Here is a 72,089-nt window from a genome sequence, read left to right on the forward strand (position 1 = left end):
AGAACTCGGACACACATAAACAAGTAACAACTGTGACTCTAAGCATATATCCATTAAAAGTCGAACAACACTTAAATCAATTAAACTCGGACAAGTAACATCATCAAAAAGGGTCGGACCATGTCTATTAATATCAAAAGTCGGACCACCCTTGTTTCATTTAACAAAAGTCGGACATAGCATGGACATCTCAAAACTCGGACATGGGGGGGGGGGCTTCCCCTTCAAAAAGTCGGACAATGTGGGGATCCTCTCAAACTCGGACACCCTTTCTTGTGATCTCAAAGATCGGACCAAATAACACATGAAAGAAAGTCGGACCATGCTCTTTAAAAGTCGGACCATCCAAACATCAAAGTCCGGACCTTAGATTAGCAAGAAACTCGGACCTTTATGCTTTCATTCTTATAATTCGGACACTTTGCTTATTTGGTTAAACTTCGGACTCCTATAATCATAACTAAAAGTCGGACCTTGTGTTTTGTTCAAGGTTCGGACAATGCATGATGTTAATAAAAAGGTCGGACATCATTATTTATACAAAGTTCGGACTAGTGTTTTCATTATAACAATTCGGGAATCACCTTTATAATCTTCGGACTACTAGGGTATAGTCAAAACTCGGACATTACATCACATCTAAGGTTCTGACTCAAAACCCTTAACACGCACAGAAACGTAAAATAATAATGTAACAGTTACGTTCTAATGTTCATACGATCAAAACCCTACTTCATACATTGCATAGCAGAAATCAATTCAACGATTAACATCTTCATCATATCAAGTAGATTGGCATCAGGCGATCGATTAAACATACAACCATAATCATTACACAATAAATCAGAATTGATCGTAAGCACAGAACCACCATATGAAGAACTAGGGTTTACAAGAATCACACAATCAAGAATCAACACAACAAACAATCAAATAATCAATAAACAATTACCTTGTATTGATTCTAGAGAAAGTGTGGAATCAAGAGTGATGAAGAACTTGTGCCAATGATGAGAATGATGATGATTGCCAGAGAATTAGAGAATATGAGAGTATGCTTAATTTCTTGAGTGGTGATTAGTGAAAGGAATTAGGGTTAAGAATGACTTAAGTTTCACTATTCGCACAAAGCACCCTAAAGAATTATCTATCACATATTTCATGCAAAAGATATACAATTTACAGTTTCACCACCACATTTAAGTATTCGCCAAATCATTCACAAGTAACACATACCCATGCACAATTACAATACACTTTATTGTGTCACGTATACAGTTTCATCGTAAACCAATTGTGCAAATAAACAACCAAACAACCAATGAACGTGCAATAATGCGAAATAGAAATCTTGGAAACTCGAGTTGTCACATTATCCCCAACTTGAAAGAAATTTTGTCCCGAAATTTAGCATGCGGTTACTGAGGAAGCTAGGTAAGTTGTATCGTTTACTGGTTTTCCTGGGGTGTCACATCATCCCCCCGTTGATTTGGAATTTCGTCCCGAAATTCTGTAGTAGTAGCTTCAGCCTCAGTAGTGGTTGCACGGTTTCCGAATAACTGGGGATACTTGAGTTTCATCTGATCTTCTCGTTCCCAGGTATACTCTGGGCCACGACGGGAGTTCCAACGAACTCGTACAAGAGGTATTCTAGTGTTCTTGAGGACCTTGACATTCCGGTCCGTGATTTCAACTGGTTCCTCAACGAACTGCAACCGCTCGTCGATAGTGAGTTCCTTAAAAGGAACCATGAGGGTCTGCACCGAGTTCAGCTGGTAGGTTTAGTCTGTAGGCTACTTTGCCTATTCTTTCAGTGATTTCGAACGGTCCAACATACCGTGGATTGAGCTTGCCTCGTTTACCAAAACGAACCACACCCTTCCAGGGTGAGACTTTGAGTAGCACTCGATCCCCAACTTGGAACTCGAGCGGTTTTCTGCGTTTATCAGCGTAGCTCTTCTGGCGATCACGAGCTGCCGCCATGCGTTGTCGTATCTGTGCTATTCGTTCAGTAGCATCAACTACCATTTCTGGACCTGTAATCTGACTATCTCCCACCTCTGCCCAACAGAGAGGTTCCGTACAATGCCTCGAATGGAGCGGCTTGTATGCTGGTGTGGTAACTGTTATTGTACGAAAACTCCACTAAAGGGAGGTGTTTTTCCCAACTGTTGCCGAAATCGATAACACACGCCCGAAGCATGACTTCTAGGGTTTGAATCGTGTGCTCAGACTGCCCATCCGTCTGAGGGTGATAAGCTGTGCTCATGTCTAATCGAGAGCCAAATGCTTTGTGCACTGCTTGCCATAGTTCTGAAGTGAATCGTGCATCCCGATCCGAAATAATAGAGGTTGGCACCCCGTGCCTCGAAACAACTTCTTTCAAGTAGATGTCTGCTAATGTAGAGAACTTATCTGTTTCTTTGATAGCCAAGAAATGAGCAGACTTTGTGAGTCGATCTACGATCACCCAAATAGTATCATTCCCGCGCTGGGATCTAGGCAGGCCAGTAATAAAATCCATGGAAATTTCTTCCCATTTCCACTGTGGTATCCTGGGTTGCTGAAGTAGGCCTGAGGGTTTCTGGTACTCTGTCTTGACTCTCGCACAAGTCAAACATTTGCCGACGTAAGTTGCAATGTGGGCCTTCATACTAGGCCACCAATATGTAGTTCCAATATCGTGGTACATTTTATCTGAACCTGGATGTACCGAGTAGCGAGACTTATGAGCTTCATCCATCCCAAGTTCTCGTAACCCGCCATATAGTGGTACCCAAATACGCCCTGTTACATAGTAGGGGCCGTCTTCCTTTTGTTCTAATCGTTGCCTTGAGCCGCGTAAGGCTTCAGCCTTTACGTTTTCTGTTTTTAATGCTTCTACCTGAGCATCTCGTATCTGTGCAGGAAGATCAGACTGAATAGTAAGCTGCAAAGCTCGTACACGCCTAGGTAGAGTGTATTTTCGACTGAGAGCATCAGCCACAACATTGGCTTTACCTGGATGGTACTTGATAGCGCATTCGTAATCATTAAGTAACTCGACCCATCGTCATTGACGCATATTCAATTCCTTCTGCTTGAAGATATGCTCGAGACTCCTGTGATCGGTGTAGATAGTGCACTTGGTACCGCACAGGTAGTGTCGCCATATCTTGAGCGCGAAAACAACAGCTCCCAGCTCTAAGTCGTGCGTCGTGTAGTTCCGTTCATGAACTTTGAGTTGCCGCGAAGCGTAGGCAATAACTTTATCCCGCTGCATCAATACACAACCAAGCCCCTGTATCGATGCGTCACAATAGACCACAAAATCATCCGTGCCCTCTGGCAATGAGAGAATAGGTGCGCTGCATAGCCTATCCTTTAAGTACTGAAAAGCGGTTTCCTGAGAATCTCCCCAACGGTAGGTGACACCCTTCTGTGTCAGTAGTGTAATCGGCTGTGCGATCTTCGAGAAAATATTTGATGAATCGTCTGTAGTACCCTGCCAAACCCAAGAATTGGCGTATTTCCGTTGGTGTACGCGGTGCAGGCCAGTTCCTGATTGAATCTACCTTGGATGGATCAACATGAATCCCATCCCTGTTCACCACATGGCCTAAGAAGTGGACTTCACGAAGCCAGAAGTCGCATTCTGAAAATTTGGCGTACAGTTGTTCCTTTCGAAGAAGTTCCAAGATAAGACGTAAGTGCTGCTCGTGTTCCTCCTGACACTTGGAGTAGATCAGAATGTCGTCGATGAAGACAATGACGAACTTGTCTAGATAGGGTTTGCACACCCTGTTCATAAGATCCATGAAAACTGCAGGCGCGTTCGTAAGCCCAAATGGCATGACTAGAAACTCGTAGTGTCCGTAGCGAGTTCTGAATGCTGTCTTGGAGACGTCCTCATTCCCGGACTCTCAGCAGGTGGTAATCCTGACCTCAGGTCTATCTTGGAGTAGTAGCTCGACCCTTGCAACTGGTCGAATAAATCATCAATTCGTGGAGGAGGATAGCGGTTCTTCACCGTCACTTTGTTGAGTTCTCGATAATCATAACACGTGCGGAAAAGCTTCTCTTCACGGTATAACGGGGGCTCCTTAAAGCGAAAACTAGATCCGACGAAACTCGAGTCCATTAATTCCTGAAGCTGCTTAGGCAGTTCCTGCGACCTTCCTGGTGTAAGGTAATAAGATGTACTAATAACAAAGGCTACCCCTAGCATGATACGGGTCTGACATCCCACTTGACAATGTGTAGATAAACCTGACAGTTCTTCTGGTAACACTTAGGGAGAAGTCACGTACAATTGAGGAATCCTAGATCCTCCTTTCCTTGGTCTTGACATCCGCGTTGAGGGTTAACATTGCAGGGTAATTCTTCCGTAGACACTCCTGGCCCTTCTTGCTGGAATGAAGTTAACCGTTGTACCACTCTGACACGCTGCAAGAGGTAACATTTCTCGTACAAGGTTTTCTCCTCACTGAGCGTATGCATACGATATCTGGGTAGCCAGTCCACATGGCTACTGCGTCAAATCTATCAAGGGTAGCAGAAGGATGGTCGACGCTGATCACTTGTCCCACAAGGTCGAGTTTGCATTCCTACGCCCATATGAGGTTTCAATAGGCTCGCCATCTGTCGTTTCCATAGCAGGTTTGGTTTCGAGATGTACTAAAGTTGAGCCGAACAGTGACGAAGTGAATTATTACTAAGAGCATGAAGACCACCATGTTGTTACAATATTGGTGTTGTCCATACCAATCCTAATTACCCATCGCGAGTACCACATCCAGTGTTGTTGCTACTGCTACTAGAGCTCCCAAATCTGCCATTATTCCTTGGGTTGATGATGTTTTAACTTAACCCGTACATAGGTCGGTAAGGTGCTACGCTCATCCTCCTGTCCGTCGTCGTTACGAGTGGTTCAAGTGGTCCGCTATCTGATACAAGAGTGTTGCGGAAGTGATCACACTTCGGGATTCGGAGACGACAATCCATGAGTTTCAGAAAACGAGGAGGAGTAGGGTAAATTTCGTTCAATCATTCGACACGAGGACATCCAACTCAGGGACGTTCGTATAAGCACCTAACATTCTACACGGTTCGCTAGATGTTCTAATGGGTGTTCAGGTAACACTCGACAGCATCGAGTTTCAAAAGAATCCAACGATAATGGAGAAGTTCATGTTTAAGTTTGAGTAGGGAGACAATTACTGCTATGGCCCCTATAGGTTGGTTATGTTTCATATTGATCAAATAACAGGACAGAATCCCTTTTCCACTTGTTAAGCCTTACTGGGACTCACATGCACCCCACATTATTATTATGTGTGCACCCACAATAATATTGTGATTTGCATGTTCATCTCAGCTCCTCTTAACTCATGTCAAATGGTTCCCCACACTCAAGTAGGAATCAAGAGTATCACATAGCGTAGGTTATGAAGGTTTAGGGAAAGAACACCCTATCGGTCACTTATTACGTGAATGTGTTCATGAATTCATATTGGTATGCTAAACGTGCAATCCATGCAATATCGTGTGTAGGTGTTCACTAGTTATGTAGTACAATGAGTATAAGAAAGACGAACCTTGCAATCTGGAGCTGAGTGTCATGGTCGTATTCCCGTTTTCAGAATCTGTCCGGTTATAGTCTGGTTTTACAAAAACAGTTTCCCCTTTTTAAAACCAAGTTCACTATAACCAATGGCTCTGATACCAATCTGTCACACCCCCAAAATCCACATGCGGAGTACCACTGCTTGGAGGCGTGACTGACCAGGATCTTAACCATCAATCACATTGAACTCATAAGAATAGGTGAATAATACTTTCATTTATAAACAACAAGTGTTATAATATTACAATGTTTCACAGTTTACAGCGTAAGCATATTTAAATCAATGAGTGTTTATAAAACCACATGTAAGTTCTTAGTTCTTGTGTTGCGTTTCCATGTGTCTCGACCCATGACCACTCCAGCTTCCCAGACAGCAAGTTCCTTGGATATGCACCTATAAGCCTGCAAGGCATGTAATAGAGAGTCAACAACAATGTTGAGCGAGTTCACAGTTGGATGTTCGTTTTAAGTGTTTTACGAAAACATAGTTTGTCTTAAGTTGGCTTACATGCCGTGGGGGTTTCCCATAATTGAAAACATGATTAACCAGTTTACCCTGTTTCCCAAACATATTCATAGATGGTGGGGGTTTCCCAAGTGAAATGTTTATTGTTTAGTATAGTATCCGTATTGTGAACCTTGTGTTCGTTCATTAAGTCATATATCGTATTAGTTCGTATCGCAGCCCTCTAGGCATGTATGCGAAGATTAGGGAAAGTTCTTAAGTATTCTAGACTAGGTATGTTTGTATCGCGGCCACCCGGCACCTGTTCGAAGTTTTAGTGTATAGTTCGCAGCCTTCCTAGGCATGTGTGCGAAGATTAGTCATATTATCGCAGCCAACCCTGGCATGTGTGCGAAGATCAGTCATATTATCGCAGCCAACCCCGGCGTGTGTGCAAAGATCAGTTCTATAAGCATCACTAGTCTAGCAGTATCTTAACCAATCACCTTCCTCACCCGAGGATCATATCACTACGTTCCATTATCTAGAGAAGTACAAATAAATAAATCAATCCCATTCCCACCCTGGGAACCCCATGCCTTGGCTGTGTGAACTCACCTTGGTTTGCTCGGTATGACAAGTTATGTGCTCACGTTAATCAATCAATCAATCAAGGCCTAAGGTAATGCATTTACTCAAAGTCAGTTCATGTTCGTAATGATTCGCATGCAAGTAATATCACAGTATAACACAGAGTGTGCTTAGCAGTTAGCATCTTATATTCATGTAAATCGTAAATCAAGTTCATGCAACTTCTTGTTTCACATAAGAGCTTTCTCAGTTAATTCTAACATAGTTATCCGTTGACATACCCAACCGAGTTAACAGGTTTTACTTAACAGAGTTAACAGCTAATAAAATTATTGTGTGTCAGTCGTTCAACGAAATCACATACAACTCACAAAGCTCAGACTTTGCCTTCAATAAGAACTCGGACACACATAAACAAGTAACAACTAGGACTCTAAGCATATATCCATTAAAAGTCGAACAACGCTTAAATCAATTAAACTCGGACAAGTAACATCATCAAAAAGGGTCGGACCATGTCTATTAATATCAAAAGTCGGACACCCTTGTTTCATTTAACAAACGTCGGACATAGCATGGACATCTCAAAACTCGGACATGGGGAGGGGGGGGCTTCCCCTTCAAAAAGTCGGACAATGTGGGGATCCTCTCAAACTCGGACACCCTTTCTTGTGATCTCAAAGATCGGACCAAATAACACATGAAAGAAAGTCGGACCATGCTCTTTAAAAGTCGGACCATCCAAACATCAAAGTCCGGACCTTAGATTAGCAAGAAACTCGGACCTTTATGCTTTCATTCTTATAATTCGGACACTTTGCTTATTTGGTTAAACTTCGGACTCCTATAATCATAACTAAAAGTCGGACCTTGTGTTTTGTTCAAGGTTCGGACAATGCATGATGTTAATAAAAAGGTCGGACATCATTATTTATACAAAGTTCGGACTAGTGTTTTCATTATAACAATTCGGGAATCACCTTTATAATCTTCGGACTACTAGGGTATAGTCAAAACTCGGACATTACATCACATCTAAGGTTCTGACTCAAAACCCTTAACACGCACAGAAACGTAAAATAATAATGTAACAGTTACGTTCTAATGTTCATACGATCAAAACCCTACTTCATACATTGCATAGCAGAAATCAATTCAACGATTAACATCTTCATCATATCAAGCAGATTGGCATCAGGCAATCGATTAAACATACAACCATAATCATTACACAATAAATCAGAATTGATCGTAAGCACAGAACCACCATATGAAGAACTAGGGTTTACAAGAATCACACAATCAAGAATCAACACAACAAACAATCAAATAATCAATAAACAATTACCTTGTATTGATTCTAGAGAAAGTGTGGAATCAAGAGTGATGAAGAACTTGTGCCAATGATGAGAATGATGATGATTGCCAGAGAATTAGAGAATATGAGAGTATGCTTAATTTCTTGAGTGGTGATTAGTGAAAGGAATCAGGGTTAAGAATGATTTAAGTTTCACTATTCGCACAAAGCACCCTAAAGAATTATCTATCACATATTTCATGCACAAGATATACAATTTACAGTTTCACCACCACATTTAAGTATTCGCCAAATCATTCACAAGTAACACATACCCATGCACAATTACAATACACTTTATTGTGTCACGTATACAGTTTCATCGTAAACCAATTGTGCAAATAAACAACCAAACAACCAATGAACGTGCAATAATGCGAAATAGAAATATTGGAAACTCGAGTTGTCACAGAATTCCATGCATTTCAAAGCATCCTATCAGCCTGCAACATGTATTAAAATATCAATACAAAAGTATTGGCGAGTATACAAGTTTGATATTAGAATAATAGATCAAAACAACTCATATCCATAGTGTAAACAATACAATAGTTTCAGCCGTGCTAGTGTCACAGTCCACGCAGTGATAGCCCAAGTATCCCGATGCTTTAGTGTTTACCCAAGACTCAAGGTAAACTAGAATCCTCCTAACAATACCCGTCGAGAATAATAGGAGAGGTGCATCTCCTATAGCGCTACTATGGTTAAGGCGGAACTACACACTCTGGATTAAACGTCACATAGCACAAAGAGTCAAGAATCAAGAATCACAAGTTTCACATAGGATAGAGTATAATTCAAGTTTAAGTTTCATAGATACATGTTACATCCCAAAAGTCTAAAGTAAAAGGGGATCGAGTATACTCACAGTGATTGCTTAACAATATAAACTGCGATTGGATCAAAAGGAGCTCTTTTTAGAATTAGCCTGATTAGATTACAATACGATAAGAGTTGGGCAGAATAACGAGGTTGCTCAAAGTGTCAAATGGGTCATTGGATCGGATGGTTGTCCAATCAGACGGTTGTCCGATCGGATTACCAGTCGATCGGATGACATTCGTATGAGAGTAAGCAAATGGCTGCCCGATCGGATGGCCATCCGATCGGGTTGCCACTTGATCCGAGTGTAGGTATCCTGGTCCTCCCAATCGGATGGCTGCTCGATCGGACGGCTGTCCGATCGAGTTGCCATTCGATCAGACTTCCAAGTTTTGATTGTTTACCAAGTGTTTGAAAGTTTCAAGACTAAGGCAAGTGTCACCTGATAGGGTGGTTGTCCGATCGGGTTGCCACTCGATCGGGCAACCCTTGTTCTCGTTTAACATGTTTGTTAAATTTCTAAGTTTCTAGATTAACGGTGACGGCACGACACGTATCGAGACAACGGTAAAACCCTTTAGCACCCAAAACTCCGGTTGAATGGGAATCACCCCTGTTCGATCAGTCGCTTGTTTCTAATGGGTTTATGTCGGGATCTGTTGCCATGCTCGTCTTTTACTGGTAAGAACCCGGATCAATTACCAGCTCTAGACTATACATCAGATCTACAGTTAGTTTAGACCCGATTTCCACCGAATAAAGTAAAAGTTTGAGAAAAAGATGATGATATTCAAGTTTTATAGGAAAAGTCTAATTTAGCTTAGATTTAGGTTAGATTTAGTGTAAAAATGCATGAATCATCTTAGATCTGAGCAAGATCTTGCTTAGAATGACATCACATGTCAGTTTGTACAAACCTCCATAATGACATCACCCTCAAGAACTTAGATTCGGGAGAATTCACGGTGAAAAGTGTGATTTCAAGTGAGAATCACGTAGAGAATGATGTGTAGATTAAGAAAGTACAAGAATCTAGTCTAAAACGTACCGAAATCGGCAAGAAAATGAAGAAATGAAGAGTGCACGTGTCTGGTCGAGCAGAGCTGTCACATCACTCAAAATGGTGATGTGACAGGTCTATTTATAGGGTGAGAGTGCATTAGGGCGGTGCAAGGTGGATAGGGTGGCTGGTCGTTCGAGTGGTCACCCGATCGGGTGGTCATCCGATGGGATGGCCACTCTGGCCAATCCCTTCTTTCCGCGTTCCTGACTTAGATTCGTTTTGTGAGTTATATTTAGCGTTGCGTTGCGTATAGTTTGGGTAAAGTATCTAGATTACATTTTAAACCAAAAGTTTCCAAGTTTCTCAGATTCCGCCAGTGACAAGGCTCCAGTCTCTCGCTTAACCAAGAATCAAGTTCCACGAGTCTAAGGAGTCAAGCACCAAAGAAGTTTCAAGAGTCAAGAATCATAGTTCCTCAAGCATCAAGAATCAAGAGTCCAAGTATCAAGGATCAAGAATCATAAAGAATCTAGTTTCCATATTATCAAGAATCAAGTGTCTAGATTAAGTATCAAGAGTCAAGTATCTAGATTAAGTATCAAGTCTCATACTTTAAGCGTCAAGAATCAAGCATCTAGAATAAAGAATCAAGCATCATAGTGTCAAGCATCAAGTATCAACAAGATTCGCACCAGAAGTATCAAAACATCAATTCCATAAAACTACAGGGGCCAAAATTGACAACTAATTAGAAGTTCAGGGACTGTTCTTACGAAGTGTCTAAAGTTTAGGGACGTTGGCCGTTACATATACCCCAGCTCTCGTACATAAGAAATACTTAATATGTAAGACACCTTTAGAGTTTGTCTTTGTAGTCCCTTTCCTGACTGAAAACCCACACTCCTTGGCATACTTAACATACGTTGAATAACAATCATCAAGGCTTGAGAATATCATGTCCTTTCTGGGCTTTAATTCTTCACTGACGTCAGGAATGATAAACGGTAATCCAGTTTTGGGGCAATGCCTTTGACTCGAGGAAAAGACTTCGTCTGAGAAAACACAGGGAGGAACAGAAAAATCTGAAAAACAGAGTGATGTCTCGTAATAACATTATACATTAAAACACCATTAATTAGATAATAAACAAAACATAATAAACACATAATTTAAAAACGACATGATAAAAATGCCATGAGATAAATAATTAAAAACACTTAACAACATAAATAATTAACAAAATATAATATCATAATGAAAACGCCAAAATTAACAAAACTAATGTTTACACAAATTAACAAAATAGTAATAACTGATATTCACAAATACTACTAAAGAAAATTCAAAACTAATAAAATAGACGAAAAACGCCAATGATCGTAAAAACATAAGAAATATACTAGAACGTAAACGACAATTAAAATTAATATCGAAAACTCAAATTGCAGTTCTTAATAATAGATTAAATATCAACTAAAACACGATTAAATTGCATAATTGAATAAAGCTATTGAAAATCATACAACACATTATAAAAATAATAATACAAACAAACGCCAAAGAACAATGATAAAAGAACAAAACTCCATATCTGTTGCATGATTTGCTGGAACGAAAAATAGAAAACGCCAACGAATTTTACTTTGTCGAACAGAATCCACGTTAAAAGCCATAGATCTGAGAAAGCTTGCAAAGGAGGTAACAGCTAACAATAAATCTTTGGAGTTTTAATTTGAAAGAGATTTATAACGCGGATAAGGAGGGAACGCATAAAAGGACAATCGTACCCCCGCAAAACAATTAGGGCCCCCTGCCACATGTTGGGCCAGGATCCGTTCTCACACTTTTCACCATTCTCTCCTGAACCCGTTTATATATATATATATATATATATATATCTAGTTAAATACCGGTATTTAACTGACTACCGAGCATTTTATCTCGCGTTTTAAGGCATTTAAAATTATTTTTATCATTCTATCAAAATTAACCCACCATAATATTGTTGAACAACATTTTATTTGCCTCAACTGGTTGCGTCCTTTATATTTTGTAAGATATGCGCGGTATCACGCAGTACGCCCTAAAATTCGCAAAACAGTGTTTTTAAGCGTTTTACTTAATTTTTTTCTCATGGATACGATTAAAAATAACATTTTAATCATAACGGAATATTTTTAGAACATTAATCAGGCGGTTACCGACGTGCGTTTCGCATTTTGTTCGTTACGCGATAAGCGTTTATCTTATTTTTTCCAACATAACTTTTGGTACTGTCTATGCTGGAGTCGAAACTCACCTGGACACTACCTGGTCCATATTTAAAGAATGAGATGTCGTTGGAAACCCTAAGTTGCAAACTCAGGAGCAGGATTAGAGAAAAAAAGGTTGTTGAAAGAAGAACGATTCAAGATTGGATCAACCGAAGAAGGATTCAAGGAAGAATAGCATACAGAAGGTCGAGATATCGATCCTTACTAAGTTAGACCCTACGTCTTATCATTTTCCTTTAGATTCAACCATGTATTCAATGAATTCTTTGGTTTTGTTTATTATTGTGTGTAGCTAATCGCGCCCTAGCCGGTTATGATAGGATGATTCTTGATACTATGCAATGATTTGGTTGATTTTGTTATGAAAGTGTGTTTTCAGTAAGGTTTGCTTATGAACTTGTGATTGTGTAATCTATATGATAAGTATTGATGTTTGAATGAGTTTGTGTGGATGATTTAGATCTTTCTATGAAGTTATGCATGCTAGATCTGCTTTGCCTATCTTTAGGCTATATATTGATCGTTAGTCTAAGGCTGGAAACTTAGTTAGTAAGGAAAAACTTGTTTGATGGTTGGTAAATCATATGGGTTACCTATGGAAGAATCTGATTAAAAGGATTTAGAAACTAAAGGGTTTGCTTTAAATTAAGTGACATAGATAGTAATTCGCTCAGTTCGTTAATCTACTCTTGCTAGAACAATATAAGAAACTCTTAGATCACAACCGAATAAGTAGGTGTGTTTATAGCCTGGTTATTTGGGGAGATGGGTTAACCTAAGAGGGCCTAACTTTTTAACACTACACCCTTATTACTAGTATCTGCTGTGATAAGCTTTTTATAACAACCATAACAACTGCTTTGCAAAAGTATTAAGATGATTCTGAACCTAGTTGGTTATTCTTCTTATAACTGTTTACAAAACTTAATCATTAGGTTATTTAGTGTTTTCTTGATCATTAAAATTACTTAGGTTAGATATTACGAAAGAGATACGTTAATAGATTTCGTATCCATGGATTGATACCTGGGCACTTACCTTAGCTATACTATATATTGATAGGTACACTTGCCTAGAACGTGTATAGATAATATTTGTGTTTTTACCTTAAAACTGGTTTGTGTTTGTATGCAATTTTATTTGTTACTTTCTAAGCACGTCACTTGTAAATACATAGCCACATGAGACATAACATTATCATGAAAAGTCTTTTACTTAGTATAATCATTAACTGGTGTAGCCATGGATATGTGAATAGATATATTTGTTTTGACAAACCCTTCATGGTTGACCGTGCTGAATTTGTCCGGAAAGGTAAATGAATGTATGATATCCATAACAGTATGTATTGGTGGTAAACACTGGTTTGGAGGCAATAATAACGTCAAGGTCTACTTATACGACTCATGGTAGTTATAAAAAATGAGTATGACAAGCTCACACATGATTTTACTTGCTTATATATAAACCCGCAAACTCACCAAACCTTTTGGTGGACACTTTTAAGTATGTTTTTCAGGTTAGTAATAATGCCATTTGATGAAACAATGGTTAACACACTGATCTCGTCAAGAAGGGTTAATCCCTTCCTCTCGAGGATCGCTGGCTGGATCACCGATGGGTTGATCTCCTGCACAAGGAAACAAACCGTGACTCGTAACAAGGAGGATGGGGTAGGGGGTGCTCCTTGTTACCACTCTCCGGCGTGAGAATCAGTAATCTGCATGGGAAGCAAAGTATGATAGTAGTAGTAGTGAGAGAGTTGTGAAGAGATACCTCAAACCTGGTTTGGGGTTGGTATTTATAGTCGAGGAGTGAAGGAGGAGGATGATGGACAGACTGACGACGTGCTGCACCTTTGCAGGTGTGTCAGGCTTGTCGGGTGTGGAGGTTACGCCACGTCAGTCTGTTACTTACGTAGCCCTGACAGATGACTGTCATCGGTGCTACTTGCACTGTGGTGTCAGTCCCAGTTGTTGGGCGTATAGGATGCGGTGCGAGCCGCATCGCTGCCTGCGGTAACATCTGATGTTACCGCGTCCCTTGCTTGTGATCAAGAAATACGCGAGACGTGGTGCCAGCCGCATCGTCGCCTGTGGTGACTGTCGCAGCCTCCTTGTATTGATAGAAGTGTTCACTGGACGCGGTGCCAGGCCGCGTCGCTGTTAATACTTCCGTTTTCATACACCAGATGTGATGCTATGCCGCATCACCCTACCGTTCTCATATTCCAGGTAAGTCCTCCTCCATCACTGGACAGATTGGATTCAACCACTGTGTCGATGCGTTCCCGCACGGACATAAGTAGGTTGTTAGCTAGTGGGGGTTTTGATAAGGGTAATGGTCACTCGCGGTCGATGCTGACGCGAGATCTGGGACAATACCCCTTCAAGTCCCCCTAGTCTAGTGTTGCTGCCATATGCAAGTTGCATGTGGGAGGAGTACTGGACTATGGTGTTTAGAAGGTAGTTTGGAGTCTGGAGAAGATCCTAGACCAAGTGGATGGTCTTTGCTCTTTCTAAATCAAGCTGGAGGTCTGGAAGAGTCATTTGATGCCTCTTCCGTACCGGTGAGAATGATTCGTCTGATGCGCAATTCTCAGCCTCGGGTTGGGTGCCACCTATTGGTGTGTCGAACCAACCTGAGACCTTGCTGGGCGTATGCACAAACTTCGAACCAATCTCTGAGATGGTGGTTGAAGGTGTGCACAAACTTCGAACCAACCTTTGAAGTGGTGAATGAAGAAGAGAGTTTTCTGATGTCATGATTGGACATCAAATGATGATCCCTTTTGTGGGGTGTTCATGTTCTTCCAATTAGCTCTCTGGTATCCGCACGTCCTTTGCGGTTACCTCGTTGCTTGACATTGTTGGCCACGGTTGTGGGAACAACGTTGAGTACTTGCGTCATTGTTGGCCATGTTTGGTCGAACAATGTGATTCTGGATAATGGTCAATTAAACATGGTCATAGGCATGGTAATGCCCACCATTGTTTATTCTATCCATCTTACAAGTAGGGTAACAAAGTCATAAGCAGACTTGTTACCGCTTGTTTGATCGCTTGTTGTTCGACGAGATCTCGTATGATCATTGGGGATCTCGCCCGCATCTCTTCCTTAGGCACCTTCCTTCACGCTCCAATACCGAGGAGTTTTCCTTGAAGTAGTTTCGTTCCTCGATGTGAAGACTTAGTTGTGGCTCTTCCGTAGCAACCGTTTGCGGAAGCTATGGTTGTGTCCGCAGCGACTCATGAGTGTCTGCGGTTTTGTCACCCCATATTCGCTTGAAACGGGTGTGTTGCTCGGATGTGGCTCTTGAAGGATCAGGAGTCAGGGTTGCTGATGTGCGTACGCGTACATTCCCTTCCTTCTTCTCGTTAAAGAAGTTGTTTATGCACCCTCTGTGGTTGTGTACCGGACAGGAGGGATTTGAAGCTTGAAGAGAATGAAGGCAATGCGGTTTACCTGTTTCTGAGATGCGGTTCAGTCCAAAGAACAACGCTGGTTCTGAGTATCTGACACACCTGTACGGGCTCGTGTGTGTCATCTCCGCATATTCCACGTGTGCTCGTGGGTATGTGCGGTCACGTTTATACCCCTTAACCATGGAAAGATATAATTTTTTGGCTATTTTATGGGATATGTAAAAAAAATGACATGCGGTATGGGTTATGGTGCGGTATACCAAAGAAACTGCATGCCGCTTATAATTGGATAATGTAGTCGCTTTTTGTTGCATACGTGGTTGATCTCACGTGTGAGTTGGTGGAAGTTGGTGAGATCATTCTGGCATGTGCTGAAATGAAAGGACATTTGCACTGCCCGAGGCATTAAATGCACTGTAGCAAGGAGTGTAAAGGTCTCTCTTGTCAGGCGCATGGGCGGCCACGCGCGCGTGGTAACCGTCAGCGGAAGCGGCGCTTGACACGTGGTGCCGCGTAATTCGCTCTTTTTGAACGTGATGATTCAGTTTCTCCCTCCGCATTAATTGCGATGGGTATATAAGGGGAAACCGTTCGTGATTTCCCCTCACTCGTTCAAAAATTTGAAAATTTTCCGGTGAGAGAAAGAAAGTTACTTTGTCTTCTCCGATCACTTGCTTGAAGTTGTCGGTGAGGTTTTTTGAGTTTTTCGAACTCATTTTGTTTCTCTGTCTTCTTTCCTACATTCTGTTAATGGCTGAACCATCGGATGTTCACCATGCTGAGGGTGAAAACCCTGAATCCTCGCCGCCGGTGGCGGCGGAAGAAGAGGAAGGGGGGCTCCCGGTGGTGGTTTACCGGTGCTAAAGTGGCCAAGGTCGTCGTTTAATCGTCTGATACTTGACGTCCAGATGCCCTCGGAATATGGGGCCCTTTATCCATCGGAGGGTGACACCGGTGCCGATGCTCCGTCCGGTTACATCACTATGTGGGCAGATTTTTTTGGTGACTGTAATCTCCGGTTACCTTTGACTGTTTTCGTTGTTGAGGTTTTGGAGTGGTACAAGATCCACATTTCCCAACTGAGTCCGTTTAGTATGATCCGGATTCGAAATTTTGAATCAACTTTTCGTGCTCTTGGCATAGAGCCTTCTGTTGGAGATTTCCGACGTTTTTATCAAATGACGGTATCCTTGGGGTTCTTTTCTTTCCGGCAACGGGATGGTAGCCCCAAACTGATGACTCCTCCCAAGGGTATCACGAAGTGGAAAATGAAGTTCTTTTATATCAAGGCTGCTGCAGTTGTTGCGAATATGACGTTTCAGAATGTGACCGAGACGATCATAACGGAAACCATTGCAGTCCCTAGTGTAAAGACGGTGGAGTGGTTTCCGCAGTTGCAGACCATTGAGTGGGTGAAGCTGAACAACACACAGCTGTGGGTGTTGCGCATGATGCTGACAAGGATGAACAAGAAGTCAAGGCCCGTGGTGCGGGAGAAACTTCCAGTTGCTTGTGCGGATGATGAAGATGGGTTTAATGTCATCATCCGAGATAACTTCCGGGTGCCTACTGAAGCCGCGTTGGCAGTTGAATTGCCGCGAGGCAAAGGTATATTAGGGATTCTCTTTACTTGTTATGACGAAAATGGTTTCACCGACCCACCTTTTGGATGGTTTCCGTGCAGGTGATCTTGGGGCCTTAGGGGATCCTGACGCGAAGGGTGTGCCCAAGAAACAGGTGGTGAAAGGTGTGTGCTTTCGCCAGAAGAAAATACCAGAGGTTACTGTTGTGCCTCATCTGGTGCCGCAGGCGGCAGGTATCTCTCGCTCTTCTTTCCGTAGATACATGGATTACGTGATAGTATCTGATACCCTTGAGGGTTTGGGTGCTCCAGGTGGTGGTGCAGCTGCTGGTGGAACCTCTGCGGGTTCGCAGTCTGCAGGTGGGAAGAGGCAAGTAGAGGAGACGGCCGCTGGTGCCGGTGAACCGAAACGTCGGAGGTTGCAGTTCAAGAGGGCTGGTCCGACACCAAAGAAACCTGCGGTTACTGTTGGTATGTGTTTTATAGCTTGTCTCAAGTGTTATGCACACTTGTTTTTTGATAGTTATTGATTTTTTTCTTTGTTTCGCAGAGCCTCAAGATAAAGATTTTTCTATCTTTGACGCTCATTCGTCTCCTCCGCATACCACGGGTGCGGGTGCAGGGGTGCCTAAGGAACCTTCGGCGCCTTTTGTCAAGGTGGTGCCTGATCCAACCGTGCAAGCGGAGAGGACTGCGGAGAAGGTAGCGACCCAGATTTTCGATACCGTTGATTCCTACAACAATCTGATCTCTCCAAATGAGGGTGATAATTTGGATCTACGGTTTTCTGATTCTGGGAAGCAAAAGTCTGATGCAGAGCCGCAGAAAACTGATGTTGAGCCGCAGAAATCTTCTGCTGGTGAGAAGGTTACCGGTTCATCTTCCGGTGGTGCGGGTTATGATGGGCCTCCGATTCAGCCTGGGGAGTCTGAATTGAAGTATTATTACCGCATCTATACACAGGGTCGAAGTAGAGTTTATCACCGACCCTCCTGGACTGTTATGCAGGGGGATGATATTTCCAACGATCCCTCCGCATGCAAGGAGATTCTGGGTGGTCTGGGCACCCCATTTGAAGTTGAGCGTGCCCGTTCTGCACCCCGTGAGCTGCGCATCAACCAACTTTCTACCATGCTAGTAGGAAGTTCCATAGTGGCGAACGCCATTTTGGAACATTACAAGGCGTTAGGCCGCAGGGAGGAGGAAATTGCTCGCTTGCGGGCCGAAGCAGAAGAGTTGGTGAAGGCTGCTCGTGCGGGTGCAGAGCAGCTTGAGAGGGATAAGGCTGCTTTTGAGAAGTAGAAACAGACGGCAGAGTGGGCTGCAACTGCTGAGTTAAAACAGGTTCGTACTCTTGCCAAGTTACTTTCTGAAGAGCGCAAGAGTTGGCAAGAAACTCTTTCTAGTGAGCGTAAGTCGTGGAAAGAATCTTGGGCCAAGGTGAATGAATCATTGTTTCGTGTTCGTCAGGAGTTGACGAATGCCAAAGCAGCGAACGCTGTTTTGGGCAAGGAGAAGGCTGCTGCTGAGGTGATTGCGGTTAAAGCCCAACAGGCGGAGGCCCGGGCTGTAAAGGCACTTGAAGAGGCCAAAGAAGCGGGGGCTCGTGCTGCAAAGGCCCTTGAAGAGGCTAAAGAGAGGGAAAGCCATGCTTCGAAGGCTCTTCAAAAGGCGAATGCCGAGCAGACCCGTTTGAAGCAGGTTGTTAGCAGCCTTCAGGTATGATTTGTTTTTCCTGTTTTGTTTTTCCTCTTGTCCTTTGAAAATGTTTACTGATTTCATGTAAACTATTTCTTGCTTTTGAAAGGCTGAGGTTCAGACCCGCGAGGGTAAGCTCGCAGATATCACTGCCCGCGCGACGTTAGCGGAAGAGCGGGCAAATGCAGCTGTCGAGGCCAGGGATACCTTGACGTCTTCGTTTAACCAGCTTGAGGCTGATCGTGAGTGGATGCGGTGTCACGGCATTGCACGTGTAAGTACTCCATGCCTTTGTGTTTACTTGGATTAGCATGTGAGTTTTATCATTCTTTTATTGCAGATTGTTCAGGCTATCATGGATGCACCTGAAACCGCAACTGGTTTGGACTTGGTTAAGGAACGTGCCCGCGATGCCGGTTTTAAAGCTGGTTACAGCCGCTGTATCGGTCACATAAACGTCATGTCTAAAGGCAGTTATACTGAAGAGCGGTCCGGGTTTCGTGACGTGGATACCGAAGCGCTCCTTAAGGCGGCTGTTGCCTCCTTTTACGATACGTTTCTCTCTTGCGTGGAGAAGCTGGACGAATGTTTAGAGGCTGCGGATTATGTAGACCGGTTGCGGATGCTGTATGCCGATGCAGAAGAGGAGAATCCTGCTGGTGGCGGCCAAGATGGCGCGGGTACCAGTGGTTCAAAATAGGGTTTAGGTTGGCCTGTGTGCCCCTTTTTGTTTTCCTCTTATATATGTTGGAAACTTTATGTAAATCCGTTGTGCACCGCGTGGGTACCTGAATTTTTTGAATATAAAGTTTAACTGCTGCTCAATTGATACAAGTGTTTTTACTTATTGCATGTTTGAACATATGTATGCGGAACTCTACCCATTGTGAATGGGGTTGAGTATACTCTATACCTTTGTCGTATAAGTATGCGTCAATTCCGTCATTTGCCCCATTAGGGTTTTAGAATTGTGTAAGTTTTGTAAAAACTTGTATATCCGGAACTCTACCCATTTGTGAATGGGGTCAAGTATACTCTATACCTTTGTCGTATGAGTATGCGTGAATTCCATTGTTTACCTTTTTAGGGTTTAGGAATTGTGTAAGTTTTGTAAAAACTTGTCTATCCGGCCGGATAGACACTTAATATTCTGCCTTTTGCTGGCCTATTACAATATTTGTGTGTGGTTGGCACTTTGTGTGGGTATCGCGAATGAAGATTTTGCCAATCTGTTTTTGCGGATACCGCAAAGTGGAACACGCATTTGTAATAGTAGTAACAAACAATATTGCATTGAATTGCTCGTTTATTTAATTGCAAATGGCATGCGGCCCGATAGGTTACATGAAAATGTAAAAACATGGCTTACATGTAACAGCGTCTAAGCTGTTGTGCATTCCATGTACGTGCGATAGGTTCGCCTTCTAACGTTTGCAACATGTACGCGCCTTTTCCCAAGACCTCATTGATGAGGTAGGGTCCTTCCCACTTGGGGGTAAGTTTTCCTGGGCGTTCAGCATTAGATGCTTCATTGTCACGGAGGACGTAGTCTCCCGGGTTGAAAGTGTTGGGATCTGAGGCTGTCATGATTCGTGTTTGTTTGCATAAAACTAATAAGTGCAGCGGAAATGAGTTGCAAACAAGGTAAACACAAACAAAGGAAAGTATAGATTGATAAACAATTGCTTTTCATTGAGTCAAATGATTGAAATACAAAGCAAATGATTACAGTAAAAGCTTACAATCTAAACTCCCCCTCAGCCTGATACACCAGAGTTGGTTGCACAAGATGAAAGGATGAATTGAGGAGAGGAACTCACTCAAAACGATCAAGTGTAACAGTACAGAGTACTGTCATACTTATAGGCAAACCAAACTACTGATATACTTCAGCTGACGTCACCATGATAGTGACATCAAGTATGACAGTACTCTGTACTGTTACACTTGATCGTTTTGAGTGAGTTCCTCTCCTCAATTCATCCTTTCATCTTGTGCAACCAACTCTGGTGTATCAGGCTGAGGGGGAGTTTAGATTGTAAGCTTTTACTGTAATCATTTGCTTTGTATTTCAATCATTTGACTCAATGAAAAGCAATTGTTTATCAATCTATACTTTCCTTTGTTTGTGTTTACCTTGTTTGCAACTCATTTCCGCTGCACTTATTAGTTTTATGCAAACAAACACGAATAATGACAGCCTCAGATCCCAACAGAAAGTACAAACGCGGACACGCGAGTTGTAGTACTTTTACAGATTGGATTTGTACATAGCCTCATTGATGGCAGCGTTTTCACGCCTCTCTTCCAAGAGGCCTAAGTCAATCCTGCGTTCCATACTGTTGTCTATTTTTTCAATAGCCAACATTCTAGGTGAAGGGAGGCCTACTTCCGCGGGGATCACCGCTTCTGAGCCATAAACTAGGCTGAAAGGTGTCTCCCCATTGCTCGTTTTTGGGCTTGTGCGGTGAGCCCATAAGATACTTGGGAGTTCATCGACCCAGCCACGCCTGGCTGTTCCCAACCTTGCTTTGATGTCTTTGACTAGACTTTTGTTGATACTCTCAACTTGGTCGTTTCCTTGCGGATGTGCCACGGATGAGAATATATGTTCAATGTGTAGTTATTCTAGCCATTTTTGAAATTCGTCGGCAGCAAAGTTGGTGCCGTTATCGGTAACGATGCACATTGGTAGACCGAAACGGCAGATGATGTGTTCCCATATGAATTTCTGTGTTATCATAGCAGTGGTTGAGGCGAGCGGTTTCGCCTCTACCCATTTTGTGAAGTAATCAACCGCTACTATTATAAATTTGACCACGCCTGGTGCGTCTAGGAAGGGTCCGACCACGTCGATTGCCCATTTCTGAAAGGGCCAGACGGTGGTGACCGGGACCAAGTTGTTCTTGGGGCGCAACGTTTTTGGAGCGTGTCTTTGACAGTTAACACATTTGCGCAACTCTTGGACGGCGTCCAGGTGCATGCCGGGCCAGTAGTACCCAGCATTCATGATTTTGGCCACTACCATGCGTGGTCCTGCGTGTATGCCGCACATACCCTCGTGTATCTCTCTGATGAGGTATGTGGCATCCTGGGGGTTGACGCATCGTAGGAGTGGCCCTAGGTATGATTTGCGGTATAAGATACCGTCTCCCATTTGATAATGGCATGCTTTGTATTGTAGCTTGCGTGCCTCTGACTTGCTTTCGGGAGTCACACCTGATTGCAAATATGCAATAATTGGTGTCATCCAAGATGTTGTGCCGTATTGGATGACGTTGACCTGGCGCAGGGGTACTGAAGGATTTTGTAGAATTTCGATGCGTATCTCCTTTGCCAGGTGTTGGAAGCTGGTGGATGCAAGTTTTGAGAGTGCATCCGCGGATTTGTTTTCACTTCTGTTAATATGTCGGATATTAAATGAAGCGAACTTTGATGTTAGTTGCAGGGCTTGCTCGAGGTAGAGGATCATGATATCCCCCTTTGCGGCATAGTCGCCGCGTATCTGTACTGCAACCAACAAAGAGTCGACGTGTGCTTCCAGATGTTGCACGCCGAGTTTGACTGCTAAACGTAGTCCTGCCAGTAGGGCCTCATATTCTGCCTCGTTATTTGTGCTTTTGAAATCGAGGCGGATTGCATATGTAAGTTCTTGGCCATCAGGGTTGACGAGTCGCAGACCTGCGCCTTCCTCGTTGGAGGCACCGTCTGTAAAGAGTGCCCAAATCTCCGAGGAAGCTGGTGTTGGCGTAGGATTTTGTGCTGCTTCGCATTCTTGAATGCGATCGGCCGGTACCTCGGCGGCGAAATCAGCTAAGACTTAGCCTTTAATCGCGGGGCGCGGTTTATAGTTCAGCGTGTGCGCGCCCAGCTCAATTGCCCATTTTGCTAACCTCCTAGAAATGTCAGGTTTGGATTGGATCGGGCCGATCCTGTAATTGGTTAGCACCGTGATGACGTGGTTCGCGAAGTAGCGTCGCAACCGTCTTGATGCGTGCACTAGTGCCAATACCAATTTCTCCATTATTGAATACCTTGTTTCTGGGTCGTTGAGCATCTTGCTGATGTAATAGATGCGGGTTTGAACCCCCTCCCGCTCCACTATCAATACTGCACCTACCGCATTGTCTGCGGCAGATAGGTATAATATGAGTGGTTCGTCCTTGTGTGGTGCGGTTAGAGTTGGGAGTTGTATCAAACACTCCTTCATTTCCCGGAAGGCATTTTCGGCCTCTGCGGTCCACTGGAATTGTTCTTTCTTTAAACAGTTACGCAGGGTCTTGATGAAGGGATAGGACTTAGCTGCATGGTCGGCTAAGAATCTATTTAGTGCGGCTAGCCTGCGGGCCAGCCGTTGCATCTCTTTCATCGTAGAAGGCGATGGCATGCGCTCGATCGCCTGAACTTTCTCTGGGTTTACCTTGAATCCATTTTTAGTCACGATGAACCCAAGGAATTTGCCTTCTTCCATTCCAAACGAGCATTTCCCTGGATTGAGCTTTATGTTAACGCTTCGCAGAGTCTGGAATGTTCTTTCGATATCTGTGAGCATGGTATCTTCCTCCATGCTCATGACGACTAGGTCGTCCATGTAGATTTCGACACTTTTGCTTATTTGCCCGCGGAAAGTGTCGTTCATCAGTTTTTGGTAGGTTGCGCCCGCGTTGCGCAACCCAAACGGCATTTTTGTATAACAGTAATTCCCGGTAGGAGTGCGGAATGCCGTTTTATCTTCATCCTCGATTGCCATTTGTACCTGGTGGTAACCTTTGTAGCAATCGAGGAAACACTTCCATCTGAATGGTGTGAGATTATCGACCTTTTCGTCGATTTCTGGAAGTGCGTAACAATCCTTGGGACAGGCTTTGTTGAGATCTTTGTAATCGACGCACATGCGCCAGCCCCCGGATGGTTTTTCTACCATGACTGGGTTAGATAACCAAGTCTGCTATTTAACTTCCCGCAGGATGCCTGCGGAGAGCAGTTCTTCCACCTGCTCTTGCATCGCCTGGTTTTTAGCGAATCCAAGGTGGCGTTGGCCTTGGATCACCGGCTTGATACCTGGCAAAGTATTCAAGTGATGTTGCGCGATATCACGCGGGACCCCTGTCATGTCTGCGGGTGTCCATGCGAAAATGTCTTGGTTCCTGAAGAGAAGCTGCTTCAGGTGCGCTTTGGTGGTCGGGGACAAGGCGTGACCCAATGTAACCTTTTGTTCTGGGTATCTCGCGTTGAGAACCCATTTTTCTGGTTGGTTGCTGGGGGTGGGCCTTGCGACCTTGGTTGGACGCATTTCGTCCGACATCATGACGTCTCTGTGTGCGTAGCTTATCGCGATCCCCGATTCGGTTGGGAAACCGACCGCAGAGTGGGGGACGGACGTAATCATATTGAAATCACCTTGGGATTCCCTCCCAAGGAGTACGTCATATCTGGAGGTGTAAGGTAAGACCATAAAGTTTATCTCTTCTGTTCATGTGTGCTTTCCGTTGGTAAGACGCACAGGAAAAGTTATCTGGCCCAGGGGAAAGACAGTTTCCCCTGCGAACACGGCCAACGGGTAATCTACTGCTTGCAACCGATCTTTGTCCTCCTGGTCGAACTGGTTGAAGCATTGTTCGTAGATTATATCAGAAGTACTGCCCGGGTCGATGAATAGATGCTCGGTGCAGCAATGCGCCAGTTGGCCTGTAATAACGACGACGCGCCTGTCGCGTGGTCCGCCTCGGACTTTTGGAAAGACGACTTGCTCGTCTTTCCATTCATTGTCCGGTCTTCTCGCCGCCTTACGCGGCCTACCTTTACCTCCGTTGATCATGTGGGTTGAGGCCACATACATGGTCTTCTTCCCTGAGGAGGTGCCTTCGCCATGAGGGGTGATGCGCTTGGTGTGTTTCTGCCCACCCGGCAAAAGATGTTGTAGTTTCCCCTCTTTTAAGGCTCGCTCAATCTCCAGCCGGAGACTGATGCAGGTGTTTGTGGTGTGGCCCGAGTCCTTGTGATACTCACAATAGAGTGTGAGATCCTGATTTTTCTTAGACTTCATCGGTTGGGCCGGTCGCAAGAGCTATGCGTCCGTAAGAAGGACTTCTCTTGGCGACACAGTGATCTCGGTCCAGTTGCGGTCCCGAGAATCTTTCTTTGTTGCCCGGTTGTCCTGTTGGGGGTTGTAGTTCCTTGGGTCAAACAGGTTGGTTCGCGGGAAGTATGGTTTGGAAATATCGCGATTTCCAACGTCCCGGTTGCGTTTATTGTTACGCTTGGACCCTTGGTGGGAGGTTTCGGCTTGGGACTGTGCCTTTGCCACATGCGGTTCGAGAGACCGCTGCGTCTGGGCGTATGTCTTGACCGCGGCCATGACATCTTCCCATTTTTTAGGCAAGCCCTCCTTGCCAGAGATGGTCATGACCATCTGCCTGTCCCTAACGGCCTTGATGAAATGGTTCCGTGCCATTTGGTCTTGCACGTCACCTATCTCTAGGCACTCTTTATTGTACCGGACGACGAATGCTTCTAGAGATTCGTCGTCCCTGCGCCAGATATTCATGACGTCTAACGAATCACGTACGTGACGTCGTTGCTGGCAAAAGTGAGCGAGGAACTTTGCATGCAGATCCTCGAATGAGGCCAGTGATCCCACTGGCAAAGAATCGAACCAAGCCCTGGCCAGACCCGTAAAGGTCTGGGGGAAAAAATTGCACCAAGTGGGTTCATCCCATAGGCCGTTGCACCCTACACCCATGAAAACGTTCATGTGGTCGTCCGGGTCGGACGAACCGTTGTATTTCCCGACGTTGAATGGGAATTTTGTTGTGGTGACATGGGCGTGGGCAATTCGCGGGGCGAATTTGGAGTTTTCGGCTGCAGCTTTCGGCCTGTATGGCTGGTTCTCAGGGCGTTTTGCGGCCCTGAGGTATGTGTTGCGGGGGTGAGTGGGAGGGACATAGTTGCGTCCTCCCGGTCTGCTGCTGATGTCATGCGAATCCCCGATATATGTATGGTCGTCCGGGTCGGTACGACCATACCCTTCGGTATACGGTTGCGGGCCCAACCGGCTCTGAATTACAGAGCCATGTCGGGATGCGGACCGTCGCCTGTCCTCACCGTGAGGACCTAGCCGGGTATGCACTGGTCCCCTGGTGTGGGACCCGTACGAGGAATCGTCCTCGTTTATTGTGCGGACCTCACAGTAAGATATGATCCGCGGTCTTCACGTCTGCTTCTCGAAGCTGGACGTGAATATACCATGCCTTCGTATTGTAGAATACGATCGGCAGTAGGGGTGTTCAAAAAACTCGTGGCTCGCAGCTCGCTCGAAACTCGCTCGAAAAAAGCTCGAAGAAAGCTCGGCTCGAAATTGGCTCGGTTGTAAACGAGCCAGCTCGGCTCGGCTCGATTTATAAACGAGCCGAGCTCGAGCTTGGTCTGGCTCGGCTCGTGAGCTCGTGAGCTGGCTCGATAAGGTTTACATCCTTCATTTTTTTGTCCCACATCGCTTAGAAAACAAAAACTAAGAGTGTATCTCCCCTATAAAAGAAAGTAATGACAAGGAGAAAGTGAATTAACTATTTATATTTGCATATTTAGCCATATGGTTAAATTAAATGGCAATTATGGCCCTTAGGCTATGAAGAAATTCATTTTTAAAGGCTTTTTAAGTAATAAATTTTGCGGTTCTTTGTTAGTTCGAGCTAGATCGAGCCGAGCCGAGCTAGCTCGAATTCTAATCGAGCCGAGCTCGAGCCTCAAATCTCAGCTCGATTTGAAATTCGAGCTCGAGCCGAGCCAGCTCGAATCGAGTTCGAGCCGAGCTCGAGCTGAGTCTAGCTCGGCTCGACTCGGCTCGTTTACAGCCCTAATCGGCAGGGGTGTGCGGTGCTGGGGTACGCCCAGCTTGTATTTGCGCTTCCGCACAAGCGCGGTTGTATGTTGCAGTCAGCAGGGCTGCCTGCTGGTCATACTAGGTATGAACGTCCATGCCTGGTGGGATCACAGATGCGTACTGTGATAAGTCATGTCCGAATGTAAGGGATGGGCCCCTTTGGGTCGACGTGCCGATGTGTACGGGTTGCGAGGTTGAGGGATTGACCCCTACCGGACCTAGGTTTGTGGGATTTTGGTTATCCCCAGTGTTGTTTTGGTGATCAGTCATGATCTTGAGAGAGGGAAAAGGATGGTTTAAAAAGTGCTAAGAGTAGCGGTGGGCGCCAATGATGAAACAATGGTTCACCGGGCAGGGTTAAAACATTGATCTCATCAAGAAGGATTAATCCCTTCCTCTCGAGAATCGCTGGCTGGATCATCGATGGGTGGATCTCCTGCACAAGGAAACAAACCGTGACTCGTAACATGGAGGATGGGGTGGGGGGTGCTCCTTGTTACCACTCTCCGGCGTGAGAATCAGTAATCTGCTTGGGAAGCAAAGTATGATAGTAGTAGTAGTGAGAGAGTTGTGAAGAGATACCTCAAACCTGGTTTGGGGTTGGTATTTATAGCCGAGGAGTGAAGGAGGAGGATGATGGACAGACTGACGACGTGCTGCACCTTTGCAGGTGTGTCAGGCTTGTCGGGTGTGGAGGTTACGCCACGTCATTCTGTTACTTACGTAGCCCTGACAGATGACTGTCATCGGTGCTACTTGCACTGTGGTGTCAGTCCCACTTGTTGGGCGTATAGGATGCGGTGCGAGCCGCATCGCTGCCTGCGGTAACATCTGATGTTACCGCGTCCCTTGCTTGTGATCAAGAAATACGCGAGACGCGGTGCCAGCCGCATCGTCGCCTGTGGTGACTGTCGCAGCTTCCTTGTATTGATAGAAGTGTTCACTGGACGCGGTGCCAGGCCGCATCGCTGTGAATACTTCCGTTTTCATACACCAGATGTGATGCTATGCCGCATCACCCTACCGTTCTCATATTCCAGGTAAGTCCTCCTCCATCACTGGACAGATTGGATTCAACCACTGTGTCGATGCGTTCCCGCACGGACATAAGTAGGTTGTTAGCTAGTGGGGGTTTTGATAAGGGTAATGGTCACTCGCGGTCAATGCTGACGCGAGATCTGGGACCATACCCCTTCACCATTGATCTAGCAACAGGCCTTAGGAATGCTACTTTTGGAAGCACTATTATATGTCTTTGTTTTTATTGAACTAAATTCCAACAAATTGATGTAATAGTGTCTAGACAATTACTTTTGTGTGTGAATGAAATTTGAATGGGTGTTTTATGTTTTTCATAAATAGTGGCTAAGTTATCAGAAAGATCACACCCTGTTTACGCCCTTCCACTGCAACGTATGGTGTGACACACATGCCCAGACATCTCTATATCCCTTCATCTTACCTGAAATGTGTCTTCCCTGATTTATTTCGAAAAAACTTCATTCCTTATCCTGTTCAACCTTGAGTGCTAACACATCCAGTCTTCCACCTCAGCATATTCATCTCTACTACCTCCAACTTTTGTATGTGTGCCTTCTTGACGGACTAATAATTGGTTTTTATAACATAGTTTGGCGAATTGCAACCCCACATAATTTCCCTGTTAATCTTGTTTGGAACATCTAGTCACACAAAACTACTATGGTTGATCGCCACTTGCACCAAATGGTCTGAACTCGGTGAGCTCCATCACTATCGATGTCATACTCATTTTAGACGAAGGAACCTAAATACTTAAACTTTGTAGCTCCATCACTATTGTCTCCCCATGTATAACCTTGCAGTCCTTCTACCAACTATGATATAATGGCATCATAAACATCCAATCAATACTAAAAGTAATCGAATGTGGTTCCCTTTTTCAAAGAACGAGTCTATAATACCCAAGTCACGCCACCTAGTTTCTTAAAGGCATGTCACGCGTACCCTAGTAACACTACACCTTCTAAGCACATCTACCAACTCCAATAACTTACTACTAAGGGATCGTACATCCCAAGAAATAAAACGCAAACCATACCCCATTTTCTTTTCCACGCATGCACCCTTAGTCTCCGAACACAACCTCAAGGAAGCATTGTGTCTCCTTGTGTTGATGATACTACAAGCTAAACCAATGAACAAGGAAAACAATGCAAAGCAAACCAACAATGTCTCAGATGTAGCTAACACCGAAAAAAAGTATTACCTGAGTGAAGTTACCCGAATGACTGTGAGCTGTAAATCGCACACAGCAGTGGTTTATGTGGTGGTTCGATGGTGGGTTACCTTGTTGGTAGTGGCAGACAGAAGCTTGAAAGAAAGAGAGAGAGAGAGAGAGAGAGAGAGAGAGAGTTAAAAACAACAACAATAAGTAACTTTACATAAAACATTATTATTCATTGTCATTTATTTTTACAGCATAAAAATGGAGTAACCTTGAAGAAAATAATCTCCTAATATGATTCAACTGTATCTAACAAACATCCTTGCTATAATTCTTCATAACAATTTTAAAGTTTATTCATATTCTAAAAAATGGTGTTCATAAGATGTCTGGAATACACCCAATAGCCTGTTATCAACTTCCATGTGGTTCACAACCAGATGTTTGAAACCTATGAAACAATGATCCTTGTAGCTGACCAATTGTCAGTATGAATAAGATCCCGATTTATTCAACCCATGTCGCCTTATTTGTATATATTTTAATTTAAAGTAAAAACCATAAAAACGAATTTTTGTTATTTGGAGCACCAAATCTTGCATTCATCACAAGGGAGTGAAATCTTGGCCACATTTCACAAAGGGGTCATTGCCATTGCAATGGCGATCTTTCAACGTGTCGCCGTTGGCAGTGTTGATCTCTCAAGAGGTCGTCATTGGCAATGGCGACGACCCCGTCGTAAAACATAACCAAGATTTTACCCCCTTGTGATGCATGCAAACGGAGGGTACCCCCAAAAAAACCATAAAAACCTTCATACTTTCTTATTTTACACGAATAAGTCTCTCAACATGGTTTTGATATATTAAAGTCCCTAACTTGTCCAAAAAATCTGTAAACCCAAACTTGGTATATTAAAGTCCATAAACTTGTATAGAAGGCACAAACGTGTGAAAAAAGACAAATAATGATTACTTATTACTCTCTAAAGTAGTGAACATGTGATGAAGTGACATTTAAATTATTTGCTAAAAAAATATACCATCTTAATTTGATCAATCTAAGAGATAACAAGTTATTCTTTGAACTTTTTTTCCAAGTGCATGTATTCTAGAAAAAGTTTAGGGACTTAAATGAACCAAAATTGGGTTGACGGACTTTTCTTTTTAAAATAAGAAAGTATGTTGGTTTTTTATGGTATTAACCCTTTAATTTAATTAACTGACATAAGGAGGATCGATGAAAGCCCATTTAAAAACTTGTTCATATTGGACCGCAGCATTATCCCATGAGTAATCTCTTTCCATTCCCCTCTTCATCAACCCTCCCCAAGAAGTTTTGTGATTCCTGTATGTCTCTATAGCTACCCATAACGCCTACAATATCCACCATTTTAAAGTTGTTAACGTTCATGGAAGCAGGTTTTGACATTTCATTCTCATATTTTAAGAGTCCACTCCTGACTCTTGTTTGCCTTTTAAGTCGGTCAAAACAGGTCGTTTTTTTATGACAGTCAAAACAGGTTGGGTTGGGTTGACCTGGAAACACTTTTGTCCAAGATTTATAATTTTTCTAAAGACTTAACTCCTGTATCAAATGACATTATTAAATTAATAAACTATTTTCTTTAATAAGAGAGTACACTGCCAAAATGGCCCCTAACATTTGTCCATATTTGCCACTTTAGACAGACCCTGGAAGGTTTTAAATTGCCAAAATGGCCCACTTTTTCAGACGGTGTTAACTGTGGTCTGATAAGTCAGGGGCAAATATGTCATTTCTCACCACACGGTCCATTTTGGCATCATTTCTCACCACATGGGTCATTTTGGCATCATTTCTCACCTTAGGGGCCATTTTGGCAATTTAAAAAAAACAAAATATTTTTATTTATTTTATTTAAAGGGTAAAGTTCTTGTACAAATAATCTTAACATACTAAACATACAAATTGAAGGAAAACTCAAAAAGACAAGGTGACATTTTTGTAATTATCAATAACTATCAAAGTTACTCTACAAATATACCTAAAAAAACCTAACCACTCCCCCCACCCCCAAAAAAAACCTAAACCCCCCCCCCCCCCACCCCCAAAAACCTAAAAAAAACCTACCCCCCCCCACCCCCAAAAACCTAAAAAAACCTAACCCCCCCCCCCCACCCCCAAAAACCTAAAAAAACCTAACCCCCCCTCCCCCACCCCCCACCCCCAAAAACCTAAAAAAAACCTAACCCCCCCCACCCCCAAAAACCTAAAAAAACCTAACCCCCCCCCCCCCCACCCAAGCTAAAATGCTAAAAACTAAACCCCCCAAAAAACCTAAAAAAATCTAAAAAAATAAAAAAAAAACACACAAATTATTTTATTTTATTTTTTTAACATTTTTTATTAAAAAATCGCTACTTTTAGTAGCAGCCAAAAAAATTTTTTTTTTTTTTTTTTTTTTGCTAACGAAATGTAGCGATTTTTTAATAAAAAATGTTAAAAAAAAATTTGTGTTTTTTTAGGTATTTTTGGTTGTAACTTTGATAGTTGGTGGTAATTACAAAAATGCCACCTTGTCTTTTTGGGTTTTCTTTCAATTTGTATGTTTAGTATGTTAAGATTATTTGTATTTGATCTTTTGCCTTTATTTAAAACCCACCCCAACCCAACTAAGGGTGGCAATTCTTGACCCGACACGAAAAAACAGGTTTGGGTCGACTAACATGATCCGTTTAAAAAGACGGTTTGGGATTGTGTTGACCCGTATTAAAAACAGTTCGGGTTGACCCGTATAAAAACGGGTTGACACGTTCATAACTAAATTGATTGAAATTGGAGTTGGGATTAACTTACATCCAACATGCTTTCTCTTGTCAAAGGTTTAAACGCCCACCTATAAAAGGCAATGAAAATTTACATAGGATCAGGACTTTTCAAAATTAATTTTACGGTATCTTGTAACACATTGTACTAGATACATACCCGGTACCTTCACCTTTTCCTTCATCAGCAAATGGATTAAAAGTCTTTACAGTGTCCTACATAAAATCAAATATACACTTGGACACTTGGTCATGATCATTAGAAAACAGAATTAAACAATAGATATAATAATATAATCTTGATTTTAACTCACTCCAAGTCCTCCGGTTGCATGGACTACTGGTACAGTTCCATATCGCATTGCATACAACTGATTTAAACCGCAAGGCTCGAACCTTGAGGGCATTAGTAGAATATCACATCTGCATAATAATTAAAAGTGGGTCTGAACATAACTTAATCATCATATCTTTTCTGAAAACAAAAACTGGTTTCGTTTACCCTGCGGTTATCCGGTGCGATATAGGGACATTAAACCCGACCCATCCACGGAATTTATCTTTGAATGTTGCTTCAGTGGCTCTCATCCAGTCTTCATATTGTTTTTCTCCAGATCCAAGCATTATCTGGAATATAATAGATATGAAGGTCGCGTATAAGCGTATTTGATCCAATTTATAAACAAGTGCTACAATTTGAGTAATGTGCTTACAAATTGAACATCATCTTGTAATAAGTCAGGAGTCCCCGAGAGAATTATGTCAATACCTTTCTGGTAGTCCAATCTCCCAATAAATCCTATCTGTTAAGTGTGTTGAGTTAGTGAAATGTAATGCATGTTACAAAAAAATAAAATAAAATAGAATGAGTTGTATGGTATTTTACCAATGGGCAGTCTGGCCGAATTGGTAGGCCTAATTCTCTTTGAAGTGCAATCTTGCATTCAGTCTGTGCATATCATAAGCATATCCTTGAAGTAACTATAACCATATACTTATAAATGGGTTTATTTGAGTTAAGTTAGTTCCCTAACAGGTCAAACGGGTATGATTAAAATTCATTTGCTTAAAAGAAAACATGTCATATGGGTTGAAAGTTGCCTAAAGTGGGTTTCTAATGCATACAACCTCCTAAATCAATATATTTAAAAAAAAGGGTAAAATGCCATTTTTGTCCCTATGAGGTTTTGCTACTTTTGCGACTTTCGTCCAAAGGTTTGTTTTTACGTATCTAGATCCAAAAGGTTTGAAAACTTGTCATTTTCATCTGACTCGTTAACTCCATCCATTTTTTAACGTTAAGTCATGGGTGTTTTCGTCTTTTTAGACATTGTTTGTGATGATTAAAGGGTTTGGGTGGGGAGAACTGAGAAGTCAACACAGATGGATGTTTCTGATGATTAAAGGGTTTGGATGGAGAGAAAGTCAACAGAGATGGATGTTTTTTTTTTCCTATAGTGTTTTTATATAATAAGAAAAGTCTACAAAGATGGAAATGCCCCTCATTTAGTGGAGAAAAATGGATGGAGTTAACGAGTCGGGTGAAAAATGGAAAAGATTCAAACCTATTAGATCCAGATGCGAAAAAACAAACCTTTGGATAAAAGTCACAAAAGTGGCCAAACCTGAGGAACAGAAATGACATTTTACTCTAAAAAAAAAAAAGATTCTACCGAAAATGATTTAAGTCAAATCATATTTGACACATTAATTACTGATAAAATATTTTAACCCTTTTAGACAAAGAGTAAATTACCCATTTCAACTGTAAATTACCCCTTTTGACCTAAAAGTGTTTTAACCCATTATCCAAACTGCATTGACCATTAGGCCACATCATCTATTTCAATGTGTGGTTATTCACAATTCACAGTAGAAAGAAAAGATAACAACCTTCCCTGAAAGGTCATCCAGAGAGTAATGAGAAGGGATATGCTCATCTACAGATGGATTCCATTCAGTTACATCAATGCCGTTTGTGATCCCTAAACAACCATATAACTAGATTACTTATAAATGATAAGTAAAGGAGTGAAAACACAAATATAAAGCAACATCATATATATTTTTGTGCTTAAGATGCCTTAAATTCTAAGTCAAACAAGAAATCTCTATACATTTCTGAAAACCTACATTAATGATCACGTTAAAACAGTTAACTAATAGAAATTAATATAAACAAGTTAGTATAATATTAGGACTGCAAACTACGTACCATTAACAACAGTCTTTCGACTACTAAGAAGCTCATCTAGACCATTTCCACCTTCCGGGGTTGTAATTTCCCAAGAATAGCCCTGATCATAACAATCAAACACGTAAACAATCCAAAATGTTTATATTTTTGAGGTGGAAGTATGGGTGTGTTGAGTAATGGGTTGAAACGGGTCATTTTCTAGTACGGGTCGTAACATACCAAGGTCAAATGAACCACAGACACTTTTTTGTCCATTTTTTTTCAATTTTCTATAATTGATTAATGTAATACTTATGATTAGAAAAATGATGTTACAATTATAATACTCGAACAAACAATTTAAGAGGTTCTATTTGACACGACATTTTCACACGCTTACAATGGGTAGTTTTGTCTTTTCATATTACCTGGCTAACTGTCAGTATCCGATCAGCAGTGACAATTGCACCTTTTAGAATATTAACCGCTTCACCGGTGTCAAGAGCATGTGTTCTCGCCCAAGTAGGGAATACCCACCCCAATGTTCCATACCACTCTGGTGGCAATCCAAAATTGCTGTAAGTTGATGCAGGCTCTACTCCCTACAAAAATGAACACTTGTCTAGCTTAAGCTTTTGTTGAAAAAAAGCATCCCACACGACAACAAATTAGCTAAATGAACACAACATTTTAACACGCTTAACAATGTCAAATTTGTGAAGTCCACATTTTCTTTAGTGGGAAGAAATTAGTTCAAGTTGATCTCTAATTTTTAAGTGGACAAACTGCATATTTCTCGTTCTCCACGTTTCTAACTATGAACTTAATTAAAAAAAAAAAAAAAAAGAGTAAAATGTCATTTTCGTTCCTGAGGTTTGGCCAGTTTTGCGACTTTCGTCCAAAGGTTTGTTTTTTCACATCTGGATCCAAAAGGTTTGAAATCTTGTCATGTTCATCCGGCTCGTTAACTCCATCCCATTTTTCTCCGTTAATTCAGGGGTATTTTCGTCTTTTTTGTTAACTTAAAGGGCAATTCAGTCTTTTTCATTGCTCTTTAAGTTAGCAAAAAAAGACGGAAATATCCCTGACTTAACAGAGAAAAATGGATGGAGTTAACGAGCCAGATGAAAATGGTTCAAACCTTTTGGATCCAGAAGCGGAAAAACAAACCTTTGGACGAAAGTCGCAAAACTGACCAAACCTCAGGGACAAAAATCGCATTTTACTCTTAAAAAAATGTCTATACCTGGTGAGCAAGATTGTGTATCACAACAATACTCCTAGCATCCTTGTAAACTCCATAGGGGCGATACTTTGCTGCTAATAGTCTAAAGCATGATACAAAATGAGCAACAAACACAATTTATTTTGGCAAAACTGTAAGCTAGATGCAAAGTATGATATACAGAAACATATATAAGCATGTAGTGAGTTAAGGACATACACCGGCACAAGACCAGCATGCCAATCATTGGCAAGGAACAAACATTTTTCACCATACATATGCCCTCCCAAAGGAAGAACTAAAGGAGCTTCACATGCTGCGTGACAAAGTAAGGTGAACCGAAACTGCTCCAAAAATAATAATGATAGTGTTATTTTTTTATTAGAAAGCACATGATTAATAAAATATTTGAGTAAACCTGGTTATCCCCAAATGCACCATAAGCATCACCGTACGGATTTCCAGGACGGTGGAAAGAAGGGTGATCCACAAATACCTGAAAACACCAAAATCAGCTGCAGCATAATTGTTACTAAAACTAGATGTAAAAATGAGTGTGTTGAGTAACGAGTCAAAGCGGATTATGTTGACCATTTAGGAAAATATTGTTTGTTCGAACAGAAACTTGGCGAGTAGTAACTAGGAATCATTCTTACCCAATCAACACCTGCTTTGTACTCATGAAAGAACACAACCTCCTGAACCCCACCAGAACAAGAAACCTTAATTCGACAATCAAGATCAACAGCACTATCAAACTTCCTATCTGAAGGCCCGCCACACAAATATCTAGGTGTAACAACCATCACACGATGCCCACGTGCTGCAAGTGCGATTGGCAAAGAGCCACACACATCTCCTAAACCTCCGGTTTTTGAGTAAGGTGATGCCTCAGAAGTAACAAAGACAATGTGGTGGGTCACTTCTGTATATGTTTTTTGTACCAACTCATCATCCACAATCACTTCTTTTTTATCATCTGAAACATTATCATGAGTGTTGCTAACTTGGGTGTCACCTGGGAGTTCAAACATGAAAGAATTGTTATTATGACAATGGTCAAATTGGGTACTTTATTCGTAACAAATCTACAATCAAAGTAAATCTTGCAAATACCAAAAGAATAAGAAAGAACAAATGGCATAAAGATAATACACTAAATACTTTATCTCTTCCCACATTAATTATTTTTTCCCTAATACTTTATTCTACACGCATCAAAATTTATCATACACATATCAAAAGTTATCATGCACATATCAAAATTCATCCTACATTTATCTTAGGCATATCGAAATTTACCCCTTAACTTTAAATTAGGTTTGTTTTGGAAAAATATTTTTTGAAAATGAGTTATAAGTTTAAGTTAATTAGCCATATATGGGGAAGACAATAAACGAATTAAGTATGTCAATTAGCGCTATGCCCTTAGGCTACACGGTGTGGCTTAGCGCCACCCCGCCACATCAACATCTATAGCGCCTCGGGGCGCCATCAACCACCCCGTGCTTGTTAAAAGGGGGGCGCTACCCCTTGTCTGCCATGGTGCTAACGAGCGATAAAGGGGTGTGCAGGTGGGGCGATAAAGGGGTGTGCAGGTGGGGCCCACCTCTTTTCAACCAACAAAATCTTTTTTTTTTTTTATTTTGTTTAATAGGGGGCTTTAAATCATTGCATGCAAGTTAAAGGGAGGGGCTTTAAAGCCCTCCATATGACGTGGCGCCTAGGTGAATCTGACGTGGCGTGATAAAGCCCCTAGGGGCTTTATACCACACCCTCCAGCCTTACATTAATATTGTATACAAATATTAAATAAAGCATTCCAGCTTATTGGTTTAAATTTATTATTTCTCTTCTTATAAATCGTTTTCTTTTCATTTAAACTATCCACATTTATATATTGCACCGTATACAAAGTTTATTTAATAGCTAACTTTTTTGTAGATAACGCTAAAAACCTATGAGATATTTAAGAAACTATATAAACTTTTTTGTAGATGATGCTAAAACCTATGAAAAATTTAAGAAACTATATAAACTTTTTTGTAGGTGACGCTAAAAACCTGTGAGATATTTAAGAAACTATATAAATAAATTGTGCCTTGTGTGCAAATAGCAAAACGTACCAGATTGAGGACCCAAACGAAATCCAACAACCGAACCAGATTCATCCATCTCAGCGCCAAATAACACGCCATTCTTCTTCACATCTTCAACGAAAGAAGATCCGTCTTCTGAGCTCCTACTTATGGCTCTCAATTTCACATTACAGCTCTGCTTACTGATCGCAACCGTACGAAAGCCAAAACACCTATGAAAACCTAATTTCACTGGAGATTTCGCTGCGAAATTAGGGCATGATCGGAGCAAAATCTCCATGAGAGAGAAACAGAAACAAAACTGAAAACTGAAAATTGAAAACTGAAGATCGTGAATTTGAATTTTGTAGGTTGATGAGTGAGAGACGAAGTGAGTTACTGTGTGTGTGTGTGTGTGTGTGTGAGGGTTTCGAGTTAGTTGACGAGTTTGTAATTAAAAAAGCGCGAAAGCCAAAAAGAGATCTTTACTGTATAACTAATCAAAGTGTGACAATACGACGTCGTTTTTTTTTTCTCTTTTTGTTCAATGCCGACTTGATAATAATGTCACGTGAAAAGTGTTGATTTCACGTGTAGAAGTATGAGTCTTTGACTTTAAGTTTATCAAATTTCCCCTTTTTTGTTCTTCTCACATGTTCTTGTTGAGTAAACTACAAACTTCGTGACCGTCAAAGTTTCTGCAACGCATCTTGCTTCATATGGTATTGTTATCTAATAGTATAGCCCGGCGTAGTAGATGATGACACGTGAGAGGTTCGATATCAGACATATCAGACGTTATATTGTCGTTATATTGTCGTATAGCCAGAGTCGTCCCAGAGGATTTAAGCGCGTCGCCTTTTAGCCTAACATCATTATCATACTCAGTAAATCTCATCAATAGCAAAACTAAGGTAGGGTCTGAGAAGGATAAGATGTAGAAAGGCTTACCTTTACGCTGTAGAAATTGAGAGGCTGCTTCAAGTGAGACTCCCGGCTCGATAGCAGTTTTACATCAAACATTAGACATAAAGCACATAACACTCAGCAATTGGGACAAAAACCCTTTAGCCTAACGAATTATATAAACTATTTTTTTAAAAAAAAAAAAAAAAAAACATTAACATTATAGCAATAAACATAGTGAACATATAGTGTTTCTAAATTAACTCCATATAAACTTCATCACCATCAATATCTAATCTTTAATTTTTCGTTTTTATAGTAAAAATATGGTGTTTCTAAATTCAACTCGATACAAACTTCATCCCCATCAATATCCAATCTTTAGTTTTTGTTTTTTTTTTTATATTTTTTACTTTTCATTATTATTAATTACATTAGATAGATGTTTGGATAATGGATATGGATCAAAATAAGACTAATAGGCTCAATATGTTATAAGATTTTAATACGTGGATGAAAATAAAATTATTAGGGCCCAATAAGTTGTAATTAGGGTTGTTCATGAACAGAGCATGGCCAGGGTAAGCTTGGACTCAGCTCTATTATAAACCAAGCTAAAAATCTAAGCTCGAGATCGGCTTGGTTTAAACCGAGCTGGCTCGGCTCAGCTTAGCTTGGTGTGGCTCGATTTTAAAAAGAAAAACTAATAAACAACTCTCACAATTCAGCAGATTTAAATTTTATTCAATAGTTCAAAGATTATATTCAAAATAAGTTCAATCTAATACATTACGCTAAAAAAGAATGGGAGTCATCTGGATCCGCCAGCCAAAAATAGTGTCGTAGTGTACTAGTGTTTAAGTTTCACTTTATGCGTTACTTGTTTAAGTTTATTGTTAAGTTTCAATGTTTAAGCTTAGGATGTAATGTTTAATATTTAATGTTTTAATGTTTAATGATTATTGTTTAATGTTCAATCTTCTTAATGAAACAACGTTAATATTAAAACATAGTTAAACATTACACATAAATACTAATACTAATTATAGTTGAACATCTATTATAAGTTTTTAAATCTCAATCTTGGTAAATGGTCTTCCATTAACTCGTTCATACTCCGTCATTGATTCTTCAACAACTAGCTCATCATCATTTGTGTCTTCCAACTTGTCCATTTGTCAACGGTAAGTTTCGTGAAATCTTCCTATTCGTTGTGCTATGCTTATGATCTTTGCTTTGAGATCATTACTTGTACGGTTGGTTTTAAAACCCATTTCCTCGTCAAACCTCTCCTTAATGCGAGTCCAAAAATCATTACTTGTACCCTCCCCTCATAAGGCTTCGGTCCTAACGTGTACAAAAGATAGTCCCAACATGTACTCCTCATCGCCACTCCAAACTTGAGAAATTTCGTAAGTTTTTAGTTTGACGGTCTTTTGGGTTCGTTTATGCGTTTTCGAGTTGCGTAATCAACCAATACATCTCAAAACTATTTATAATGATTTAGGATGACCAAGAACGGTTCCAATGGTTAAAAAGTGTAAAAAAAACGATAATATTATTACTTTTAACAACAAGAATCGGTTCAACCATTTTTTACCTTCGAACCGGTTTCTACCCGAGTAAAAAGGGTCAGGTAGGAACCGATTTTTAAAAATGTATATGGAAATATGGAATCGGGTAGGACTTATCGGGTATGAGTAGGGACTGGTTCCTCCTCATACCGAGTAGGAACCGGAACCGGGTGTTTTGTGCATCATAATGGATATGGATCAGAATAAGACTAATGTGTCCAATGTTATAATATTTTATATGTGGATAAAAATAAAATTATTTGGGCACAACAATTTTTAAAATTAATTTTTACAAAGTCTAATAAAACTTTCAATTTCACATTTTTTAAACGATATAAGGAAAAATTTAAAAAGAATTAGGCCCAAAAACCCAGGCCTCGAACAGGGGTGCCGCTTCCCTACCCCTGCATCATTTTCTCTCATTAATTTACGGGTGATGCTATACACAACCTCCCCTATTTACTAATTACACCCCTCCCTATAAAAACATCACATCCATCAATCCATCCATCAATCCTTTGCTTTTTGTTTTTAGTCTTTTTTGTCTTTTTGTTGTCTTTTTATTATATTTTAGTGTCTTTTTGTTATTATTATTATTTACTATTAGTAATGAATTATTATTATTATTATTATTATTATTATTAAAATTGAAAAAAAAAATGTGTAAAATGATCATATTATTGGTGCCTCATATTATTGGTGCCTCAAATTATTGATATGCATTCATGTATAGTCGTACACCTTTAACTCCTTATTACATTGTTATATAAAAAAATTATGCTATTAGTTTCACTTACTTCTTTTTTGATGTAGGATTCACAGCTAGTTCCCTCACCTGTGAAAACTAAGGAGGAGATCCTACTTTTCTTTAAGCTTTATGACCCTTTAAAAGAGGAGCTTCGGTAGTAGCCTTCGCTCTCTACAGTTAAAGAGATGTCTGGATTTTCAACAGATCAGGTATAGTTTTTAATTCCCATGTTTCAAGTTTCAACTTAGTTATATAATCTAGCTAGGTTAAGGGTCTTGTTTTAGTTTAAATGAGTTTGTTTGGATAATATATATTTTGTAACTACTCAAGCTTGTTCACCTAATATTTTGTAACTAATATTAGTTCATTTTTAGGTGTTCAAGTCTCGTGAAGAGTTGATGGAATGGGTTAGAAACACCAGACGTAGTCTTGGTTACGCTATTGTGACTAAAAGATCGAAAGCTAAAAATGACTACGTGTCTAAAGTTGTACTTATGTGTGATCGTGGTGGTGTGTATAAATCAGATAAAGATTCAAGTAGAGAGACCGGCACTAGAAAGATAAATTGCCCGTTTGAAATGGTAGGGAAATTTTCAAAAAAGAATGGTTCTTGGACGTTAAAAGTAAAACCTGGTGAGCATAATCATCCACCCGGAGAATATATGGAGGGACACCCAATCCTCAAACGATTGACACCTAATGAACACCAATTGGTGGCAGAGTTGAAGGGGAAGGGTGTGTTCCCAAAAGATATTTTAGGTGTTATGAAGGAGCGTGATGAAAATAATGTCTCTACAATTAAAAACATATATAACGCACGTGATAAAATTCGAGCAACGGATCATAAAGGGAAATCTTTGATGGAGGTGCTAATGTCTCATTTAAATGATAAAGGGTATACTTTTGAAATTTCTACCAATAGAGTTTCAAACATGTTGGAAGACTTATTCTTTGTTCCTAAAATCTCATACAAGTACTTCCTTGATTTTCCACATGTGTTGCTTATGGATGTCACATACAATACGAACAAGTATAAATTGCCTTTTCTTGAAAGTGTTGGTGTAACTTCTACCAACAAGACAATCTCCATAGCTTTTGCAGTTATGCGTAAAGAAACAGAGGAGAAATATCTTTGGGCATTAAACTGTTTAAAATCAACTCTAGATGAGAGGAGCATGCAACAACCACGTGTTATAGTTACGGACAGGGAGTTAGCTCTGATGAATGCATGCGAGAAAGTTTTTCCGAATGCTACCCGATTACTTTGTAGGTGGCACGTTTCTCAAAGTATATTTAGAAACTGCAAATCATTTTTCACCACGGATCATGATTGGAAAATCTTCAATATAATGTGGAATGCACTCGTTCCCAGAAAAAAAATAATTACAATTGCACACGTGAATGGTAACTGTTGATGCAACAAACACGAGACCAAAGATGGTAGCTGAGTTGGTTAGGTAAAAAGGTTGAAGGGTTCAACCTTGCCTAACGCAGGTCGCGGGGTCCCCCCACGTTTGCAAAATGTGGAAGGAGGTTTACTAGTTCGTAGTTGTTGGTTGCTGAAGATTCTTTCTCTGAGATGTACTCAGATCCAGAAGTGAGAGCAAACGGAATGTGTGTGGTGGATGTGAAAAGGAGTGACTTGGACGTAAGCAAGTCCTCCACACGAATGACCAGAGATTAGAGAATCTGAACTGATCAGGGGATGTTTTCTGGAGTAAATGAAGTGTCATTTTATAAGGGAAGACATCTCCCAAAGTGGCATGTATTAGACTAGTAATCCTGCTTGCAGTGGAGGGTTTCCCCTTTTGGGGTTGAAGGCTTTTGACCCCTGGGTAATAGCGTGTATTGTGCAGACCTGCTCTGCTTTTGCGGCCGAGGGTTGGTGAAGCGAGCTCCGGATGTGACTGGCCACTGTTTTCTCCTCGCTTTTCCCATCTTACAGCTTTTTAACCCTTGAACCGTTTAACCATTTAAGCATTTGCATATTTAGTCACTTTATTTAGTCTTGGGCTACCCCCGTTATCAGCCCCCCAAGTCAGAGGTTTTTGGGTAATATGCTCAAAGACTTCTGACTTTTATGCATGTGTTTTATCGCTTGAAGGTTTCAAGGGTTCGTTGCTTGAAAGGCTGAAGGCAGTTAATATTTTCAATTTGAATTTTAAATGACTGACAATTGATTTGATTGATGTATGGCAGTTGATAGGGTGGCGGTTTTGCAGAAGTTATTATTTACATTTTTGCCCCTATATTAACTTGTTTTATACTTTTCTTAATTGCCGTTTCATTTTTGCATCCAAGTATTTTCTGCAAGTCTTCCCCTTTTCTTTCAAGGTTAGTGTTGTTCTCTTTTGCTTTACTTTTTCATAGTTTCCTTGCAAAAATGGGTGCCCTTAAGGATTTAGCAAGATCCTTTTCCCGGTTAAGCCAAGAGGAAGTAGAGTTGTTTTGTAAGGAATATGGCATTGGGGTTGAGTTTACACCTACTGCTCCTGCGTGTGATGCTTCGATTGATAAGTGACCAACTGGTTTCATCGCCCTTTATTGTTGTCACTTTGAATTTTCAAACCTTCGCTATCCGTTTTCTCTGTTTGTTTTGAATTTGTTAGAGTATTACCGGGTTTCCTTTGGTCAGATTCATCCGAAGGGCATGGCTAGGGTTTTACATTTCGAGGTTTTGTGCCGTGCCCTCGGATATGATCCTTCTTTATTGTTATTCCGTCGTTTTTTCCGATTGGCCAAGAATGGCGATTGGTTTACTTTTGAAGCATCTAAGGTTGATTCTGGCCTTATTTCATCTATGGTTACCACACTTGGAACTTGGAAGAATCGTTTTTTCTGGGTTTCAGACACTATTGTTCCGTTTAAAACTGTGTGGCGTCACCCGGATGTTGTTCTCAATGAACCGGAACCCCTTGAATCTGATTTAAATGATGCTTTTCTGAAATCTATTCGTAAATGCCCTGCGAGGGTTCGTCCCTTTCCTGAGCATTTGCTGGTTTTATTGGGGGTTAGTAAGTTGTGGGAAAAAGCTGACCGGGATCCGGTTCTGATGAGAGATGGCACGGGTATGCATTTTTGTTTTCTCCTTTCTTTTATCTTTCTAATTTTTGTCTCATGTTCTATCTGTTTGTTGCTTGTAGTTATGTCTGCCTTGGATTTCATCAAAAGTGATGACACTTCAGACGTGGTTTTTGGGGATGTTCCTGTTGTTCCTGATGAAAATGTTGTGGTTAAAGGTACCGAGCAAAGGTTTGAAGGTGGTGGGTATGTTAGTGTGTCGAATGTTAAAGGTTTCTCTAAGCCTCTTGCTCCCAAGACTTCAACCCGACGATCTACTCGTCGTTTGAAAGCTGCTCCTCAATCCACCTCTACTGAACTGGTGGAGTTGAGTGATGATGTTGAAGAGTCTGAGGACCAAGGTGTTGAGGCGGGTTCTAAAAGGGGGAGGAAGTTAGTTGTTCATGGCAAAAAGGATTCAACCAGAAAGGTTGCTGCTACACCTGTTCAAGGTTCTTCGAGTATGGACGTTGAAGGGTTGAATCCTGATGCAGTTTATGTGCCGAGCTGGTCGGTAAAGGTTGATGATAGCTTTAAAGATGCTGCTGTCTGTGAAGAGGCCTTAAGTCATATTGCTCCTCTTTCGGTTCACAAGACTATCTCCGAGATGGATGATGATGTGATGTTGTCCCGGATGATTCTTAGTACTTGCAACCTTGCAGCTATGCTTCCTCAGGGGGTTGCTCGTTTTCGCCAAAGGATGCGAGAGTATGAAGACTTTTCCAAGAAGAAAGATAAGATGAAGTCTTCGATGGCGTCGATGAGAAAGGAGATAAGCAGCTTTGCTGAGAAGGAGGAAGCTTGGTCTAAGAAGGTTGAAGGCTTGTCCAAGCAGCATGAGATTGAAATGACTGATTTTAAGAAGAGCTTCGAGGCTGATCGGTTGAGGCTAAAGGCGGACAGGGAAGCTTTGTCTGTTGCCCAGAAAGCCTTTGATGAAGAGAAAGAGAGCTTGAAGGCTTCGGTATCTCGTGCAACTAGCGATAACCAGTGGTTGATTGAGCAGGGCTTTCAACAGGTTGTCACTTACCTGCTTCACTCTACTGAGTTTAATTCTGCTCTTGGTGATGTGTATACAAAGTTGCTAAACTTGGGAAAACACCAAAGTCTCGTTGCTGGTTACAAACTGCATGAAGCTGGGCATGCTCTGGAAAAGTCTCCCTTATTTCGCCCCGATGCTCCTGATGTGTTCAAAAGCTCAGTTGAACAAATGGAGAGGCTAACCTATCCTTATGTTCATCAGGTTTCCTCTTGCTTTGGTAAGCCTTTATCTGTTTTACAGGATTTGAAACCTGAGGGTCTGAATGAAAAGGTGTGCACTGAGGTTTTGGGCTCCCTTTCAAGGAAGAGGTCTTATTCCGGAGATAGTGATGATACTCTCTCGAGTGTGCCTGATGTTTCAAAGGATGTTGGTTTAGAGGCCTCCGCGGTTGGTGGTGATGATGGTGCTAAGGCCAAGAAATCTAAGAAAGCCAAGAAGTCCAAAGCAGAGGGTTCCAAGCCTTCTGCCATCTGATGTTTATTCGTAGCTTTCTTAGCAAAACACTTTATGGTCTGTAATATTATTTTAAACAATATTAGGTTTCCAGGAACCCTTAAGGTTCCTGTTGGTGGTGTGTTGGGCCTATATGGCCATTTGAACAGTAGTTTATCTTGCAAGTTACTAGAACTTGCTTTAACTGTTATCTGAAGTCTTTCATGACTTTCTTTGCTATGATATGATGGTTATTATGTTACTTGTGTTATGTTTTTATGCTTGCTTTACTTAGTTTGTTCGGTAGGCTCTTAACCCTTCAAGCCTTTTGGTTAGCTGTTTTTGGGTTGAAGCCTTCAACATTTCAAGCTTATTATGTGGGTGGTTTGAAGCCTTGATAGCTTCTGGTTTGGTTTGTATGTTTTATTGAGGGATTTGCTTATTTTTCCTTTGGCAATTGTCATTCTTTTTTAGCCTTGTCTTTGTTGAATTTACTTTGTCTTTATGTTTTTTACACTTTAAAGGGTTCAGTGCTGCAGACACTTAGCCTTAGTGTTTATGAACAAGAAGACGTAGTATCTATCCTCTTCATTATTTCTTTGTGATTTACTTGATTTCGTAAGCCTATTTGTTGGTTATATTTCTAAGGCTTAAGGAACGATTGGTGTAGGTTGTTCAAACCTGTCTATGAGACATTATTGTTTTGGCTTAATAAGTCTCATGGAGTTGTATTGGTTTAGGAACTCACCCCTTATATAGGTTCATTCAACCCTTGAACCTATTGAGCGATATGGCCTGGGAGCTCATCCCCTTACATGGCCCTTGCCATGGAGTTTTTTGCTAGGTTCTCAACCTGATATTAGGATAGAAAGACAAGTTTGATAAAACAACTTCATTCATTCAAGCAGTACTTGCTTTTTACAAAAGGTTTTCATTTTGATACAAACCAAACTTTTCTGTCTAAACATAGAATTTTCTCAGGGTTTTTCCGTTCCAATGTCTTGGAAGCCTTTTGCCTTCTGAGTCTGCTAGCTTGTAGGTTCCGCCCTTGTGTGCTTCGAGGATGGTGTATGGACCTTCCCATTTTGGGCCCAGCTTCCCCTGATTTTACTTTTTGCTAGCTTCATTGTTTCGAAGGACTAGGTCCCCTGGTTTGAATCATTCATTCTTAACCTTCTTGTTGTAGTAGGCTTCCATTTTCTGCATGTATTTGGCTTCTTGTATTGCGGCTTGATCTCGGGCTTCCTCTAGGAGTTGTAAATTCAACATGATCTCTTGTTGGTTTGTTTCGGGATCCATGTTGATAATTCGTTGGGTTACAACTCCTATTTCAGCCGGGATTACAGCCTCGGATCCAAATATCAAGCTGTAAGGCGTTTTCTTGTGGCTTGTTTTTTCGGTTGTTCTAATTGCCCATAGAACACTAGGCAATTCCTCGAGCCAATTGCTTTCATATCTTCCTAATCTCGTCTTGATGCCTTCCACTATGCTTCGGTTGGCCCTTTCAACCTGGCCGTTTGATTGTGGGTAAGCCACTGAGCTAAAGATCTGGTTGATCCTGTATTCTTTGCACCAAAGGCTGAAAGGTTTTTCAGCAAATTGCTTTCCATTGTCAGTGACAATCACTCCCGGCAGCCCATAGCGGCAGATGATGTTTTCCTAAACGAAGTCTATGACCTGCTTTCCTGTGATCTTTGCAAGGGGTTTAACCTCGGGCCATTTGCTGAAGTAGTCAATTGCTACTAACAAAAATTTTACTCCTCCTTTGCTTGGAGGGAAAGGCCCAACAATGTCCATTCCCCACTTATGGAATGGCCATGCCGATGTTATTGGAACAAGATCATGTTTGGGACTTCTTGGGATTGGGGCATGGATTTGACAAGCATCACATTTCTTCAATTGTTCAATGGTGTCACGATGCATCGAGGGCCAGAAATATCCATGGTTCATGAGCTTTGCAACCACCGACCTAGCTCCAAAATGAGCTCCGCATACTCCTTCGTGTATTTCCTTGATCAAATACTTGCTTTGTTCAGGACCAACACATCTTAGAAAGGGGGCAAGGTAACCCCTTTTGTAGAGGGTTTCTCCATGTAACACATATTGTCTTGCTTTGATTTTAATCCTTTCGGCTTCTATTTGATCGTTGGGTAGTTCACCATTTTGAAGGAATTTTTTGATGGGAGTCATCCAGTTTGGATCTTCCTCAGTGACTACATCTTGGACTTCCAATTCATCAATCGATGGAGCTTTTAACACTTCAACCAACACCTTTTTAGTGAGGTGGGCAAAGGTGAGGGACGCTAATTTACTTAAGGCATCGGCCTTTTTGTTTTGGGACCTTGGAATTTGCTTGATGCTGCATGCTTGGAAGGTGTTCATCAATTCCTTGGATTTCTCTTTACATCTTCTCATGTTGGGTTCTTTAGCAATGTAGCTGTCATTGACTTGGCTTGAGACTAGCAATGAATCTGTGAATACTTCAAGCTTCTGAACTTTCATTTCTTTGGCCAGTCTTAAACCGGCGATCAGTGCCTCGTATTCAGCCTCATTATTGGTGGTCTGAAAATTAAAACGGAGAGCATATGTGAATTCTAACCCTTCAGGGTTGATTAAAACTAAACCAGCTCCTGACCCTTCAACGCTTGAAGCCCCATCAGTAAATAATTTCCAGGCCTCAGGGTTGGAGGGTTCAGTGGTTGTGGTGTTTACTTCGTCAATTGTTTGGTTTGGGACTTCCACAAGGAAGTCGGCCAGAACTTGAGCTTTAATGGCTTTTCGTGGGACATAGGTGATGTTGTGCTCACCCAGTTCCACTGCCCATTTTGCTAGCCTTCCTGAGTTTTCAGGTTTTTCAAGCACATTCTTGACAGGTTGGTCAGTGACCACTTGTATAGGATGTGCTTGGAAGTACCTTCTAAGCCTTCTAGCTGTTTGAACTAGAGCTAGGGCAAGTTTTTCGAGGGGAGGATATTTAGTTTCAGCTAATTTTAGAGTTTTGCTGAAAAAATAAATGGGTACTTGGGCCTTGTCCCGCTCAATGGTGAGGACTGCACTGATGGCTTCGTCAGCGATTGAAAGGTACACCGAAATCACCTCCCCGGTTTCTGGTGCTGCAATATCTGGTAGGGAAGCTAAATGTTGCTTCATTTGATTGAAAGCTTCTTCAGCTTCATCAGTCCATTTGAAATCCTTCTTGTCTGAGCAGTTCTTTTGAGGTAAAACGCTTCAAGGCTGCAAGCTTCCCATTTAAGCTTTCAACCTCCTTCTTGGTTCTTGGTGGTTTAGCTTCGAGGACAGCTTTCACTTTGTTAGGGTTGGCTTTGATGCTCTGCTTTCCAACAATGTGACCCAAGAATTTTCCCTCCTCGAATCCAAATGAGCATTTTTCCGGATTAAGCTTCATGTTAACCTTTCTGAGGTTCTTGAAAGTTTCTTGAATATCGTCAAGCATTTGATGTTCCGTCTTGCTTTTAATCACCAAATCGTCAACGTATGCCTCCATGTTTTTGCCGATTTGGCTTTCGAAGGCCTTGTCGACGAGCCGTTGATAGGTAGCTCCTGCATTTTTGAGGCCAAAAGGCATCTTTTAATAACAGAAGATCCCTTTGTCCGTGTGAAAGGCTGTTTTTTCCTCATCCTCTTTCTTCATGAGGATTTGGTGATAGCCTTTGTATGCATCAAGAAAGCATTTGAACGAGTATCCTGTGAGGGAATCGACCTTGAGATCAATTTCCGGTAGTGGGTAACAATCTTTAGGACAAGCTTTGTTAAGATCTTTAAAATCTATGCACATTCTCCAAGAGTTGTCGGGTTTCTTGACCATAACCGGGTTTGCAACCCATGATTGGTACTTGACTTCTCGGAGAATGCCGTCCGACACAAGTTTTTCAACCTCTTGGCAAGCTGCCAGGCTTCTCTCGGGTGCCAGGCTTCTTTTCTTTTGGACCACCGGCTTGACATCCGGTGGTATTCTTAATTCGTGCTCGGCAATGTTCCGAGGGATCCCGGTCATATCTTCTGGACACCAAGCGAATACATCACTGTAATGTGTTAGCAGCTTTTCAAGGTATGAAAGGGTCTCCTGAGAAAGGTTTGGGTTAACTCTTATCCGTTGCTCAGGGTATTTAGGGTTTATGACCAACCTTTGCTTGTCTTCTTCGCTGTTTGAGTTTTCACCCTCAATCATGTAAGCTTCCTGCGAGGGTTGAAGAGTTGCTATGCCCCTTTCGGTAGGAAATTTAACCGTGCCATGGCCAACAGACACTGCCATGTAAAATGCACACTGTCCGGGTCTCCCAATGATCACGTCATAGCTTGAGGGGATGTTGATAACCACAAAAGTTAATGATTGGGTTCTTTCTTTTAATCCTTCGCTGAAACGAACATCAAGGGTTAGCTGCCCTAAAGGCTTGAGGGGTATGTCAGCGATACCTTTTATAGACGTTCCAGAAGGTTGAAGCCTTGAACGTTCTTCATTGCTAAAACGGTTGAAGAACTTTTCGAACAAGATTTCAGTGGCTGCCCCAGTATCTATGTATGCCTTGCATGTTTGTAGTGTTCCCACGGTGGCTTCTACCACGAGAGGACTGGGAAGTGGGTCCCTCTTCGTAGGGGGGAAGCAGACACACTGAAGCTCCCAGGCTTCCAACCGCTGCCTCTTGTGAGGAACCTTTTCATCAGAGTATACCATATTGACTTCCTTTCCCTTGCCTTCAGCCATCTTGTCTCGAACTCCTTTTACCAAATGAGCGAGTTCTCCTGACTTAACAGCCTCTTCAATTCTTTTCTTTAGTTGGAAGCAATCATTGGTGTGGTGACCCTTTTCTTCATGAAACTCACAGAATTGCGTGGAGTTCTCATTTTTTCTACTTTTGGGGAGAGGCCTGGGAGGTCTAAAGTTTTGCTTAACTTCTTCCGTTGCCAGGATTTCTTGAGGGGTTTTTGTGAGGGGTGTGAAACTTATGCCTTTTTCTCTGCTTGAAGGGTTCCGACCTTCAGACCTTCGAGGGTCTGAACCCTTTGGCCGCCTGTCATAGGAGTTGAAGTTTCCCCTCTTTCTAGCTGGGCTATTGTTTCGCCAGCCGGATCCTCTTTTCCTTTATTCCTTGATGTCTACAGCTTCCTCTCCCCGAATGTGAGCTTCGGCCCTTTCAAGGGCTTCTTCCAAGGTTTTGGGCAGAGACTTGTTGAAATCTCGTGTGAGGTATTTAGAGTTTATGGCATTCATAAAGCCAGCCACTCTCATTTTCTCGTCTGCCCCTACATAGGTCAGACCTTCCTTTTTGTATCGTTCAATGAATGCTCGAAGACTTTCATCATCACGTTGTTTTATCTGGAAGATCACCGTCGCGTCTTTGACATATCGCCTTTGTTGGGAGAAGTTTGCCAGAAAACCCCTGCTGAGGTCATCAAAGCTTCGAATGCTTTGAGCAGGTAGGTCGTTGAACCAGATTCTGGCGGATCCAACAAGAGTTTGCATGAACATTAGGCAACATTCAGCGTTTGACCATTTTTCTATTCGAGCTGCACCAGTGAAGATCTGGAGATGGTCCTCAGGATCTTCAGTCCCATCATACGTTATGATGTGGGTTGGCATCTTGATCTTTGATTGGAAATCATAATCGGCTATCTGCCTTGAGAAGCATGAAAGGTTACTTGGCTTATAGGGTTTAGCCAAGTCCTCTTCAGGCCTTGTATTTATATTGTTACTATTGCCGTGATTCCCCTGAGTAGCTAGTACTTGATTAATGAAGTGTTGCCATGGGAAGTTGGCCATCATCTGGGTCATCATATTGGGTATGAGGTTGAAGCCTTGAAGGCTTCCTGGACCAACCGAGCAGTTTATTCCGAGAGGGGTGCTAGTAACAGCACTTCGTGCTAAAGGGAGCACGGACAGAGCTTGCTCCCATGTGGTTGTTACAGAAGCTGGATAGCTTGTTACTGGGGACTGTAGGAGCTGGTCAAGCGTTAGCTCGTGTCCCAAAGGAGCACCACTAGTAATCAGTTGGGAAGAGATAATAGGATGCACCGTAGGATTTGTCATAGTGGACAGATAAGGGTGAGGGTTTGGAGGGTTGCTGGGACCAGCCTCACTTCTTGTGGTAAAAGGAGGTAGGGGTGGTCCAGGAGACAGCGTTGGTTCAGGTTCGTCATAGCCTAAACGAATCCTTATACCCTTTTCCCTTTCTTTACTCACATGCTGGTTAAGAAGTGACCTTAACTCAAGGAAATTATTTGCGACCCCCTCGGGGGTAAGTTCAACACGTGCTGGGGTGTCAGATACACCGACATTGGGAGATGGAGCCCCAGATCTGGACGGAGTTGGTGTGTTGAAGGTAAGGAACTCGGGTGTGCTCCCCGAAGTCGAGAAAGATGTTGGTATAGCCACATGAGCTTGGCCACTACCCGGGGTGGAAGTGTTTGGAATCTGATTTACTTCTCCCGGAGATCCACTTTCAGACATGGTGACTTTAAGTGAAGAGAGCTACACTACTAGGTCTTTTTTTGGGAAGAAATAGCGGCGTAGCCCCACGGTGGGCGCCAACTTGTTGATGCAACAAACACGAGACCAAAGATGGTAGCTGAGTTGGTTAGGTAAAAAGGTTGAAGGGTTCAACCTTGCCTAACGCAGGTCGCGGGGTCCCCCCACGTTTGCAAAACGTGGAAGGAGGTTTACTAGTTCGTAGTTGTTGTTTGCTGAAGATTCTTTCTCTGAGATGTACTCAGATCCAGAAGTGAGAGCAAACGGAATGTGTGTGGTGGATGTGAAAAGGAGTGACTTGGACGTAAGCAAGTCCTCCACACGAATGACCAGAGATTAGAGAATCTGAACTGATCAGGGGATGTTTTCTTGAGTAAATGAAGTGTCATTCTATAAGAGAAGACATCTCCTAAAGTGGCATGTATTAGACTAGTAATCCTGCTTGCAGTGGAGGGTTTCCCCTTTTGGGGTTGAAGGCTTTTGACCCTTGGGTAATAGCGTGTATTGTGCAGACCTGCTCTGCTTTTGCGGCCGAGGGTTGGTGAAGCGAGCTCCGGATGTGACTGGCCACTGTTTTCTCCTCGCTTTTCCCATCTTACAGCTTTTTAACCCTTGAACCGTTTAACCATTTAGGCATTTGCATATTTAGTCACTTTATTTAGTCTTGGGCTACCCCCGTCATCAATAACCATTTTATAATGATAGAATTGCAAGGAGAGTATCCAATTGCCAGCACAAACAACCTATGGAAATTAATGAGAGAAAATGATGCAGCTGGCTGGGAGAATATATTTGAATCACGTCAATATATGTATAAGTCTTGGATAGCACAACCTGCTACATTTGGGGGGAGTATAGATTAAACCTCGGTATGTAAATTATTAAATGATAATAATTTTGTAAAAAAGTACTAATTTTTATATAGCTTTTGTTACAGCTATAAATATAATTTGATAAATTATAACAATAAAAACTAATAATAAATACTATATCATTACTACTACTAATAATAATAAATATAATAATAATAATAATAATAATAATAACTAATTAAATAATAAACAAATACTAAATAACTAATAATTAAATAAATGAATAAAAAAAAGACAACGAAAAGACAAAACAGGCTAAAAACAAAAACCAAATGATTGATTGATGTGATGTTTTTGATAGGGGGGTGTAATTAGTAAATAGGGGGGGTGGGAATAGAATGAGCCTTAAAAAAAAAAGAAGTCGTACGATAATAGTGTGACACTAGGCTTGTGGTATGGGGAAGGAAGCACGAAACATGGATTTTGGACGGGAAACAAGCACAATGCAGATTGTGTGCATTGGGTGAGACTCGACCTATTTCTTATGATGATGAACGGGAAGGAAAATTGTAAAGTAGGTGATTTATATCTTAACTAGTGTTTTTCAGCATCATGTGTTGCATGAGTGGCATGGTAGGCATGCGTATTGGGTCTGCCGTTCATATTCAACATGTGCCAATTGCTTACTAAAACAGGGTCTTTGTTCTGCTACCCATATTCGAAAGGTGCCAATTGCGTACTAAACGGGGTCTTCGCAAATAGGTAAGACTTGCAACACTAACCACAAGTTGAGACGTGCAATGTAGAAGCAAGCATCTCTTTTAGATATTTAATGTTGATAAAATATAACTAAAAAATTGAAGGATGTTATGAATTATTGTCCATTTATGGTGTGACTATCCATTAGAATTCATCATTATTATTATGACTTTACATGTACTTAACTCCTTTCTATTAAGCCTATAAATAGAGGCATATGTGATCCATTATATACATCAATAAAATATCATTCCCCCAATCTTTCTTTCTTATCTCTATAATGTTAATAGGCTAGGTGTTACAAAACACGTTATCAGCACGACTTGTTTTTTAGAGTGGGATCGTATTATCACAAGCGCCATTGCTTTGGATCACACCATTGTAAGGTGTAATATTTTCTCACCATTTTATCATTATTCATTATTTTCTCATACATGATCCATATTGTAATTCATACTATTTTGGGTTGTGTAAGAGACTTGTTCATACTATCTATCGTAAGGTCTAAAAAAAAAGTATATATAGTTATGTTTTCAGCTCATGGATGTGCTACGATAATTATAACAGTTTTATATTACTAACAGGAAGCTAGACAATTTTATATTACGATCATTATATAGTTAGTAATATTTATTTTATATTACTAACTGGAAGCTAGACAATTTTACTGATCATTATATGTTTTAAGATTTTTTTAATGTAAGTTTATTTATTGTTAAAAATGAATCTTCTATACATTAAATTAAAATAAATATAATATATTAAATAAAAACACAATAATATAATAAAGTAGTTTTTTATATGGACTTAATATACAAAACAATAACTAAACTAAAGAATTTAGATATTTTTATTGTTTAATCAAAGAAATCAATAATTAAATAAATAAGTTTTTGATGGGGCCGTGAATAATGAAATGAATTTAAAACTTAAAAGCCCATGTAATCGAATACTAGGGTCTAGATTTTTGTACTTTTGTTTCTCACTTATCCTCTTTCAAACCTAAAAACAGTGATCAGAACCATACCTGAACTACCATTCTACCACCGCATCTCATTGGGGAACAAATAGAGCTTTGGCAATTCCATTTTCTTTCGGGTTTTTTTAATATGTTTTATTAAACGACAATGAATATGACAAATATGGGCTTTAACCCTTTTGGTTTTCATATCTCCATTAAACATTACTTTTATACAAATCACGATGAGATAAAATTAGGATATGATAAATAACAGTTTATAATCTAGTTTATAATCTGATGATATTTGTTAGGCTAAAAGTTTTATTAAACGACAATGAATATGACAAATATGGGCTTTAACCCTTTTGGTTTTCATATCTCCATTTTTTTTTTTAAATCGTTAGGTAGGATTGCCTTAGTTTTCCCTAGTCTATAGTAGGATTACTCTGATACCAGATGGTATCAGAGCCATAACTATAGGGAATTAGGAATGCCTTGCCTAGTCTATAGTTTAGAAGTTTTCTCACTATGTGTTGCTTAAAACAACTTCCTTTCTATCTTCTTTGCTTCCCTCTATTTCCTTTTGGACTCTTAATATACATGCCTTTCCTAAGGCTAACACAATACACACTTGGAAGCTTCGAAGACACTCTTATAACACAATCGAATTGATTCATCAAGACAGGGGTGATTCCCACACTTGGTGATGATATTCACTCAGCTATACTTTGATTTTTGCACGAAATCTACCCTCAAGTTAGGAGTGATATCCAAACCTTGTTGGGAGTTTTCCATTTCATACTCTAGTGGACCCTTATCTTTTGATAAGTACCAACCACGTTAGGGTACGATGTTATCAAGTTAGAGGTGATACTCGCATCTTGTTAACTAGTCCCACTCCTCGATTTTCTCTCTCGCCAAATTCTTGATTTCCCGATCGATTAAGAACGTGTAGTAACTGGAAGGGTTAGGTACCGGTAGTCGGGACGTCCTGTCTAGGCTTGGCATTCGTATAAATCCATTAAGGACCCGTTGCCTACCTGGGGACCATCGATGAGAGTACTAATACCTATTAGGCCAAAGCACGTTTCCTTAATTCGAAAAGGACTTCGATTTACTTTGGAATAGTCTTATGTTACGTTCCGTGACAATCCAATTTTTATCTCTTTTATGCTATCTCAATTTTCATGTGTTTTACATTTGTACGTTATTTCAATTTAATACGTGCATACTGATATGTTATACTGGATTGATCATTGGTTATTCTTATGTGATGAACTTGTCTTTTAACCCACACCTTAACATGTATAGCACTATGCGTAGTGCTATAGGAGTAGCGCCCGCCCGTATTCTAGTGGTCATGTTAAATCTTTCAATTGCGGTACACGATGGGTTGACATGTTTATTCACATGCCAGTGATACGTTAATCTTGTTAACTAAGTATGTCATGTGAATTGCTCTAAATTTTTATGCTAATACTCATATTTCCCAAAAATGAAGCTTATCATCAAGATAGGAGTGATTTCCTTACCTTGACGATTAGTTTCGCTCAATTTTCAACTTTACCAATGAGCTAGGGGTGATTTCCTTACCTCAGAGGTAGTTACCAACATTTATTCGTTCTCAATGAAACTTTATATTTGAACGTTACTTTCATTTCAAGTTTGGACACACGAATCGCACTATCTTTGCAATCTAAACCAAATAATAATAAGATCTGTTGAACAAACGAATTTACGATGCTTTCTTTATCTATGTTACACTACATGAAATCATAATTATGCTATGTGAAACTAATTGAACCTTTTGTATGCTATTTGAAACACTATATGCTATGTGACGCATTCATGAAAACAATTTTCCTTAAACAACTTTATGATCAAGTCTTATCTATTATTTCTTTTGAATCTTTTCAAAAAGTCTTCCTCTTCGATTTCGAGGACGAAATCTCCTAAAGTAGGGGAGACTGTAACATCCGCCAAAAATGGATATCCAAAACCCGACCCGTTATAAACCAGACTGGAATTCGTAATAAATAAAGACATGATTTTTATTGTTTATTTAACCATTATAATTTGATATTTAACAACACCACAACCTAAATTCAACCAAACGATATCCTCTTTTACCAAACTACAACTTGTGTCATTTGATAAGCAAAAGTTCTAAATAATAAGTTAGTAATAACCATATAATACCCAAGTACTTTACTTATATTTAAAAAAAAAAATTAAATTAATACATCGGTTGTCATACTAGATTAAATGAATATGTATATATGGTTTTACTTCTTTAGTTTAACATAAATAAATATATAAATAAAATTAATGAATAATTTGCAATGCATTAGAAGATAAACATGGAATTTTTGGAACAATAAATATTATAACGATTTAAATGATTTGGGTTACCAAAATTTTGACCAAAAGGTGTTTGATAATTTAACATTTTGACTATGTTTTGGCACTTTGAATTACCTCATTGCCGCCACACTGTTCGACAGCAAAACAACTTCTATATCTTTATTTTTATTTTATTTTATTTTTTTTCTTCCTTTCATTGATTTGGTATTGATTGGAGTTCCCTTATTTAAGAATATTGAACCTGGTCTTGATCTTACCTTCCCTACATCACCAAACGTGTTCATAATTTTTCCTTTCAAAACACGCGCATCAACCTTACCATTCCGAGATTCGGAAACTTCGCGAGATACCGAAACGGGAATTGGAATGACTATATAATCGAACCAAAGGCATCCCAAACATCATTCATTCATAACTTATCTCCCTCTACTCATCAAACCAACTGCCATAACTCGCCGGAGTTCGATGTCGCCAGAGTTTTACGACGGAATTAACACCTTCTGTTTCGGTTCTGTTGTATAATTCTTTAAACAACCGCAGTTGCCGGAAACTCGCAAGCCACCGGAGATTTGCTGCAGGACCGTACTCACACTGGAGACGTCCGAAGTCTACGGGAATCGCGTAACGTTTCATTTCGGTATACCTTCTGTATGCTCTAAATCTATTTCGTTTGTTATTAGTCCCTTGTTTTGATTCTTTTTCACTGCATATTTCTTTTTATAAAAACAGTAAAGGAAAAGAAGTCAATTTCTATTTATGTGTAATTAATGGTCGGGTCAAGGAGTATGATCGGTTAATGAGAAGTTGAGTTAGTAAAATGTCTCTAATAATTGACATTAATAAAAATTGATTATGGGGATGAAGTGAAATCATAAGAGTTACAAAAGTTTTTTTGAAACGAGAGAAGAAATCTCTCTAATTGAATTAATTAAGAATTTTCAATATACACCATGAGTTAAATGCAGTTTACACTATAAGTCCCTACACTTTGCAATCTCAACATTTTACTTTTTATTTATTTATTTCTTGTATAATAAAAACCTTAAACTTCTAATTATTCTAATTATAGCACAAAACATTTACTAAAATTCTTTTACAAAAGCTAATAAGGTGACCAATTTTAATACCCAAATAATTTATTTCTAAACCATATATATATAGTCATAACCAATAAATAATAACGAGTTCGTATGTGTTATTTTAATTTCTAGGATAATCGTTATATTCGAAATCTTCCGTCCGTACTCGTATGTTCTTACAAGAAAACGCAACGCAATCCAAGGTGAGTATACTCTATCCCATTTTCGTTTTACACACTTTGGGCGCAACATGTATTCATATTCAAATTCACAAACACGTTGAACGTTATTTATTCACACTCTATCCAAATTTCACATGAACGATTGATGCTTGTTATACACGTAATGCTTCATGTCTATATGCTCATTAACCTTGTTAAACTTATTTAATCTTGTTAGACTTGTTAAACTTGTGAGACTTGTTAGACTTCTTATACTTATTTACGCACCGCCCTTGAGTGAGTCTTGGGGTGGTTGCGTTGGAAACTTGTGAGACTTGTTAAACTTCTTATACTTATTTACGCACCGCCCTTGAGTGAGTCTTGGGGTGTTTGCATTGGAAACTTGTGAGACTTGTTAAACTTCTTATACTTATTTACGCACCGCCCTTGAGTGAGTCTTGGGGTGTTTGCGTTGGAAACTTGGGTTGACATATGGTGACACTGTTTCAGCATATTAGTAACTTGTATTATGTTGTTCATGTTGGATATGAGTACTTAAACTATTTTATTCTACTATGCTACGTATCAAACTTGTATACTCGCCAACATTTTTTTTGTTGATGTTATTTTAATACATGTTGCAGGTTGATAGATGAAGAATTCAAGAATCAAGTTAGGGTGGATTAGAAACACACCTAGAAATAAACTATGTTGGAATCTTGTTTTGTTTATTTGAATATTGTATGACATTTTTAGAATTTATGAAATTGAATTTAAATTATATTGTCACAATTAGTGTTCCAAAAAATCGTTATAATATTCATTAATTTTATACAAATCACGATGAGATAAAATTAGGATATGATAAATAACAGTTTATAATCTAATTTATAATCTGATGATATTTGTTAGGCTTTTAGCACTAATTATGTTAAGTCATGTGTTTTATATATTTAGTTGTCTAGACTTATAATAAGTTGGTAAAACTTTGTTTTGTCATTTTATATAAATAAAGGTTTTATTTTTATTTTATTGTAATACAATATCAATAAACTATACAAATAGTCTAAAATACATAATTATCTTATTAATCTTGTTTCATTTATAGTGAGTAATTGTTATTACAAATTTTATTGTTATTGGTTTATAATCTGAATAACATACATTAATCCACGTGTATTTCTTTAATATAGTTAATCATGTCGAATCTTGCAAAGCTTGAGTTTATGGCTTTAGATATCACTGGGAAAAATTATTTGTCATGGGCATTGGATGCTGAAATCCATCTAAATGCCAATAACCTTGGGGATACAATTAAAGAATGAAATAAAACGAGTACCCAAGATAAAGCAAAGGCAATGATTTTCTTACGCCACCATATTTATGAGTCATTGAAAAATGAATATCTCACTATCAAAGATCCACTCGTCCTACGGACCAATTTAAAAGAAAGGTATGACCATCAGAAAACAGTAATATTACCAAGAGCTCGTTATGAATGGATTAATTTAATGTTGCAAGACTTTAAGTCTATAAGTGAGTATAACTCAGCAATGTTTAGAATCACGTCACAATTAATTCTATGTGGTGAAAATATTACTGACAAGGAGATGTTGGAAAAAACATTCTCAACCTTTCACGCCTCAAACATTGTCTTGCAACAACAATATCGTGAAAGGGGCTTCACCAAATACAGTAACTTAATATCATATTTGCTTGTGGCTGAGCAAAATAATGAGCTACTAATGAAAAACCATGAAACTCGTCCGGTTGGTACAACCCCATTCCCAAAAGTGAATGTGGCAACATATAGTGACCAAAGTGGAAGTCACGGCCATGGTCGTGGCTATCAACGTGGGCGTGGTCATGGTCGTAATCGTGGTCGTGGTGGTCATGGACGTGGTCGTGGACATGCATATGGTTAGGGGAATTATCATGGTGTTCAATTCAAAAACAGAAGAACCCACCAGAAGTTGCATGATAATGAAAAGAAACCCAATGATGAAAGAGGTAAAAAGAAAAGTGGAACCTCATCTAATGCATGCTATCGATGTGGTGGTAACAACCACTGGGCTGGTATGTCGTACAGCCAGACACTTAGTAGAGCTTTACCAACACTCTATAAAAGACAAACAAAAAGGAATAGAGACAAATTTCACTTATGAAGATGGAAATGTTGATGTCCCAAGTGGTGAAAAAGACCATAATAATGCAACTAATCTGGATTATGATAATTTTCTTATCGAGCAAGCTAATTTGGATTCTGGTGATATCATGGCTGATACAACCAGTTGGATGCTTGCAATTTTCCCTATGCATGAATGATCACATTTAAAATTATGCTATTTCCTTGATGTTTTATTAAGACATTTTGTTTGGGATTTTGTTATGTTTTGTTCTGGGGCACTTTATGAAATTGTTATGTTTGAACCATATTATACTTTTATTTATGAAGCTTTATTTTGTTTTGAAGCATATGGAGTATTCAACTAAACTTCATATTAATGGTGAAGATGTATGTCTAATAGACAGTGCTACTACACATACAATCCTAAAGAAAAGGGATTATTTCTCTAGTTTAACAATGAAAGAAGCAAGCGTTGGTACTATATCTGGTAAAACAAAGTTAATTGAAGGCTTTGGAGAAGCATATGTAGTTCTACAAAGTGGAACTTTGCTCAAAATTAACAATGCCTTATTTTCCCCACTGTCTCAAAGAAATCTGATAAGCTTTAAAGATATTCGTCTAAATGGATATCATCTTGAGACTACATCTGAAGGACATGATGAGTACCTTCAAATCACAAATATTATTTCGGGAAAAAAGCACATACTAGAGAAGTTACACGCATTTGCCTCTGGTTTGTATTGTACCAAAATTGGTGCAGTTGAATCAAATGCAATCATAAACCAAAAGTTTATGGATCGAGAAAATTTTATCATTTGGCATGACCGGTTAGGCCATCCCGGATCAATAATGATGCGAAAAATTATAGAAAATTCATGTGGTCATTCTTTGAAGAACCAGAAGATTCTTCAATCTAAGGATATTACATGTGTTACATGCTCACAAGGGAAGTTAATCACTCGCCCATCACCAGTTATAAGGTAGGGACAGAATCCTTGAGTTTTTTAGAAAGAATACATGGGGATATATGTGGACCTATACACCCTCCCAGTGGACCATTTAGATACTTTATGGTCTTAATTGAGGCATCAACTAGATGGTCACATGTGAGTTTACTATCAAGTCGTAAAATGACATTTGCACGACTACTTGCTCAATTAATAAGGTTAAGAGCACATTTTCCTGATTATCCCATAAAGAAAATTCGGTTGGACAATGCTGTGGAATTTACAATCCAAACCTTCAATGATTATTGCATGTCCATTGGCATAAGTGTAGAGCATCCAGTACCTCATGTACATACGCAGAATGGACTTGCTGAATCGCTTATCAAGCGACTTCAAATGGTTGCAAGACCAATGATTATGAAATCAAAACTACCAGCATCTGCCTGGGGGCATGCAATTTTACATGCAGCAACACTAATTCGCATCAGGCCAACGAGTTATCACACTTCCTCCCCATTAAAGTTGGTTTTTGGTCAGGAACCAAATATTTCCCATCTAAGGATTTTTGGTTGTGCCGTATATATTCCTATTGCTCCACCACAACGAACAAAGATGGGACCTCAAAGGAGGTTAGGAATATATGTTGGGTATGAATCACCATCGATCATTAAGTATTTAGAGCCATCAACAGGTGATTTATTTACAGGTCGACTTGGTGATTGTCATTTTGTTAAAACAACATTCCCAACATTAGGGGGAGACGAAAAGCAGCTGAAAAATAATAATATAATTTGGAATGAATTATCACTATCTCATCTTGATCCCCGAACTAAAGAGTGTGAACAAGAAGTTCAAAGAATAATTCATTTACATACATTAGCAAATCAAGTACCAGACGCATTCACTGACCTAAAGAAAGTGACTAAGTCACACATACCAGCTGCTAATGCTCTAGTAAAAATAAGTGTTCCAGAAGGACAACCACATGTTGGAAATGTGTCTAATGCACGTCTCAAACGTGGTAGACCAATCGGTTCTTAAGATAAAAATCCTCGAAAGAAAAAAGGAGCAAATAATGATGGTCCAGTCGAGGTAATGATAATGCCAAGAAAAGAGTCTCCTGAAGAGACACTAGACATGATGGTTCCAGAAGAACCTCAGGTACCTGAAAACAAAGAGATCTCAATAAATTATATCATGTCTAGAAAGGTATTGAACCAAAATGAAATCGACGTCGATGACAGTTTTTCATATAACATAGCGCTAGAAGTAGTGGAAAATAATAAGGATCAAGAACCAAAATCTGTTGAGGAATGTAAACAAAGAAATGATTGGCCAAATTGGAAAGACGTAATTAAGGCAGAATTAGATTCCCTCAATAAACGAGAAGTTTTTGGACAAGTAGTCCCTATACCTAAAGGTGTAAAGCCTGTCGGATATAAGTGGGTCTTTGTGCGAAAACGCAATGAGAAAAATGAAATCGTACGATACAAGGCACAATTAGTAGCACAAGGATTTTCACAAAGACCTGGGATTGATTATGAGGAGACATATTCTCCGGTGATGGATGCGACAACTTTTCGTTATCTTGTTAGTCTGGTAATACAGGAAGGGATTGATTTGCGCCTAATGGATGTTGTGACAGCCTACCTTTATGGCTCACTTGATACTGATATTTACATGAAACTCCCTGAAGGATTCAAATTACCAAACTCATGTACATCTAGTTCTCGAGAACATCTTTCAATTAAATTAAACAAATCATTATATGGGCTAAAACAATCTGGGCGTATGTGGTATAATCGCCTTAGTGAGTATTTGTTGAAAGAAGGTTACAAAAATGATTCAATATGCCCGTGTATCTTCATAAAAAGATCAGAATCTGAATATGTTATAATTGTTGTATACGTTGATGACTTGAATATAATTGGAACGCCAAGTGAGCTCCAAAAGGCGGTTGAATGCTTGAAAAGAGAATTTGAAATGAAAGACCTTGGAAAGACAAAATTTTGTCTCGGGTTACAAATCGAACACCTCAAAGGTGGAATTCTTGTACATCAACAAAACTACATAGAAAAGTTACTTAGAAGTTTTTATATGGAAAAATCACATCCATTGAGTACCCCAATGGTTGTAAGATCTCTTGATGTCGAGAAAGACCCATTCCGACCTCCGAATGATGGAAAGGAAATTCTTGGTCTAGAAGTACCATATTTAAGTGCAATTGGTGCACTAATGTTTCTTGCTAGTCATACACGACCAGATATATCATTTTCTGTAAATTTATTGGCAAGATATAGTTCATGCCCTACGAAGAGGCATTGGAATGGGGTAAAACAAATATTTCGATACCTTCAAGGTACAAAGGACATGGGGTTGTATTTTACTAACCAATCGACAACAAGTTTGGTTGGTTTTGCAGATGCAGGGTATTTGTCTGATCCTCACACTGGACGATCTCAAACTGGATATTTATTCACAAGTGGAGGCACTGCTATTTCATGGCGTTCTGTAAAGCAAACCATCACAGCCACATCATCTAACCATGCAGAAATATTGGCGATTCATGAAGCTAGTCGAGAATGTGTTTGGTTAAAAAGTGTAATACAACACATTCGTGGGTCTTGTGGTATTTCTATGAGAGATGAGGGACCGACAATTTTACATGAAGACAACACAGCATGCATTGCTCAACTTAAGGAAGGATACATCAAAGGTGACAGAACGAAACACATTTTACCAAAGTTCTTTTTCACACATGATTTGCAAAAGAATGGAGATATTATTGTCCAACAAGTTCGTTCTAGCGATAATTTAGCAGACTTGTTTACTAAATCACTTCCGACCTCTACATTCAAGAAACTGGTTCATGGGATCGGGATGCGTCAACTCAAGGAGCTTAAATCATCAGGGGGAGAATAATACGCGCTGCACTCTTTTTCCCTTAGCTATGGTTTTATCCCACTGGGTTTTCCTAGAAAGGTTTTTAACGAGGCAGCATCACCAAGCGCATTATAAGAACAATATATTATTTTGTCACGTGGATAGTCAAGGGGGAGTGTTATGAATTATTGTCCATTTATGGTGTGACTATCCATTAGAATTCATCATTATTATTATGACTTTACATGTACTTAACTCCTTTCTATTAAGCCTATAAATAGAGGCATATGTGATCCATTCTATACATCAATAAAATATCTATTCCCCCAATCTCTCTTTCTTATCTCTATAATGTTAATAGGCTAGTTGTTACAAAACAAAGGATCCAATTTGTTGTCAAACACCAGCACTATTATGTTTATGATATTGCTAGTTTTTTTATTAAGACCACATCATGACATTTATTTAACACTCAAGATCCAGATTCATGAAGAAAATTATAAGTTATACCCAATATATTGATGATGGGTAATCTACAATTATAACATACAATTTTCACTATTTATTTCGGTTAAAAGAAAAGAAATTTGAAGATCGAAATCCACATAATTCAAGGTTACAACTTACAAGTAAGTAATAAAGCATGTATATAACCCTTAAGAAAACTCACCTTCAAATGAAGAGGATCACATTTGTAACCAGACCCCATATAGTTTTGATAATCCATGGACTGTTGGTGATTCCTAAATAAGCCTGTGATGCAGATGGTTTTACTTTCTACACCTCTTTCCATGTAGTACTTTTTGCCCACCCTAGCAAGAGCTCCACATTAACCGCATTCACTAAATCCAACTACATTCACTACAACAAATCCATAATCAACAAACTATACACAATAAACTTTAAATAATCAAAAGTTTAATTATTTCGAGCGTTTGTGTTTATACCTCTCTGAATCCTCTGTTTCTATTGTTGAACAAATCTAACCCGTCTCATCACCGTTGACCATAGTTAACTGAGTTAACTAAGGGAAAGAGACCCGTTTAAGACTCCTAGCTTTCGGTCACCACCCGTTTATTATCCAAACCACCACCCTTATCCACCGACTTATGGCGGTTCTCTCACCGGAAACATCACCCGTAGTCGCCATCAAACATGACCACTCCAGCCATCGTGTAAATCTCCAAAACGTATTGTGTATTTATATATCCAAATCTTATTTGACCATAATATTTGATTTTGCATGTCTTATCCCTAGAAATTAACACTGCTATGTGCACCGGCATAACTACCGCTACACCCAAAGCCTAACCTGTTAGTTATAAAAACATGAAAGAGCCGATCTAACTAAAAAGGGTACTGCAAACGGAAATCGTCCTCTGTAAACATAAAAACCCAATTTTGGCAACCAAAATATATCAATTTGTTGATAAAAACCTTAACTGATTAAGAACTAAACATGAAAATCGAGAAAGTATACACAGGGAAATTGAAAGCTACAGGAAAGATGCACATAGATAGACCTGTTGAGTAGCCGAAACCACTGAAAGGTGTTGCTTGGCTGAATCAACCACCCCTTCACCTTCAAAAGAGCACCTCACCGAAGGCGGCGACGGCTAGGGTTTCTAACCACCATCGTCGCCGTGATATGTCGCCGGAACCACCACCGCCATGACACCGCTGCAACCACCGATCGTTAACAGAATCTAGTTCAACGGGAAAAGAACCAAGGTTTGGGTTCTTACCATCTTTGCCGGAAACAGACGGAGACCACCAGAAAACCGTTGAGCCGCCACCGTCTTTACCCTCTCCATCTTCGTCTCTGTTTCAACTTCAGATCACTGCCATGATCTAAGTCTTATATTGGTACCACTCACACGCCGGAGTACGCACCGGATCTTCGCCGGATGCCCCTCATTCTCTAGTCGGCGCTCTCTCTCTGCCTCCTAACGCTCTCTTTGTTACTGAGGTGTGGATGTGCGTGGGGGACTTGAGTTGTTATCAAGTGTCCAAAAGCAAAAGGTAAAAACTAATGTGGTAAAAGAGAAAAATCCGAAAACTATCCTGGCACATTCATACGATGTAAATTATATATATAATAATATTGTTTACTGTTCATCAACCCTTTCTTTTAATATGTATAATAGTATTGCTAGAATTTGGTTAAGTGTTCTTTTCTTATACTTTTGCATTTGCCACATGCTTATATTGAACTTTAGAGAAACTCATCATGGAACATCTCGATGTTAAAAAAGGTGGGTTTTGTGATACAAATAGAAAGTTAAACATAAGAGTTAAATGCTTGGTTGGTCCCTGTGGTTTGCAAAAATTACAGACTTGGTCCTAGTGGTTTACTAATTACATGCGTGGTACCAAAACTTGTCAAAAATGAACTCGCTTGGTCCCCAACCCTAACATCAGTTAAATATCTCTGTTAAAAGTATGGTTGTAAAACAAGGTTTCCAAGGCCGAGTACTCCCCGAGTAGTCGCTACAAGGCAGGCTGCCGAGGTGACTTTCTTCGACTCCGCCTAATTACTCGGAGTCGGTCAAACGCGGTCAACCTCGGCCAGAATTGGATATAGTAGGTCAGAGGCAACTTTCTTTGACTCCGCCTAATTACTCGGAGTCGGTCAAACTCGGCCAGAATTGGATCTAGTAGGTCAACTCGGGCCTAGTTTGACTTAAATGATACTATAACATAATTTTTATGCCTATCATATTAAAGAATGAATATCATTTTCATGTTTTTTGTTATAAATATTAGTAAATTTGTGTTATTTGACATATATTTAATCTCCAAAAAGTAATTTCTTTATAATTTAACATGTCCGAGTACTCTCCGAGTACTCACCGCGTTGACAGAGTACTCTCAACTCCCCAGTCGACCGACTAGGGAGCGCCTAGCAACTTTTGCAACCATGGTTAAAACACCCCATGTGCTTGGCACATGAGGGTAATTTAGTCCTTTCAATCCAGCCTATTATATATACCTCTAATTTACAACATACTTATGCTATAAGCTGATGTACTTCGTGCATGTTTTGTTTTCTGAGCATTAGATGTTGTACCTTTTGTTGCTTCTATTTGTACTCTGGTTTTGATGAATCTGTGGATGAGTTACTATAGGGTTTGCTAAGATCAGTTTCCTCTCATCCTCAAGTTTAGTGTTTGTTGAGAGCTCTCTTCTCTATGCTATTGGTGTTCTAAAGAGAGAAACAAAAAGTGAAGTGAGTTTGCCCCGTCGTTGCCGGCGGCTCTAGCCGTCTATGGCGGCGGCGGACGCACAATGTGCAATGGGTGTTCTTCCATCGTTACCGGCGGCTCCGACCGTCTATGGTGGCGACGGATTTAGAAGGTACCTTTTGTTGCTTCTGCTTGTACTCTGATTTTGATTAATCTGTGGATGAGTTACTATAGGGTTTGATAAGATCAGTTTTCCTCTCATCCTCAAGTTCTGTGTTTCTTGATGTGACAACCGTCAAATTTGCATGCATCCGTACAATTAATTAATATTGATTCATGCTTAATGACTGTGCTTAATTACAACTGTTGACTTAAACTGTTTTCTGATTTCTGTATCATACATACATGTGCATCACATCTCATACCGTCACGCCATTTGTCACATACAGACTTTAGTGACATAAACGATGCACAAAGCACGGTTAGCACAGTGTGCGGATAACTCAGAAAAATGCTGACGATGTTCAGTACATAGACATACAGTGTTTAAAAACCCAGTTTGGGCCAGAGACAAGGTACTACACTAGTATGGAGTGTAGGGAAGTAAGGACCATAAAACTGCGTCACTAGGTGATAGTTTAAGTGCCGGAAAGTGCCTAAAACCCACTAAAAGTGCAGAATTCTGCATATTTCAGCAAAATTCAGCACTTTAACATACTGGTATTATGAAGAAAATTGACTAAATGGTCCTGTATGCTTTCCTAAGTGTCGGGAATTAAAAGTGTCACAAAAGGGTACTTAAAGAACATTAAATGGAATAGTTTGACACTTTAACGAACCGGTATCTAACCGAACAACCGGACATTACCCGGAACACCAAAATTTTACTAGAAACATTGTTTAATTATTTTTGGACTAGTTATGATCCCCGAATACCCCAACACACTATATAATGTGCCATACACATATAATACTAGGTTTTTACACTTAACCTCCAACTATTTACCTGCTATCATTAAAAATTTACAAATAACCCCCCCCCATATGAAATTTACGGTCCAAAGGGGAGGACCCCACCACCAAATCCCACTAGATATTATCTCATATTTTTTTTAGATATTGCTTGATCTAGTGAACAAAATATTGGAGGAAAAGATTATAAGTATGGCACATGATATCTAAAAATCATTGCATATCTTTCACAACACCACCACCATACATCCAAGATTTGTTTTCTTATTTTATTTGATTCTTGCTTGATTCACTTGACATAATATTGTGAGAGAGATCTTATAAGTATGGCCATAGATTACAAGAGATCATTCCATATCATTTCACTTCAACAACTTCACTCCACATCCCTCAAACTCTCTCTCTCCCTCTTGGCTCTATCTAGTGCCGCCACCACCACCACCTTGTCACCACCATCCATCTAATTTCAAGCTAAATTCAAGTGCAAGGAGGTGTATCATGGAGCTTGGTGCTTGAAGAACTTGAAGAACCTTCGCCCTTAACTTTTATCCACCATTTTTCATCATCTTTTTCTAGTGATCTTCCCTAGCCTTTGAGCTAGTTGTAAGCTTCTTGCTACTAGTTTTTACTTCTTATTTTGTTGGTTAAAAAGATATATATTGTTATGAATCAAAAGAACACTAAAAGAACATAAACAAGAATCATAAACATAAGCTTACATATGATGATTTATGGATGAAATGAGGTTGTTAAATACATACATGGCACTTGATTGTTATTTACTTGAAATTATGATGATGATCACCATAAGGAGCTTGCTGAATTGTGATTAAACACATGATTTAGCAAGTTAGAGGGTGATTCTGTGTTAACCCAAGAAGATCATCCTCACTTATGAACATGAACTTGAAAATAAAAATTATTTCTTGAAAAATAGTAAATAAAGTGGGCTAGTAATTTTGCAAATCTAAGATTTATGAATAGATTTCCAAGAAAATCAAGTTCAAAATATGATTTTAGTAGAACTTGATTCTTACAAAGATGTACATTGTTTTTGGTGATAAAATGAGTGTAAGAACACTTTATTTACAAGAAGAATTCAAAAGAATAATTTTTGTAGAAGATGATTACAAGTTGTAAACATCTAAAATTTTCAAGAATGAAGTTTATTAAGAAATAAACACACTTTAAGGGGTAACTAAGTCTACTAAACATGTTACCCAATTTACTACGAGTTTTTGTGAAAGTTCATGTTCATGTTGTTACATATATTGTATAGTTTTTGCACTTGGGAAGTGTAGTTTGATTATTGATTGTTGGGTTGATTTTTAAAAAGAAAATGATATGCTTTAATAGCATGGGCACCTCCGTTTTTAGGGGAAACTATGGCGAAATTTTCTAAAAATATAAATACTTAGAAATTATTTTCTAACAAGTGTTTACAAATATGTTTTAAACTTTGTTTTTCAAAATAAACTTCGGCATGGGTTTTGTTACAAAAATACAAAGTGTCGGAGGTCGGTTTTCGTAAATAAAAATGGATAAATATATATTTAGAATATATATTTTATAATAAGACGCTTGTGTGAATATTTGTACGAATTGTGAACTAAGTTATATTATTTTAGGGTAAAATAATATATCTTAACAAAATACCATAAGAATTACAACTCCAAAACAAAAATCTCACGGAAGAAATATTTAAGTTATACACTTAATATTGTGAGGCCAAACGATAAAACGTAACTTATGTAATATTCCGGAAAATACTCGTACAACTATCATTTTTGGTAAATATTATTTTGGGAAACAAAAGAAGTGAAAATATATTATTTTGAGGAAAAATATATATATTTTGGGAATACATTATTTTGACAAATAAATTATATATATTTTAAGTAAGACTTAAAAATATATTATTTCAGAACTACAATATACATGTATAAATACCCCCATCTTTGGGGAAGGAAATACAAAATTAAAATACTTGAGAAGTATTAATACAAAAATATTGGTTAAACAATTATTCCAAAACCAAATATAATTATTTTAACTAATAATTATAACGTGGAATAATGTAACACCTCGAAATTTTTGCGTCCAATAATGTATTGACACGTGTCTTAGGTTTACACGTGGTATTAAATACTCAATAAAGGACTAAAGTTGACAAACATTGAAAGTATGAAAATTCGAGGGTTAAAAATGTCAACAAGGGATAATTATACTGTACAGTAACCCTAAAAGATGTTCGTACCTTCAGACGAATGAATCATGGATCGTACGGAGCGAAATGTGGAAGAAAGTGAGAGATTACAAACTACAGGGGTCAAATGTGTCAACATGTTTAAGTTATACCTCTGAGTGACCCTTTAACATACCCGAGGCTTTGTAACAGTAATTACGCTCACTAGAATGTACGATATAAATTTCACGACGTTCCGTTTTAAAACGAGAAAGTTATGATCGGATTCGTATGCGAGGGATTAAAAGTGTCAACAATAAAAGTTAAGACTTTTCGGGTAGTAATTAAACTAACCGGGGGCTTAATGGCGCGGGTAAAAGTCACGAGGCCCTTATTCGTAAATAAACGAGGCCCAAAACGCAAAGTTACCCCTTCGAAACCGAAAGGCCAGGGCAATAATGGCGAAAGATTTGAAAATCTTGAAAATCAAGTCTCAAGCGGGCCGCGTTAAAGATTCAAGTGATCTTACGCAGGCCACGAGCCAGGTATAGATACGGTTCCTGACATTGGGATTCAGGCGACCCGCGTAAAGGTTGCATGATCTTTTACACGGGCCGCGTCAGCCTCCCAGATGTAGAAAACGGGGACAGGAGCACTGTTGGTTGTTTTAACCGACTTAGAATGCAATTATGGCAGCATGGGCGCCCCCTAAACGTCCCCTAGCACTTAGGGACAGCTGTTGATCATCCATGAACAATTATAGCCTTTGTTGTAATGATCTTATGCTTCCATTTTCACTATAAAAGGCCATGTAGTGCACACTTAGTAAACACACCTCAATCTGCTTTCTTGATCACATCTGGAGCTCAAGAACACTCGTCTAGCATCTCTGGTCGTGTACCAAACTTCTGTAAGTGTGCCTAATCCTTTATGGTTTAGTTTTTGCTTAGTTATTGCTTAAAAGTCAATCCGTCGTAATTAACGATTGACTTAACGATAAATCACAAATGGTCCAGTGATTTGTCGAATCAAAGGTAGTTATATGTTGGTAATCATGTGGGCATTAAACCCCTAAAAGGGCACCCTCTGAATCCCACTCTAACTAGTCCGAATGTCGAGTCAAACTTGCTTAGAAAAAGTCAACAGAATGCTATTTTGCGATTTTATGCATAATTAGTAATGTAGATGGCGTGTAACCTGTTTTAACACTCATATAACATGATAATAAGTATATTAACTAGTATAAGCTTGTTTGATCCGACCATTTACTGTTTTGACCCGGTTCGGGACCGAAAGTCGCAAAACTTTGACTTTTGCTTTGACTTCAGTTCTGACCCGTTATGGTATGATTTAGATATGCCTTAGGACTCTCTTAGGACCAGGTTACATGATGGTATAACCCTCTGTGACTGGTTCGTTGTTTGTCCGAGTCTTTAGCACATTTTCGTTAAATGCTTAAAAGTTGACCGTAACGCCCTTTTCATTTTAAAACGAGAATTTTGGACATGTGAAAGGACAATAACCTTAGTTACTGATTTCTAAGCATGTCCCTAAAATTTCACGTCAATCCGAGGTCTAGAATAGGAGTTATGCTAAATAGTGCAATTACGGAAACTTTAGTAATTAAAAGGCGCAATTAGCATAAAACCTATCTAAACCCAAATTTCGACACCAAACCTTTTACACACTGATGTAAAATAATATTTTGGGATTTTTAGAGATTTTTAATGATTTTTAACCTGCTCATAACCTGCGGTTATGGCATCGGTTCGGTAAATACCGAATATACCTTTTTCGGATGTAACTTGAGTTCTACATGGTATTTTGACCCGATTCTAGTTGCTACTGATTTTAAATAATAAATAGAGTATTTCGAACTTTATAAACTGTTCGGAAAACTCAGATTTCCTGTAGAACTCAGAAACCTCTTTTATAATCTTTAAAATGACCGAAATACCCATGCGGGGCATATAATGGATTTAAACTCGTTACGGGCATTATGGAAGGTATCCTACTGATACCACAACCTCTTTAAAGCATATTGACTTAGGAAACCTGTGTAGGACTCTTACAGTTACCCGTTACGCCTTTTGCGCGCACGGTTCGGTTTATGTAACTAGTTTACATAAACTAGCCGAAACGGGTCAAACCTTATTGTTTTGACCTCAAAATCCAGAGTGTGGTTATATTACCCATATAAAACAAGTCTTCAAACTTTTTGGGTCCAAATCA

At 39.9% G+C, this 72,089-nt stretch overlaps 1 protein-coding gene across 1 annotated transcript; it reads right to left on the bottom strand.

The window, feature by feature from the left end:
* Positions 1-29,095: 29,095 nt before the first annotated feature.
* Positions 29,096-37,639, bottom strand: LOC110936846 (soluble starch synthase 1, chloroplastic/amyloplastic). Its single transcript, XM_022179263.2, has 15 exons — positions 37,224-37,639; positions 35,754-36,115; positions 35,516-35,593; positions 35,317-35,441; positions 35,119-35,200; positions 34,301-34,474; positions 33,912-33,993; positions 33,590-33,681; positions 32,583-32,645; positions 32,410-32,499; positions 32,199-32,323; positions 32,011-32,119; positions 31,857-31,912; positions 31,728-31,767; positions 29,096-30,265 (listed from the first exon to the last, which is right to left on the bottom strand). Exons 1-15 carry the CDS (start codon positions 37,474-37,476, stop codon positions 30,107-30,109), a joined length of 1,890 nt encoding a protein of 629 aa, XP_022034955.1. The 5' UTR covers positions 37,477-37,639; the 3' UTR covers positions 29,096-30,106.
* Between the last annotated feature and the right edge of the window lie 34,450 nt (positions 37,640-72,089).

The sequence above is a fragment of the Helianthus annuus genome, chromosome 4, assembly GCF_002127325.2.
Source record: "Helianthus annuus cultivar XRQ/B chromosome 4, HanXRQr2.0-SUNRISE, whole genome shotgun sequence".
Taxonomy (NCBI): Eukaryota; Viridiplantae; Streptophyta; class Magnoliopsida; order Asterales; family Asteraceae; genus Helianthus; species Helianthus annuus.

Excerpts from the sequence above, each read along its gene's own strand:
- LOC110936846 (XM_022179263.2), bottom strand. The coding sequence starts at position 37,476 with ATGGAGATTTTGCTCCGATCATGCCCTAATTTCGCAGCGAAATCTCCA. Across the intron at positions 35,442-35,515 it reads GTGCATTTGGGGATAACCAG|TTTCGGTTCACCTTACTTTG; the intron begins GTTTACTCAAAT and ends TTTTTGGAGCAG. Across the intron at positions 33,682-33,911 it reads TCGAAAGACTGTTGTTAATG|GGATCACAAACGGCATTGAT; the intron begins GTACGTAGTTTG and ends ATGGTTGTTTAG.